This window comes from Maylandia zebra, linkage group LG12, assembly GCF_041146795.1.
Source record: "Maylandia zebra isolate NMK-2024a linkage group LG12, Mzebra_GT3a, whole genome shotgun sequence".
Taxonomy (NCBI): domain Eukaryota; kingdom Metazoa; phylum Chordata; class Actinopteri; order Cichliformes; family Cichlidae; genus Maylandia; species Maylandia zebra.
In genome coordinates, this window is record NC_135178.1 from 19,774,273 (window position 1) to 19,838,618 (window position 64,346).

Below are 64,346 nucleotides of genomic sequence, written 5' to 3' on the forward strand. Positions count from 1 at the left end.
CATCTCTGCTGCTTTGATTTCCTCACCAACTGTCACTCAGCACTGGATCCTCACAGGGCTGCATTCTCAGCCCCCTGCAGTTTGCCCTGCACACATATGACTGTACACCAATCCAACCAACCAACACCACCTTCAAGTATGCCGATGACACCATCGTAGTTGGGCCCATCTCTGATGGAGATGAGACAGCATACAAGGTGGAGGTAGAGAATTTGTCCTGCTGGTGCTCAGAAAATGGCCTGAAGCTAAACGTCCGCAAAATGAAAGAACTCCTCATGGCATCATGGCAACACCATGGCCCTGGTAAAGAAGGCACAGCAGCACCTGCACCACCTGCATGTGTCCATTCAGATCAAGTCATTTCTTCGCACTAATTCCAAGCACTTCGCAACCCTTTCCTTTTAATGTGTGCCTTTTCTATTGTTTTGTGTATATTCCTATTGTTTTGTACATATACATATAATTTTGTATATATTCCTGTGGTTTGCTATTTATTCCTTCTGTATTACTATTTATATTTTATTCCTGCACAGTTGCTGTGGAACACTCACAAATTCATTGTACATATACAATGACAATAAAGAGATATTTGTGAGAGGATAAGGCTCACTTGTTAAACATAAAAACAGTAGCAGTCACAAATTCTTCAGAAAAGAGCAACTGAGAAGAAAAACAAATAGATGCAGGTATTAAAGAACAGAAGTTTGGATAATTAGCAATAGTTTGAACGTGTCTGCTTGATAGACTTCTGATCAGTTCGTTGTGTTGCACACGTCACTCACATTTCCGCATTCATAGATCATACAAGAGATCAGAGTTTATCTAATGTTTTCTCGTGAGTTATGTAATGTTTCGAAGTGCTGATTGAACTTATGTAACGCTGATCCGGTGACTGCATCAGCCTCTCCTTGTCCTCAGTTGGGCGTCATTGGTCACAAGGTTGCTGTGCTTTTGAAAGATCAGATAACCTTTTAAATAAATGAAACATATGTGGTCATGTGACCTGATAGTCATCTTTGGTCTGCATCTGTGCATATGTTGCTTTGATTGCACTTTATGTATCAAAACATCAACAAAAAAAAAAGTCACCTGGCCCACCTGGGTCTTAAATTTTTACATAATTTAATAAGCCAAAATGCAAAAGCAGTGTGTGAAACAAATAAGTGCAACCTCAGTGCTTCCATAGACATCGGGAGGGTAAAAAGCATCTAGGTTGAGCGTATCAACTGCCTCTATAAAAGCTTTTTCAGATGTGTGTTAACACAACGCCCAGAAAGAGATCAGAAGTGAACTTAGTGAAACAATTGTTGCTGCCCATCAATCTGGGGAGGGTTACAAGGCCATTTCCATATATATATATATATATATATATATATATATATATATATATATATATATATATATATAAAAGAAAGATTTTTCACAAGTGAAAAACATTCAAGACAATTTGCAGCCTTCCCAGCAGTGCAGCCTTCCCAGCAGTGGTGTTCCAGCAAATTCACCCTAGCGTCAGGCCTTACAATGCTCAGAGCAACTACATCTCACATTCTACAGGCCTTACTTAGTATGTTAAATGTTAAAGTTCATGACTGTGCAATTAGAAAAAGACTGAACGAGTCTGACTTGTTTAAAAGGGTTGCCATGACAAAGCTTCTTTTGTCTAAAAAAGGACATGACAGCATGACCTAGGTTCACAGAGTTGCATAAGAAAAAAACAACGAGACTTCTGGAACAATTTCCCTCCTATAGAGGTGACCAACTTGGAGAGGTTTTTCCTACATGCACCGCAGAAATGTTGGTGAACCCAAACACAGCGTGTCAGCACAAAAACCTCATACTAAATATCAGCACGGTGGTGGAGGAATGATGATTTGGGCTTATTCTCCAGCCTCAGGATCTAGGCACTTTGCAGTTGACCATAAACTCCTCAGTATACAAAAATATTCTAGAGTCAAATGTTTGGTCATGTGTCTGACAGCTCAATTCCAACAACACCATGAGCCAGTCAAAGCTCGCAAACCTCAATGAATGAAGCAACGTTGTGTAGAAGAGTGGGCCAAAAATCCTGCACAATAATGTGAGACACTGACAAAGTCATACAGAAAACAATTACTACATGTAATCGCTGCCAAAAATGGTTTTACAAGCCACTAAACAACTGGGTGCACTTAGTTTTTGTGTCTTTGGGCTTGTTGGATGGATGGAAATAATGACACAGTGTGTGACATGTGTTCACCTGAAGTTGCATTTGTCTAACTGTTAGACCTGGTAATGGATGGATCATTTTTCATTATGTTCTGATATATAAAACCACAAAAATGACAGAAGCTGCATTTTATTTTTAACCATGACTGTATAACACAGAAATACTTCAAATCTAAAACTTTGCAGTGATAGCTGTTTTGTTTAAAACACTTAAGCTTCTTTTCATTTGTGGTATGAGTACTGCTGTATAGAGAACAAACTGGAACACTAGTAGCTTCAACACAAGCACTGTAGGTATGCAGATTTTACAGTCATGTGACCTGATTAACCTCAATCCTATCAAACTGGGTACACTGTCAAACCCGCATTTCACGTGTTCTTTATACTACCCTAAAATCAAAAACATACCTATAATTTGCGAGTTTGGGACCTATTCAGTTCAATCGGTATCACACAGTATATCGATATGCAAGGTACACCAAGTTCTCGAAGAATGCTTGATTTAAAATAAAAATGACAACTGAAGTTTGAATGGCTGGATTTATGCCAGTTATTTTATATATGGAGCCAAACAACCAAACAGTCCTGTTTTACCTTCCCACTGTAAGGATCGGGCATCTGGGTTTTACATGAATACATCCAAACATAGTCAGTATCAGTATCAATCAATCTCGGACTGTAAGAGCATGAATTAGGGCAGGTAGAAACATTTACAGCAGAGCTATGATGGCCTCTGGTGGTGCAGCGGAGAAGTATCATTGATGACTTCCGGTTGTTTAAAGCTTCCAGGTTTCCAGGCTGCTCTAGTGCCTGCTGTTTTCATACTGCCATTCGTCTGCACATCAGAGAACATGCACTGACTCAGAAACCAATTAGATCAATGTTCTGCTCATCCACAAACCCTTCCTGGTCGCCGGGCAGACTTTAAGTTTGACTGTAAACAGATCTTATACTTTTCTTAATACTGAGAGAGCTTTAGTGCGATTTTATATTCTATTCGGATCTGTCCCTACATAACCCTAAACTGAGAGATTCTCTTTTACCTAAGCCATGTACGTAAGACTCAATGGTGCAAGCTTATTTCATAGAGTTACTTTAATTAAATTCACTACGGCTGTCAGTGATGGTCTGAAGAGGCGTATTCACAGGAGGATGCACAGACCTCTGCAGGCTAGGCACCAGCACCCTGTCTGCCATTAGGTTTCAGGATGAAATCCTTTGATTGTCATAAAAACTTCTGAGTATCATTTGGTTTTGGTTGTTTGACTTTATGTAATGATTTGGTATCCTTTTATTACTAACACATTACCCGGTCCATATCTGCATAGATATCCAGCATGCTTTTCTTTTTAACCACTGAGATCTGATGTGTTTTCAAAGTGTTTCTTAAACGTTTTTAAGCAGTATATAAACTATACAAACCTTTTGGAGGAAGAAAAAAAAAACCTTTATTATTTATATTTTTATTCAAATGAAGAGCAACAAAATGATAAAAGCATCTACAGCATTTCATTAATGTGCAACAAAAACAAAGACAGTCTGACTGGCTTTACTGCACATGTGGTCCTCTACAGTAGCCCTATCATCACATACTATGATTGCCAGGACTCTGACAGAAAATGAGACATGAAAATCAAACTCTCCGGCTAATGTAACAAGATAGTAAGGCCTTTCTAAGGAAAATGAGCCAAAATCATCAGGAGGATAAAAATGCAAGGATTCCAAAATATTTCTGTAAAGTCATTATAGATATAATGGAATAAATAAAGGGGGAAACTTTACTGGTAAAGTGTAACCAAATCGGTACCATCTCAGTTCTTCACAGTGCCGTACACCATCGTTCTCACCTGTTCACAGGAATAGTTGCATTCTCCGAAATAAAAAAAAGGCCACCATTACCAGCAACTGTGCACAGATGCCTTTGTAACAACAGTCTGTTGTTACTGTTTTGGACATTGGGTTTTTTTTTTTTTTTTTTTTTTTTTTTTTTACACATCAATGGAACAAACAATATTATGACCACCAAAAAAGAGATGTAGGCCTCCTGAATGTAATGATGATCACATTTCACCTGCCAATCATGGCAAGCAATAGAGTGAATAAGTACCGCTTTGGCTGAGGGTACAGCTGTACTTAAATAACATCTTGTTGCAAAACTGGAGGAGCTATCTCAAGACAATAAATAGTGAACATACAGAGAGGTGGTTAACACTGGACCAACTTTAAACATTCCTATTTTTGGCTGACAAGTAACAGCTTACTGAGCAAACTATCAACATGGATTGTTCTTCTGTATACTTTGGATACTTAAATATGCACATTAGCCCTTAAAACACAACATTCATGAGCAAATGACCTCCAGGTGTTGTCTCAAATCAAGAGATGCAGTAAAACACTTTAACCAAGACTCCTGATCAGGTAGATGTGTACAGTTACACACACACACACACACACACACACACACACACACACACACACACACGAGAGAGCTAATTATTAAAATGTTTAAAGTTTAGATGTTTAAAATGGTACATCCAAAACGGCAAGGGAAAAGGCTTTGGGGTTGAGCATATCTACACTATAATTACAACTTTACAAGCGGAAAAAGCCAAAGAGTGAGTCTGTAAAGTGACTTCATTGCAGGAAAGTGATCCAAATTTAAAAAGAAAAAAAAAAATTAAAAAATTGTTGATTAAAGCTTGGCTGGGATTAAAGTTTGGGGGAGAGATAGAAAGGAAGGAAGAAATGAATGTTTAGCTCCAGTGTGCACTGCCTGCTCTCACCTAAGACACAATGGCTATCATTTTAAACCTGCACTATTTTTTGTACATCATCTACAGTACACAGTGGGATATTTTTGTCAGTACATTCATTCAATACCAACACACTGGCATCTACTCATCAACGAACAAATCTTGTAGCCCAACCATGACTAGTATAGCAAACACTTGGGATCGCATGAATAATTAGTACAGGCTGACAGGTAGATATTCTTCCAACAAAAAGACACGTGGTTACTTTAACTCTAAGGATAATCCTATCTATCAAGTAACATTAATTTAAATTCATCATTGCTGAGAAATCCCTGACAGCTGCATCTTCACATACACAGTAATATTGACATTAATCATACTATTGAGTTTATTTTAAAGTGGCCGTTTTACAGCTCACGATGAAAGGTGCCTGAGAGGTGGTTGGGCCAAAGGAGTGTGGGTGAAAGCATGATTGTCTGCTCAGGCGTGAGGTTTAGATGAGAACTGCGGAAGAGGTTTGGTCAACAGCATAAAACATGAGGAGTGTGTATTGCATCTGACGACCCCCTGTCACAATCACACACACACAATCAGATCCACCCTGAGCTATCATGTACAACTTACAGGACCAATCTCAAAAATTAAAACAACCTGTCCAACCAGCTAGAGCACAACCACTGATTAGCGCTCTGGTCTGGATGAGGGGAGGTAAAGGACACAGTCCTAAGATAGTGCAAATACTGTTGTTGTCTCAAAGAAACAGCCCAGTTGCTTGTTACTGGGGTGGAGACTTGTTGGAGCATCTGTGTTACAGCCATTGTCGGAGTGTAGGCAGGTTCCTGTCCATCCAGCACTGATTCAGCTTTATGGTTTCCAAAGCTTCCTGCACGCTCCTCATCTGAGAGCCACGCTCCTTCAGACCAGAGAAGAAAGCCTGCACCTATAAGACATCAAAACACACAAGCTCAGCTCACGAAACAAGTACACTGAGAGTCAAACAAATGCATTCTCATAAGAAATGACTTAAGGACATACTTTATGAAGTTGTGCCTGTGTGGAGGACTGGGAGGTAACAGATTTGATGATTGCCTGGATGGCAAAGGAGCCAATAGGGAACCTGCAGCCCAAAAGACAAAATCGTTGAATTTTCAGGTGAAATTATCTCAAAATGCTATACAAAGGGAAACTCTGAGACTAACTTACTTCTCTATGAGGCAGTCCCAGTTCTCTTGTATGAAGTCCCAGGCAAACAAACAACCAGCAAAGCTCTGACACATAGTGCTGATAACCAAAGGCAACTCCTGAGTCTGAATGAGACTTCCCCTCAGACCAAATGACAGAATCCTAGAAAGAAACCAAACATGTCAAAAGGACCCTGATTGTAACTACACAGCGTGGGGATCAAACAATCTTTAGTATAAAGAAGTACATTTTGAAAGCTTTAAGTTGAGATAGAGGAGAATTTTAAAAAACTGAAGCCATAAACCAAAGTGTAATGCTCTTTGCCGCTCTCCCTTAAAAATGTGCCAGAAAACAGAACATAGCATTACTTCAAAATAACTGGGAAGTCTGTGGTCATTACAATTCCCAGATCAATGTGAAAATGCACAAAATCTTCATTTGCTGACTTCTTGTTGAAATCTAGAAACATTTTTTATATTTTCACTCCTGTATACTAATGCTGGTATTATCACAAAAGGCTTAACAATACATCCTATTGAAAATTCAGGGGAGTTAATGACTTTACTGTAAAGCCATCCAGTGGGTCGAATTGGACCCTTTGGTGTTTGACACACGTTTGACACCACTGCCGTACATCTCAAAGGTTTATAACTATTATATTAACAGGTTTTAAAACAAATAACTTCTAATATACAAATCTCAACCTTTTAATAACAACATTTTCGCGACTTGTTAAATATCCATGATAAATAAATGCAGATGTACAGAGAGACAGGGCAGTGTCTAGCAGATGTTGCGATTCACCAGTCACATCAATCTATGATCTATGTCCCTGCTCTCACTTATGATCACAAGCTCTGAGTAGTGACCAAAAGAATAAGACCGATGCAAGCAGCAGAAATGATCTTTCTTTGAAGGCTGTCTGGGCTCTTCCATGGAGACAGGACTCAGTGTAGAGCTGCTACTCCTCTGTTTTGAAAGATCCCAGCAGAGGTGACTAGGATCCCTTCTGGGCCCCTTTTGGATGAGATGTTTTGTGCCTGTTCTACCAGTAAGAGCCCCTGGGGCAGACCAAGGACATGCTGGAGAGATTACATCTGGGAGCAACTGAGTTTACACCAGAAGAGCTGGTGGAGCAAGGTCTGTGCTTCTCTGCGTAGGCTGCTGTTTATTCACACCCGCATGGATGGAAATAAATGGATGGACTTACTGAAAAAGACATCAGCTACATTCTAACATAATCTAGCATCCCCAAAATGCAGTCTAATCAACTTATTGAAGATCAGTTTGTTTAGATGTGTGGGGCACCATTATACATTACAGTATAATGATGCCCCAAACGCAGAACAAGTTTGAAGTAATTTAATAACAGTTTTCCACCTGCTGAGTCAGTAAACATCAAGATTGCTTATGCCAGAAACAAAAAACAAACTATAAATACTTCGCAGGGTCAGTAACAATTTTTACATGTAAACTACAGTAATATAACTACAGCACTGACAAGGTGAGTAACTGTGAGACCTTGAGTATGTCAAACTTTTGCTCTGGTGGAATCAAGTGAAGTCATTTTAATGGCATCGCAGGACTTTGAGTTGCAGATGAAATTAATGGGCGGGGAAACGGACTTTGTTAAAATAGCGCATAATTAACAAATGCAAAAACAAAACAAAAAAAAACTTACTGTACTAAACGTTGTGGGTTCTGAGTGGATGCTAGGCCCTTTAGCATTTTCCGCTTCTCTGAATCGTACGTGGCATGTACATATATGTTGAAAAGAGCGTCCCAGGTTTCATCAGACCGGCCAGCCACTGTAAATACAGTCTGCTGCAGATCACCGGGAATCCTATGACAATAAATACAAAAGAAACAGACTTTTACTTTTGCTACTCAATTCTAATTTTCTGATTCCATTAGGTCCCATCACCTTCCATAGAGATTGAAAATGTGGCGTAAAACCGCAAAGGATTATGGGTACGAGTGGCAAGCGGTACTAGCACACGCAGGCTTTCACATGAAAACAGTCACACAGTGATAAAAAGAAACAGAAAGAATGGCAAGATGCTGTTGTATTATTAACTGCAATAGCCGGTCGCATACCAGCCACGGGAAGCCGACCGGTAAAGAGATCAGTTGTTATCGGATTACGTTGTGGAAGAGAAATTGTTTAAGCCATGTTTCCGAAGTAACAAAGAGCCGACGGATGACCTGGATTGCAGCCATTCGAAGACCAAATATAATGTCCCAGAACACTCCAGTTCACATGTTAGTCTGCTCCAAGCATTTCCATAAAGGTAAGTCTTCTGTTTAACATGATTGTTGATGTAGGTTACAAATAAGTCTTATATTGATTTGAAATGAATTCGTTACGCTATGCTGCTTTGTTCACTGTGGCTTTGCGGGCCAATGTTTGTTGTGTTTTGTAGGAAAACCAGCCTACAAAATGCTGGAATACAGACTGGGCACCCTCTATCAACCTGGGTCATACTGATTTTAAAGCTGCTACCACAGCGGGATTTGATCGGTTAAGAGAGAGAGAGCTCAAAACAGCCATGAAAAGTCCCACATATATGTGCCCAAGTGTTGTATTGAAGCAATCAAGTGATGAATAACTGTTTTCCAATATGTTGTTTTAATATGGTTTTTTGGCATTGTTGATTTGTTTTTCACCGAAGCAGCTAATAAAGCATGATGGAATACAATGTTGCGTCTTTCCTGTAAGATTCTATAATAGAATGAAACAATAATGCCAGTTATAAATAGAGACATTGAATTGAATGAATTCTTATTTTATTTCTATTAGATCTGAAAATGTTGTGTAATACTACAACCTGAAATGACAAATAGATTGCGTTGGCCAGGAGATAAAGAAAAAAATGTAACAACAGCTGTGAAATGGAATAGTCCAAATCACCAAAGTAAACTGGACCTGGGCTTGTTGTAGGGATCTGAAGTTTTTAAACATTTTGTGAGTGCATACACTCACCGTCGTTTTGTACACAACAGTTTTGGGGGCAAATAAAATGCAAGTAGGGATTAAAACCGCAGAATTAATGATGCTGGAAATACTAGCTCTTGATGCAGTGTTTTGATTTTGTTGCCACTCCTACCCACAATACAATGCGCAAAAGTCACGTGGTCTGTCAATCTCTATTTCTAAAATGATGTTTGACTAATACTGTTCACCGTGTTACCAGCTTGAAACGAAGCAGAGTAAGACAATGAAATGTTTGTTGTGCTCTGGACGTACCTGAGGGTACCATTTGACTCCATGTACTTTTTGAACAGGGACGTGGCCTGCTGGGTGCAGTTTTCATCATTCAGATTACAGGCCATCTCCAGCAGAGCAGAGCGCAGCTCCTGTTTGGACACATTCTCTTCTTCTTCCCATGTTTGTTTGGCCGTCAGATTACGAAATGTGCTCATAATAAAATTCTGTCAAAAAACAAACAAACAAAACAAACCCCAAAACAAAACACATTCATTAGCATGATAAAGCCAAAACGCAGATGAACTAGGAAAAAGACTTGCTCTGACCTTATCAAAGATACGTTATGTGTTAAGTGTCAAATCAAAGTCAGATTTTTTTTTAGCAAATTAAAGTTTTATCACGTAATATGACGTAAAAAAAAAAGAAAAAAAAAAGAAGTAATGTTAAAAGATGTAGATTAATAGTGAAATTAAAGAACGTCATACTGGCCGTTTTGTGAAATGTAACAATTGTGTCAATCGTGTTTACTGTTGAAGTCACTGCTGCTAGAAGAAGCAGGAGGAATTGTAAAGTGTACAGGGCTATACTCTCTGCTCAGATCCAGAGAAATGCGGCAAAACTGATCAGAAAACTCTTAACAGTATAAATGGATGACAAACCAAAGTACATTGCAAAATCAGTCCAAGAAAAACGAGGCATTCTTCAATGGCCAAGACATTCACCTGATCTCAATCAAATAGAGCAACTTTTCAGTCAAACTGAAAAAGAAGACAGAGAGACCCACAAATAAGCAGCGGCTGAAGGTGGCTGCAGTAAAGGCTTAGCAGAACATCTTAAGGGAGAAAACACACCAACTGGGGATACCTGTGAGTCCTAGACTTCAGGCAGGACTGCAAAGGACTTTTAGCCAGGTATTGAAAACTACCCTAGATACAGCTAATGTAAAGTTTTTTATTAAACCCCCTGAATTAAAGATTCAAGTCTGCACTTCAATCACATCTTGGCAGTTTGATTTAAAATCCATTGTTTTGGAGTCAGAAGCAAAACTTTAAAAATTCTGTCTTTACTGAAAATCTAATTTCTTGGGTGTGAGTTCAATACCTTCATGCGGGATGCAAGATTAGACTCCTGTCTTTTTTCAAGCTGTCGGTAGATATTATTGAGCTGTAAAAGGGCCTCTGTCACAGGAGAAGTCTCAGTGTCCGCTGAGACATATTTCAGTAGATTTATGACCTGCAGGAAGGACACACGTCCCAATCTAGTGACGACACGGGACAAACGAGGAACAGCAGAGCATCAAAATGAAGCAGAAGAAATTTAAAAAAGACTTTCATCACTAAATGCAATTAAAAGACTTTGATACCTGGAGAGAGCAAAGATGTTATGTATAAGTGAAGCACGGTCCTCGTGTGTAAGAACGCCGACATTTGAGAACAAAGCTTGAGCAAGAGCAGACCAGCCATCCTTTCCGTAGTCCACTATGTAGAAGCCTGTATTTTTGTAGTTCAACTTCAGCCAAGTTACATTTTTTGACAGCTTAAATGTGTCTGAAAATACAAAAAAAACAAACAAACCCCAAAACAAAACAAATAAACACATGAATACACTTAAAACTTTTCATTCGAGAGCAGCTCAGCCAAGGACAATTAGAATAGGTTTCTATTTTAGTCTTTTACCTGATTTATTTTTCAGAGTGAAAACCTGTCTGCACTCAGGGGCCAAACTACAGCTGTCGTTCACGTACGTCACTGGAATATGCCACAAGCTAAACAGAGTGCACACTACAGTTAGCACGGTGGTGTCCTTATGATTTATGTGTGTCTGTCTGTCTGTGTGGTAATGTGTAACCCACCTTGACGTATGCGTGGTATTGTCAGATGTGAGCAAGAAGTGCTCCTGTGCGAGTGTCACCTGGTTTCCCATGAGGTTCACAGTGACCAGTGGGAAGCCTTTCTGTGATGTCCACGATGTCATCATCTGCGATACATTCATGTGGTGCGTGGACTTATCGGTCTGAGGATAGGAAGGGGAATATTTGATCTGTGTGTGCAGCCAAATGTCATGCTTTCATTTTTTCTCCACACATGAGAATTAGTGTAGAAGGGGACTCATATTTTGCAGCTATATTCTCAAAATTTGTGCAAACAATTACAATTTCTAGTATCCAAATGGCAACAAAGTGTACACTACTCACAGAATCTATCCAAAAAGATCTCTTTGATGAACAGATCAAAGATAAACTCTAAACTATGAGAGACTTGTTGATCAAGTTGTTAGCATTGTGGCAGACAATAAGATGACTAAGCAAATGAAAGCATCAACTTTAACTGAGGTCATTAGGTTGAAACACTCTTGTCACAATTATATAGTCTTTGCATCTGTCTTGTGCTCTGCCATCAAAAGGGAATAAGCAAGAGAACAAGCAAGGGAACATTCTATGTAGAGCATATTAGCTACATTTGAATTATAGATTGACTGCAATACCTCAGCAAAGAGTAAACAGAATAAAAATATCTATTTAAAAAAAGAAGTTCTAAATAATCTCCATTATGAGACTATTTACCAAGTTAGAAAACAAGGTAATATAACATATCTATATTTAACAGGACTATTTTCAAAAGGCCTTATAAGAGCCTACTCAGGACTCATATGTAATCATCTGTATCTTGCATAGTTGCAATGCTATCCACTAACAAAATCTTTCCTTATATGCAAAGACGTAAACAGTATAGTACAGATAAAGCACTTGTAGTTGCTGCTACAGTAGATTAGAGCCCATCAGGCATTATCTATTTACTAGTTTGATATCAGCAAGTATAATGTTGATAGATGACAAGTAAAAAAAAAAAAGTAAAGCAGGGACAGGAGAAACACTCTTTAACCAGGTTATGAGTGTTGGTGTTACATAGTTTGTTCACCAGAGGGCACTATGCATCTTCCTTTTTGGTAACATGGGTGTTTGGAACTAGGATACATCCTGGTGACTAATTTTCTAGCCGTTTAAATGAGAGAGAAAAACTTTGTTTACTCAACGAGCCCAAAGGTCAGAACCTTCTTACAAATATTTCATTTGTATTTTAAGGGCTATATGAACCCATTAATCATATTTCTTATTAGACAATCATGTTTTAAATGTTGCTTAAAGGTGCGGCACTTTACATTCTGTATAATGTTGTAAATATGCACAATATCAGATTAACTTACAGCCTTTGGCTAGCCATAGCAGAACTAGCAGCAGTAGCCTCAGTTTCTTCCTGTCTAGCTTCTACACTCCAGTTTACTCCAGTTTATTCTGGCAAAACCAACCTACGGCTGCTCATGCTTTACTATAAAGTACTACAGATAAGCGCAGGCAGCACTCTGGCAGCCATCTGTTTTACTTTTCCCTCGTTCATTTACAATTTCCTTTCACGGACACACAGAGAGGTGTGTGCAGCCAACTGTAAAGGCTGCAGTCTGACAGTGCCCAGCGGTTGTGTAACATCTTTGACAATATCTTCCATTTAAAAAAATAAGAATGCTACATATAGCCAACTCTTATTTCTAGCAGCAACGTTTGAACTTCTAGTCAATTAGTCATGCACATCTTTTAACACAACAACCAGCTGATCCATGCAGATTTAGGGAGAGTGTAAATGAGTAAATAAATAGGTGTTGTGCGACAGAAAGAAAAAAAAATTGATTTTTAAATCAACAAATATTGGTATTGGTCTTAAAAATACTGTATTGGTCAAGCTCTATGGTAAATTTTACCAAGGCTACATTTTGCCACAATCCCACTTCACAAAGGGGAAAAAATAACCAGCCACTGTGTCAGTAAAAACACACATATGCATGAACATAAAAAACACACGACTAATACCTGTGTGAGGCTGTTCCAGAGGTCATCAGTGTCTGTATTTAATCCACTGAACTGTTTGAGATATTCAATGATACCCTTTCTGAACTGTTGATCTCCGGGGAAGGAAGCATTCAGCATTAGAAGAATGGATGCACCCTGGAAGACAAAGAATAATAAACTAGCAATAAACTATCAAGAATTCATGTGAGGGTCACTATTTCCTTAAATGAACAGCTAGAAATCAAAGTTAAGTGAATTAATGAACAGCATGTGATGTACTTATAAGTCAGAGTTTACCTTTTCATAAGAGACAGAGTCAAACATCTCCTCTACTTGTTCTGTTGTATTAACGTCTGTCGACACAGCGTGCGAGGAGTTTAGTGCATCTTTGTCTAGGGCTCTGAACCGCACTGAGAGGAATAAATTACCCTGCAAACAAACAGGACATACTGCATATGTAGGAGCACATAACATTATCTGATTTAAAACTATGACAAATAATTTGGCAAGCTACACGGCAGAACGTACAGTTTCCAGGTCGGGCGACACTTCCTGCAGTGACATGTACTCCATGTAAGTGGCAAAGCCTTCGTTGAGCCACAGGTCATTCCACCATGTCATAGTCACCAGGTTTCCAAACCACTGTAAAACAAAAAAAAACAAAAAAACATTGGACATGTGAACATATTCACTGTTTCTTTTCACAGATACAAACACAAACAAAAGTACCTGATGAGCAAGCTCATGTGCTATGACAGAAGCCACCACTTGTTTTTCCAGGAGAGAAGACTCTTTGCCCACTAACAAAGTGGTTTCCCGAAAAGTGATTAGCCCCAAGTTCTCCATGGCTCCTGCCAGGAAGTCAGGAATAGCTACCAAGTCTGACACCAGAGAAAGACAGCATATGGGGTTGTGTAAAAACGGGACAGGGGGAGAACAGTTACACAAGGATAGAGCACAGAGTGTGTATAATTAAATATTCATTGGTTTACTCACCTAGTTTTTTGAGAGGGTAATTAATGTCAAAGAAGTTATTGTAAAACTCCAGCAGTTTAGAGGTTATGGTCAGAGCATACTCAGTGTGCCCATTTTTCTCTGGTACAGAGTAGACTGACACCTAACACAAACAATAAAAGGTATTTATATGTATACACATATATATAGTTTATCAACAACAGCACAGCCTCACTGAAAAATACATTTTAAAAAAAATATTTGCAGAGGCTGAACTGAAACAGAAAAATATTTCTCTGCTAGACCTACCTGGGTTTCTGAAACATTTTTGGTGTTAGGGGTGAAGTCAGCAACGATGAAGGCCACCAGGTAAGTGCTCATGTTAACACTGGTCTTTTCAAACTCATCCTGCACAAGGCCATTGGAGAGATTTGTGGATTTTGCCTGAAATACACAAAACAAGGATGTATTGAAGTCCTCTGCAATAAATCAGTATTGTTGACTTATTGTGGATGAATACAGCAGTGCAGCACACCATCTGGTAGTATTGACTGTACCCCCACCGTGACCTGAGAAGCCATAGTGGTTACAAGAATTACAAAGTCTTCAGGACAGGATATTATTATAATTATGCTTTGTAAACTGTGGTTACATAGTGACAAAGCACAATTGTAAGTTTACTGCAACTGACAGTATCTTAAAAAATCGAAACTCTGTGAACTCTATAATACAGTGGACAAACCCATCATGTAAGCCTCCTCAGAAGAAAGCATATTTCATTTTGTACATCCAAGCCGGTATGTAACAGCTGGCATTAATTTAAAATTGTCACCATTCAGCATCTGTACAAAAAAAGAAGAATCACTTCTTCAAAAGCCAAACCTCTATTAGGATGTTAAACTCTCATGCTACTGTAACCAAATGTAATTCAAACCTTGTGTCAGTTTTCATACATTTAAATCTAGTCGGATACTGCCAAAAATAACAAATGAACAAGTGAATAAAAATAATTCAACCACATATGAATGAAGCCTTATAAAACACTGAGTAGAATGTTTCAACCATTAGTATCATAATGCAAAACTCATTCATTTTAAATTACCTTGGGCATGTTTGAAAGAGTCATGTAGGTTTTTTTTCTGCTGATTTTAATCAGGAATGTCGCTTTGAAAGCTGGTTCATCAAAACAAGGGAAGGCTTTCCTGGCCGACAGCGGCTCAAACTGTGTTGCTGCTAGGACCCTGGGGAAAAGAGGGGGTGAACATGACCATGCTGGAAATGTTTAAACTCCATAAAACATTTTCTTTCTGTATTTGTTATTTTTAAAGCACTCATTTGTTAGACTGTGGCGATGAGATGAGCTGACTCCATAGTCTGTACTTATGGCAGAACCAATTCAATTGTTCCTATATAGCACCAATTCACAACAATAGTCGCCTTAATGTGAAGTATATTTTAAGTGTAAGACCCTACAGTATTAGAAAAAAACTCCAACAAGACATCCCCGTGTGAGCAAACACGTGACAACAGTAGGAAAGAAAAAAACCCTTTTAACAGGAAGAAACCTCCAGCAGAACCAGGCTCGGGAAATGACAACTATCTACCAGTTGAGAGTGAAGGGAAAGGGTAGACAGCAGAGAGAAACAGGTCAAAAGGAAAACTATAAGAGAAAAGGCAGGAGTTTTATAAGTACTAATGATTAAATGCACTAGTAGTGTATAAACACACAGGGAGTGAAAAGAAATGAGTGAAGATGAACTTGTCAGTGCATCATGGGAAGCCCCCAATAGCCTACGCTTAGTACAGTATGAGTCAGGGTCATTAGACCCAGGCTTGACTGTAATCTTTATCAAAAAAGAAAGCTTTGAACCTAATCTTAAAACGTAAAAGTAGAGTGGGAGAAGCCGTCTGTCTCTTCAAGTCCAAACTGGGTGCTGGTTCCAAAATACACGGACCTGATCGATGAAGCCTCCGATTCTACTTTTAAAAACTGTAGGAACCAAAATTAAACCTTGAATCTGAGAGCAAAGTGCTCTAATGAGGTGATATGGTCCTAAGAGGTCTTAAAGATAAGGTGGGACCTGATTATTCAAGGTTTTGTATATAAGGAGAAAAATTTTAAATTAAATTCTGGTGCCAATAAGAGAAATACGGTCTTTCTTTCTAGTCTCACAGCAGCATTTAGAATCAAATGAAGGGTTTTCGTGGACTTTTAAGGACAGCCTGATAACAATGCATTACAACAGTCCAGCAAGAAGTAATAAATGCATAAACTAGTTTTTCAGCATCATTCTGACAGGATGATTCTAATTTTAAAGATCTTGTCCACATGAATGAAGGCAGTCCTATATATTTGCTTGATGTGCACGCTGAAGGACATATCCTGGTCAAAATGACTCCAAGATGACTCACAGTGTTACTAAAGGTAACACTATGAGGCCATCTGAAGTAAATATCCTGTTAGATTTTTAGGGCTGAGTACAATAACCTCAGTTACATCTGAATTTAGAAGTAATTTAGGCCTTTATGTGTTTATGACATCCCTTTAATTTAACTAGTTGATTTGCATGACCTGGCTTCATGGATAAATAACGCTGTGCATCATCTGCATAGCAATAAAACTGTATGCAGTGTTTTGTTATAAGGTTGCCTAAATGAAGCAAGTATAAAGTAAAAAGTATTGGTCCCAGCACAGAACTCCACGACTAACTAATTGGAAATCTATCCAACAGATATGACTCAGACCATTGCAGCACAGTTCATCTAATACAAACAGTATGTTCTAATATCTGTAGTAAAATCTTGTGGTCAGTGGTAGCAAACACTGTACTGAGGTCTAACAGGACAAACGCAGATATGAGTTCATTGCCAAAGGCCATTAGAAGATGTTTCATAACCTTCACTAATACTGTTTCAGTGCTATGATGCACTCTCAATCTTGACTGATTAACTAGTCTAGTTAACTAGTCTTTCAAGATTCTTTGAACTAAAAGGAAGATTAAAAACAGTCTATAATTAGTTACAACAGCTGGAACAAATAAGAACTTTTTAAGTAATGCCTTAATTACCGCCACCTTAAAAGCTTGTGGTAAGTAGCCTGCTAATAAACAGCCAATGAGCAAGGGGTACCTTTTGTTTCGGTCCTTATCAATGTAGAAGCTCTTGTAGAAACCATCATATGCGTTTGAGAAGTTGGCAGAATATTCCATTGTCAAAACACAGTACTGGCCTGCTTTCAGCTCCTCTGAGAAATTAACAGCTAACTGCTGTCTGGGTTTGTATTCCAGTACAGTCACATCACTGGCCTGCCCATCACCCAACTGGAAGAGAGAAAGTGTTAGTCACAGACTAGCAGACAAAAAAAAAAAAAAGTAAATTTATTCATCAGAACACAAAAAATTCTCTTCAAACCCACTTTGAAGGTTGCTTTGGTAATGTTGAGATTAGCACCATGGAATACAATGCGGTTTGTGCTGTGAAGTATAGACATGCTGATAACAGTTCTGCCCGTGAAGGTCATTTTGTCGAGGTCGGGGTTCAGGGTGAGGTCATAGCTGAGAGGTTTTATGCTTTGAGGGAGTCGGAGCTGTGCCCATGGAAACAATTCACCATTTGTGGAGATGGGGTAGACTGGCTCAATGGGATTGGTCTTGTTTGGCTTATGACAACCTGCCTGCAGAGGATAGAGAGTTGGAGTGAGCAATGAATGTGTGACTGAGCATGGAGAAAAATAAAATGTTTTTGCTCTGAAATTGATATTCTTGAAGACTAATTAATATTTTCCTTACTTTAGTAAAGGTGCAGCCAGGTAGGAAGTAGAATACCATGGTCACTGAGGCCACTATCACGAGGAATAACACACATACAACTATGGTACGTGATGAGGGTCGTGAACATGACCTGAAATCAAAACGAGATTAACATTACTTACACTAACTCATTTTAAATATGAAGAGGATCTCTCTGCTAACTTGATTGTCAAGTTTTGGTTAATGCGAGCTTTCATAACCGGCATTTAGACAGCGAGTATAAAAATGATCATCTTTCAGTATGAGACAGTTTGCCGGTGAAAGTTGAAGCCTTCACATGCGAAAGTTTTTTATTATGTGACAGGATGTGGTATCTGCATACAGCTTTTTTTAACATTTACCTTATGTAGTCAATAACAGTACTTTGAGGTTAACCTGCACAATTATTTTAACTATGACTTTGCTATATTTAATGGTTACTTTTTTGATCCGGAAGCACAACTCAAACTTAGACCATCTTAGCCTGTGTTGTCATTGCTGTCATTTCATTCTTGGCACAATGACATAATATAGTTTTAAAACAAAATTGGAATTGTAGCCACAAGTTTTCTGACAGGACTCCTAACAGCATGTCTCTTCATAAATATATATTTGTTTTTCAACATTACTAACAACTCTGCTGGGCAAACAGGGACTACCAATGTTGTTGTACATGCTGTACTTTTATCTTCCGACTCACTAAGTCAAAATTTGTTTTCCAAAAATACTCAGATCATATAATAATACTAAAGTATTTATGAAGCCCTATATGCCACAGAGAAAAAATAATTTTTTAAGTAAACTTGCTGCACATTATCCCATACTTTACCTTGGTGGTGCCTGTCTGGTGTAAGGAGAAGAGTTGGATCTGTGAGCAGAGCTTCGGTTCATAAAAGACATGCCCAACAAACGTGCTGAAGACTCGCAGTCCTCCTCATCGTCATCCATGTCGTTTTCCCCCAGGCCTCGCACAAGTAACCGTGAACTACGGGGTTCATATGTCACTTCATCTGGATCAAGAGCAGGAAACGTCTGGAGAGAGCATATCCAGTAGGTTCTATTATCCTCTGGTTAAATCATGCAGATTCCTATTCATTGTATAGACTTTCCATGTAAGTTAGTTAGCACGGGGTAAAATGTCATATGTAGAGGGGGTGACGAGACTGAGTGCAGAGAAATGAATGATAAAAACAATAATCAGGTAAGAGAAGAGTCCAGATAACAGGTAATGAAAGAAGATGTGTTTTAATAATGATTGTAGCTGTCCTTTCTGCAGCTGCAAAAGGATCGAGGAGCTTTAAGAGAGGATTTGGTGACTATTAGAGAATGAGAAAGTGTAAAGACTTTATCTATAAGGCTGTATGATGCAGCATCACTGCGGTGACTGAAAACTAAAACTGCATATGAAGTATTACCATGATGAAGAGATAGCATTGTCAGACAGAAGCAGCTTACAACTATTTGCCCCAATTCGCTCACATTATCAACCCTGACATACTGGCATACCGGAAAGGCTGTGGAGTCTTTGGCTAAATCCACAACATCGGGCTCTTCTTCAAACATGCTGTTCTCAATCATGTTCCTCGGCAGGCTGGCACGCTCTGTAGCACAAAGAGGAAGAGAAATCAGACAGATGCTGCTAAAAAAAAAGGGAAATGATTGAAAGGAGAGAGATGTAACAGAATTAAGATGTAGAATTACAGAGTAGCAGAAGAGACTATCTGGCACAAAGAGCAATGTTGTCACTGAATGCGCTTTCAACACAAAGCCACGTTTCATAAAGTGCTCACAGAGTTTTTGCAATTTCCCGTTAGAACACCTTCTTCAGTATTTCCTGCTTCTTTTATCTACACAGAACAGGTTTATCAGGTTGTTGAAAGACTAAACTGCAGACATTACAAACCTGGAATAACTTCTTCTCCACAGGGAAAAGAAGTGAAAAAAGTCCCCAAATAGGAAAACGCTAAAGCAAAGACTACTCATCACTAGACCATGTCACATGCAGTTTTTAAAGGCGTGCATTTCCTCAAACTAACCTGCATATGCAGCTTTATGACAAGAGAAGGCCTTGTTTTACAAACTTTAAGTCACTGCCTGGAAGCCAGACTTTCCCCACAGTAATTCCTGAAACAATCAGAGGCATGTTCAACTTCCTAATTCAATAACTAAAGTATTAAAATGATGAACTGTGCAACTCTGCAGTTTCAGCCCCACAGTCCATTCATGGTTTTACAGCCTAAACAGTTTTCACTTTCCATTTCATGGCTGTAAGTGGAAAGCACAGAAAGACACTGAACACCTAAAGTGTTCACTCAAAAACAACTACAGCAAACAAAGATGAGCTTTAACTCCCAAAGAAAGTCAGCAGACCAGAAATGTCAGAGGTGAATTATTTTGCTCCTTGTGTGCTCAGTACAGTGTTTCTGATATGACAGCGTGGGTCGACACAGTCTCCCTGTCTGGACCACACTGCTGCATGATGAATATCTATAAATAGGTTAGGAGCTAAGCAATGGGCAAAGTGGAAGGTCTACAAGGGTTTATAAGAATAGCAGTGACTAAACACGTTAAACAGATATTTCATATGAGCAAAATGACATTCTCAGAAGAGAGAAGTGGTTATGGTGATGGTTATGATTAAGCAGGATAAATGTAAAACACCCACAGGTCTGTGTGTAAATACACTAAAGCAGTCTATCGGCAAACTGGGGTTTTCCTGTTTATGCAAAACAAGTACAAACCCAACAGCAGACTCACAGAACTACAGCTAAATATGTGCCTGTGTTTGGCAGGTGTGTCCCCAAGTAATAAAACACAGAAAACACACTGCAAAATGGCTCACTCTTTAAAGTTTATAGGAAGGGAGAATATGTAAACGTTTTAACATCATTATCTGATGAAAATGTGATCACGAAATACAAGTTTGGTCTCAGAAAATCACCAAGTCACAATCAAACCTCCTTACACGCAAAGATACACAAAAACAGGAAGTCAAACTACAGTGATTTTGCTGCTGCTGCTACTTTCCTCTGAGCTGTTATAGTGTGTACACAGCCCTCTCTTTTGTTTGCTCTAATAAAACAATGCACGTCCTGGGACCATAACAGAGGTTATAAACAACATGAGCGGCTGGGAGCGTGACTTATCGGCGCTCCACGTCAGGAGAAAACACAGCCGCTATCAAACCAAGCACACTTATATCGAGCGAACAGTGCTGCTATGCTGTTACAGATAACTTGAAACGTAACAGGGTGCTGTGTTAACACAACCTCTGTTCTTAAGCTGTTAGAAATGTGTTTCACTATCTTTATTTCAGTTAAAATATTTAAGCAGCCCACTGATTGATGCTTATGGGGAAATGAAACTCGTATGCAAATGTAAGTGTCATGTCACGGTAGGACTATCAACAATCAACAAGATCGATTGAGAGTAAAATTAAGGAAATTACGCAGCAAAGACAAAGCTGCTTTAATACAGTTTTTAAAAAGTCAATCGCAGCATGTGTCCTCGGGTGAATGTCACTCCCAGCCAAATGTCCCGACAGTTATTAGCTGGCCTGCTGCTGTTAGCTTGCTCTTTTACTGTACCCTCTGCCCGTGTCTACTTACCTGAACTGTTACTGTCAAACAAATCCATGGTAAGATATCTCAAAAGATCTTGTCCCGTCCAAAACAAAAAAATTGGGAAACCTCTGCACTCTCAAAGACGCTAGAGAGCCGAAATGATTTTATCGCTGGCAACAACCCACCGCAGGCTCCCTGACACTACACTAGCGGTAGCTAACTACGTAGTAGCTAGCCTGAAACTAGCCAACTTCTGACAATTGTAACCGACTGAAATACATTCAGTTAGCTAACGTTAGCCGCTTTCCATAACTTTATCGCCCATAGCTGTTTATTCAAGTTAAAAAGCGAGTAAGGGGCGGTTGTCGTTAACTAATACACCTTGAGCTAAAAACACATGAACTACTCTTGCTCGCTAAAACGCTCGGCAAACAACAAACACACGAGCAAATGACACTTTTCCTCCTCTCCGATCAGTTGTTGACGACCTCCCGTCAAATTACAATACTCACATCTGATTGGATGTTCCCACCGGGAGGCGGGGCCACGTGCACGACGGATGCTTGCGCCCCTACCAAAATAGGTTTTTTGGTTCTCCTGAGAGGACGACGTTCGTGTATATGGTAAATACAGCGTTTTTATATTCTATTTTGGATGTGTATGCATGTTTGTGTAAAGTGGGGGAAATAATTATTCCATTCCCTGTTGACTTCCAAAGAGATGACCAGTGCCTAGATTTTATGATAGTTTCATTTTAATCGCGAGAGACATAATATCAAACTATAATCAAGAAAAACAGATAAAAGTTATAGGTTGATTTTCATGTCATTGAGGGGACTATTTGATCCCAAGCAAAACAAACCCTTCTTGACAAGCACAGCAGTAAGATGTTTTTTGGAGTTGGTCAGCAGGTTTGTTCCCTCTCCTTTAGGGTTCTTGGTTGCTGTTTTTCAGCTCCCTCCACAGATTTTCTGTAGGACTGAGGTCTAGAGACTGTCTAGGCAACAGCATGATCATAATTTGCTTCTTCTTTAGCCACTCCTTTGTGGACTTGGTGGTATGTTTTGTTTTGGTTTTATCATCCACGACCCATCTTTAGTATTCCGGCTTAGGGAAGGAGGTTTTCATCCAGATTTTACAGTGCCGTCCATCAACCCTTCATTGTAGTTAAGTTGTCCTGTACCCTTAGCAGAAATGACCCCAAATCTTCTCTGGATCATTTAGATGTTCACTGGCAAACTTAAGACGGCCTGTACTGTGCCCTCTTGAGCAGGGAGACCTTGCAGGCACTGCAAGATTTCAGTCCATTACAGTGTAGTGTGTTACAGAAAGTGTTCTCTGTGACTGTGGTCCCAACTGCCTTCAGATCATTAACAAGCTCCACGTTTTGGACTATGTGTGTGTTTTTGTTGTTTTAGTATAATAACAACAAATAAAGATTTATGATAGGACAGAACTTAAATAGGAAGTTACAATGATGATTATACTAAACAGTGGCGATGTGGTGGGAATAATAAGCTTATACTTCTTCCTACTCCTTTATTCTCTCCCTTGTTTTTGTTGTCATGCTATTTAAATTGTTTTACTTTCATTTACAGCCTAAACCCTAATGATAGGCATTAAGTATTTATACCAAGACCCTAACATAATATAGGCGTACACAATCTACACTCAAGACATAAAGGATATGTTTCAGTTTATGCAACAAAAACGCAGATACAGGAAGTACAACAAACTCTTTTATTGTCCATGTAGTGAACCGTGTTGGAATCTGGCCATTTGTATAGATGTGGTCAGGGTGAAACTATTACTTACACTGTGGTGGCACTGTTGTGCATTCTTTTTCTCATGTGTGAAAATGTGGGGAAAACAATCTTCATTTAATTGCTTTTTCATGACATGGCTGTAATGTTTTCTTTCCACATGAGGGCATAATAAAAAATCTTGAAAATTTACAAAGTTGATTTCTTTTTATGTTGTTGATATATATAAAAAAATTACAGCTTAAAGCAAACAAGTCATTGCATTTGATTTGAATACTGAGGAGCATAGCTGTGCATTAACTGTTGTGTTTAATAATTTGATTTTTGTAAGTACTCATTTAACTGTTCGTGTTTAACTTCAAACCCGTTTGTTTTGATTCTGATGTTTGTGAATGTGTAACAAGGCTTCTGTTTCATTATATGACTCCTTTAGATAACTGGCTTCTGCTCATTGTTCTTGTTCAGGCACATAAAGAATATGGTAAAGCCAGGAACTGTGCAGTGCATTTGCTTTTAATAAGAGTCCGATCTTAGCTATATTTTTCCAGTTTATTTATGTATTTACTAAATTTGACAAACTTGTTTAACTCTTTTCCTCTTTTGGTTTACTGTCATGTGACCCATCTTTCTCAAATTCTGCAGACTTGCCCCTTCTGATGCTGACATTGCTTTTTTCGTTGTTTGTTTTTTACCAGCTTCTCAAATTTTACTTGCGTGTGGCTGATGTCAAAGTCTGTTTGTGTGAGAACAACTGTAGTGAAAAACTAAAAAAATATATAGTCCCAACTCAGTGTGAATTCTGATTATATTTGTGGCTCCCTAATGACTTCATCACTGGTTGCAGTGAGTAGTCAGACTTTGGTCTGTTGTAGCCGTTGCCACCCCTGGCCACCCATGGGCTCCGCCCCTGATGGTGAAGCATCCATTTATGCTGTGTTTCTTGCCTCTTTGGAATGAATCTCTTTGTTTCACACACACTAAAAATAACACAAAACTTATTCTTATACAAACCATTACCACTTAGCTGCCAGTAATTTTTAGTTCTTGTTTTAATCAACAAATTCCCTGAAATTCACATGTTTTGTATTTACAAGTCTGTCAACCCTTCAGTGATTTCAAGCATATACATTTCTGAATAAAAAACAAATTAAAAAAAAACTGTGAGATAGTCCCTCTGTGGTATGTTAAAGCCACCACCTTTGTCCCTGCTGTCTTTCACTGCATCTGCTCATTCAGCCATTTTCTCAGCGTCTCCAGGTTCCTCTGAACCCAGCGGACATTTTTCAGTACATTGTCCAGGGCAATCTGAGTAGCTCTCAGCTGAGAAGCCTGTTCTTTGATGGACTCAAAGAATGACTGCACCTGGGGGCAAAAACACAACTATTTAAGTGAAAACAGACAAAAAAGTTCAAAGAAATCTACTCGTTCAATTATAACTGCAACAAGGCTAGCACATATTAGTTATTTGACCTCTCAGAATATCAATATATCTAAACTTCTTTGTGGAATATAAACCATGTTATTTACCTCAGTGAGTTCTTCTGGAGAGGAAAACTGACTTGTGGTGCCAATGATGATGTTTCTAATGCAAAATGAGCCCAGCTGGAACCTGGAGACCAGAAAGACAACAGACAAGAAGGTCAAGACAAATATATCTGAATATCCAGACTGTGGTGCTTGTATGATATGGTACTTTTAAACACTACAATGCAAATCTAGATCACAAGGCCAGTTTGAGGGGGGAAAAAGATTTCACTGAATATGCTATAGTTAAAAATAGCATTAAAAACTGCATTTATATGGCACGCTTTTAGGACAGTCTCTGTTATACTGACTTCTGAACTAGTGTGTCCCAGTTCTTTTTCACAAAGTCCCATGCAAGGTAATGTCCTTTCGGATTTCTGGCTACCATCAGTATGAGAGTGGACAGATCCTGGGATCGAATCACCTTTCCCTCCAAACCCAGCTCCAGCAGGCTGTAACAAAAACACAAACATGAACACAAAGACTACTAACTAAAATTCAATTTCAGCTTACCATACACTTCAATAAGTAGGCTCAGACTTTGAGGTTACTAATCCATACATGCCTCCATATTTACCACAAGGTGGCAGCATTTCTGCTATATTTTCCAACAACAGCATGAAGACAAAATACCCTTCAAGTTTGCTGGTGTCTTTGCTGCTGGCCAAAGCATACAGGATCTTGTGCTTTTGTGCCTCAGAGAGGGAAATCTTGTATGTGTGTAAGAGCGAGGCCCAGCCGTGGTCATCCTGAGCTCCAACTGAATACACAGTCTCTGCCACATCAGTGGGCAGGCTGAAGTAAACACAAACACAGACGTGCATATTAGGGATATGGTGACATATCAGATTATATGAGCTCTCTTAGCACAGGAAAGAGCAGTTGTTTATGTGAATCATATATGTGGTTGCTGACTGTGAATGAGTGTTGAAGTGTAGTTTAGATATACTTGAGGGTTCCGTTGGACTGGAGCCAGTCGCTGAAGTGCTGACGTGCCCGCTTCACACAGGGAGGGTCATCCAGGTGACAAGCCAGTGACAGGACCTCAGTCCTAAGACGGCGCTCTGATACAGTGCCGCTGTCACTCCACGTCTGCTGGTCGATGATGGCACGGAAAAATCGCAAGATGTATGCCTGTAGAAACACAGGACAACAGAAACAACAACTCACATTAAACTAATGCCATAATGACATAAAAAAATCAAACTGTGTCCTGCGTTCTTACCCCCAGGTTATGTGTTAAAACTGACTCATCTCTTTTCTCAACCAGATGGTAAAAAGCTTCTAGATATCCCAGTCCTTGGAGGAGAGGCACTGTGTGCGTTTCCAGTAGCAGATAACCGATTAAGTCTAAGGCTTTATTGAGCGGCAGATGACCAGCGCTTTAGAAGAAATAATTATAAAGAGAAGATTATTGTTTTCTATTTTACTTTTAGTAATCAAAGCTGTTTTCTTATACAGAAACCTCTTGCTAGCTCACGTAAACCACAAACAGTTACACACACAAACATATACTTACGTGACCAACTGAAAGGCGTTGTGTATCAAATGAGTTCTGTCTTTGTAGCTCAGAGCAGTGTGGTTTTCACTCAGCAGTTTAGTCATCACATCCCAGCCACCATCCTCATAATGAACCATGTAATAGCCCGTCATATCAGAGTTTACCTTAACCCAGCTGGCTTCCTCTCCTATATGTATACTATCTGAATAAAACATATACAGTAAAAGTTGGAGCAAAGACCAAGATAATGGCAAAGAAAAGCTTTATTCAATTTTATATTCCCCTCTTACCTGTAGGTGATGTCATCAGGTGTCTGTGGATGGTGCTGGAACTGTCTGTCTTATATGTCAGAGGAATATGCCAAAGGAAACTATACAAAAAAGAAATTTATACTCACAAAAGATACAAATCCTTCATCTTAAACAGAAGTCATGGTAGTAATACATAGAGGAGTTACATGTAGAGTAACATAACAATGTGTTAAATAGTAGAAAATTTTAGAAAGGCATGTGCGTATTTACCCCTTCTGTAAAGTGGACCACTGAGGGTCAGAGGGCAGCACTGTCTTCAGGAATCTGTCCTGTCTAAGCAGCAGACGAGCCCCCTTCCTCGTCACAGTTACCAGAGGGATACCTTTCTGCAGAGTCCACGTGTTCATCATGGCTGTTAGGTTCAAATGTTCCCCAGCAAACAGGTACTGTAGGAGACAGTCCACTGAAATTAACATGCAACCACAATCTTATAAACTATGTGACATTTATATGAGGTAAGCAGCGAAGACGACCCAGTGAGTTTATTTTTAAATGTTTGCTCACTGCATTTTTGGAGGCCTGGCTACTGCTGTAACAGTGTTTCCCTGAGATGAAGTCCTCCTCTGAGCAGGTCTGAAAAACAGAATGAAAGGGATGATTTTATGCTGTCTTTGAATTTTTCTACAATCAGCTGATTTAAATTTGTGTGCAGGATGAGGAACATTTTGGAGTAGGTCTACGGCTTTTGAGCGAGGAGAAATTGACATTACTTTTATTTTTATTCAAAGAAAGGACAAGAGTGCAATGGTGAAATATCAACTGCGTCCAAGACAGAAAGAACTGCTTTATAGTGCTAACAGACCTTCGGCTCTTTGGAACCCAGAGCGATGTTAAAACCGAATGCATGCTGACCCCAGTCCAGCAGCCAGAGCCGGAACTTCCACAGGTAACAAAAACAGTAATGAACAGAAAGGCTTGTAACATTGTAACCTCTGTTGCTACTTGTACCGGTAAATGTCGCTACAGTAAATTCATCTTGGCATTCGCTTTATGAACTCTTTCGGATGGTTTTCAGCTTTGCTTTGGGTTGTCGTTTTTTGTGTTCATTCAGGAAAACTAAAAGAAAGCTCTTGTGTGTATACTCATTAGGATAGGGATTTGTCTTGGTGTGTGGGACTGTAGCCTAAGAATTATATTGCTAACCAGTAATTATGTGACAATGCATTTCAGGTAATTTTACAGAGAAACATGAAAATAATGTAATGTAACGAGTAGTGTAACAAATTACTTTCTTCTGTGAGTAATTAAATAAAGTAACAAAGTAACAAGCAATGTTTATTAAATTACTTTTTTGAGTGACAATCCCAACACGGGTTATAATACACTACAGTCATGGTTCTTGTTATATATATATATGGGTTTTGTTGTCTCAGTAGGTGCTCAGTCATCCAACGCTTGATAGTCTTTAAGATGAAAGCAATTAGACTTAATTTTCACAAACAGTTGCCTTTATTTCAACTGCTTAAGACTGCGGGTTTTGTTGTCCCTGATCTTGTTCCAGACTCTGTGTGAGTGTTCATGTTTAGTTAGTTTTAATGTTTCATTAGTTATTAGCCTTCTTGGTTAACAACTGTTTTATTCTGGAAGTTTCACATTTTCTGGATTTACTTCCTATTATTTTTCTGCCATGCCAGACTGTTTCGCCCTATTTAGTTGTGTTTAATATCATCACCTGTCAGATTGTTTGTCCTTAATTTTTCTACCTCTTGTTTCTGGTCTTTCTTGAGCTGCTTTTTGATTCCTACCTTGTTTTTTTTTCTAGCGAATTAGACTTTCTGTATCTCAGCTTTTTTTGTTTATTTTGCCTTCCTTGTAAATTTGGGACCTCTCTCTAGCATATCCTGACATGTATTTCATTTAATTTTTGGATGTGATTGTTATAATGGGATTTTAAATTTGCTTGACATTGATAATCCATTACAGTGTACACTGTGATTGCTTTTTTTGTCTCTTGTTATTTTTGCCTGGAAAGGCAATGCATTCTTTTTTTTTCAGTCAGTCTGCACTCATTACAGCTTTACCAGGCACAGACAAAACACTGACTGCAGTAAAACAGATTTAATGTTCATTTTGTTTATTACTTTAGCTACTCTAAGCAACTTTAAAGACTGGGCTAATCGATTTTTGCACCATGAAATAGAAAACCTTAGCTGTTTGGAACGAAAACAAATAACAACAGATCTATAACACTGCTGTTACCAGAAGTTTAAAATGCTTATTTGTAAAACCTACATTTTTATGGGCTACATTAAAAAAAAACTAAAGACTATCATCTGATGGAGTCCCAGCTGTTACAGAAACCATTATAAGGGTAGTGTATTATTAGTCAACAAAAATCTGAGACAGAGTCACGTACTCTGGGTCCCAGTATTCCCTCCTCTCCTCTACTTCATCCTGCCTCTTCTCAGCGATTATGGTTAAGACTACAAATCTTTTTATACTGAAACCTTTAAGCTTGTCTCTGCAACTAGAAAAAAAAAATCCTTTTATATATTGAAATTCTGGATTCTCATCCCAAAATTTCAAGTCAGTAACCCAAAGTTTAAAGTTATTTTCTCAATTCAATTTGGAGTTACTTTCTTAAAAGTTACTGTTTGTATGTCAAGTGTTGTGTTAACATAACATAACTGTGGATCTGTCACGATCTGCTCTTTCATGATAACGTCAAGATGACAAACTATCATAAAAAGGTGAGTATTTCAGAAATAAAAGGACAAGCAGAAGCTTTCAATGAATATTTGTTCTATCTACCTGTAATCAAACTCTTATGTCGCCTTTTTAGTTTCATGATCTACTAAAATAGTTTGGACCACATATGGGGAAAAAAGCCAAATAATGTAAAATATATCTCTGTCAGGCTGCGTGTTACTTTGACCATCTCTCATAATTTACACAAAAGAAAACGGTGCCTTTTGACACAGTTAGCGTAATTTGGGTTCTTACGTTGGCCAGACTGTCCCACAGATCCTGATTGTGTGCATTTTTGTAGCTGTACTTGCGGAGGTATCGCACAATCCCTCTCTGAAACACTTCATCTGTCAGAAAGTGTCGCAGCATGTGCAGGACACAAGCGCCCTGGTAAGAAAGAGAGAAAAGGTCGGGACAAGTCCTGGAGGCTCAAAGGAGTGTTTACATCAAGAAAATGGAAAAAAAAGGTTTTGAAAAGATTTTCTGTCAAAGAAACATTTTGAAACATGCAAAGACAAAGACATACTTTGTCATAAGAGACTGTGTCAAACATCTCTTTGATCTGAGTGGGGTTCTCTGCTGGGCTAGATATTGGCCGAGAGGAGTTCAATGAATCGTGACCCACAGCTGCAAAGCAGGTGTGCAGCAGATATTCCTCCTGCAAGAGTGAGCACACAATATGAATATTAATCTTCTTTCTCAGGTTTAATATTAATCTGTCAATCAATGATTAAAGCACATACCACTTTGAGGTCCGGGTAAGTGGCTTCCACAGAAATGTACTCCATGTATCTGGCAAATCCTTCATTCAGCCAGATATCGTTCCACCACTCCATGGTCACCAGGTTGCCAAACCACTGCCAGCAAGAATTATAATTTTGACTCTTTCTGTAATAAAGTGATTGCCTGACAGCATTTAAACCTACATGTCATTACTGTATGCATACACTGTCATACTCCCACCTGATGGGCGAGCTCATGGCCAATGACCATTGTAACCCAGAGTTTATCAGAAACAGAGGATGTGAGGGGGTCGTAGAGAAGACTGGTCTCTCTGTAGGTGGTCAGACCCCAGTTTTCCATAGCACCAGACTGGAAGTCTGGAATGGCTATCAGATCTGAAAGAAAAGCACATGGATCAGGATACTTATAGTTTATATTTCTGGCTTTGTTCTCAAAGCAAAAAATAATAATAATAATTACCTTGTTTGGGTAAAGGATAGCGAATGTTGAAAAACTCCTCATAGAAGTCTAGCATTTTAACAGCAACCTCCAGGGCATAGTGGGTTTGTTGCCACTTCTCTGGGGCTGCATAGATGGAAACCTGCAGTGAAAACACAAGAAACAGGCACTTAGACTGAGAAAGTAAGGAAGAAATGAAGGCATTTCATACGAGACATTATCATGTAGACCACACCTGCACCCCAGAGGATGTTGTTCCAGTGACAGACTTAAAGTCACAAATGACAAACGCCACGAGGTAAGTACTCATCTGTACACTTGGAGCAAACTGGTCCTCAAGCAAGTCACCGCTGACTTCAACTGTTTTGATCTGAAAACCACAAAAACTCAAATGAAGTGCTTTTGTTTTGTTTTGTTTTCATTTGAACATTTGTGACAACTGGCACATATGCAACACTTACTACTGGCATGTTGGACAGAGAAATGTACTCGGGACGTCTCCTAATTCGTACAGAGAAATTGGCTTTGAAGCTTGGCTCATCGAAACAAGGGAATGCCATTCGAGCACTCGTAGGCTCAAAATGAGTTGAAGCCAAGGTTCTAAGAATAGATATTATCAGATTTTTAGAAAAGACACTTGTAGGTATGTGCAAGATAGCTTACAGTCCATGCTGTGGAATAGTACACCTGGTCTCACCTGGTCTCTTCTGTACTGGTTCTGTAGGTGCTCTTATAGAAGCCATAGAAACCTTCTGCAAGTTCTGCTCCAAACTCGATATACAGGAAATACTTCTGCCCACTGCTGAGCACTCTGGGAGAAAAAATGCCTATCTGCTCATGGGAAGGGTTATGAAGAACTGGGAGGACCTGGAACAGAAGGAGATTGATGGGTCTGATGTAGGCCACAATGACAAAAGAGCTGATGTGCATTCACAACTACCTGTTCTGATAGATGAGTGAGGTTCTGGTCTAATATGGTGGCTTTGGAGATCTGAAGACCCTTGCTGTGTAATACGACCCAGTTTGTATTGTTCTGCACATCAATCTGAATCTGCACTGAGCCAGTGAAACTTAGACTTGTGAGGTTGGGGTGCAGGAGGAGGTGATAGTGAAGAGGAATGATGTACCTGAGATAAATTAAGACATTGACAAATATCCATCAGCTTTCTTGTTATTGATTGATTTATTTTAATACAATATTTAAAAGCGAGTGCAGAACTTACTTTGGTAGGCGAAGGCGACTCCAGGGGAAGGACAGGTTATCGATACTCAGAGATGGTTCCCCTGCAGGATGAGCAGGAGGGCTTGAAACCTGTTGTGAACTCTCTGTGGGCTGAGACCCAACCAGAGACGCGCTAAAGAGGGACAGCACCAACAGCCTGGCAGAGACCATTGCAGACTAAATGAATTTCTACAACCTATTAGAAAGATGCCAAACTCTGACGTGACAGGCTGACAGATAGTGTTAATATCACTCTATCATATCCTGAACACAAGGAAAAAATAAGAGGGAGCTGAAGTGACTGTCAGATGATGATATTGAGGAAGCAAAAGCAAGAACAGCAAGCTCTTGGGACTTCTTTCCTTAAACCTGAAAGACACAAATGAAAGATCATGAACACATGAGTCTCTGGGACGAACCCTTTATTCTTCTTCTTATCTGTAGAGGTCTAAGAAAGTCCTCCTTCCAAATATGGCAAATGGTTTCAAAGGTGCATGCTGTAAAATTTGGACAAACTTTAATTGATGAATTCTGTGGTTTTTACCTATTTCTACTACCAAAAAAAGATTTTTCAACACTGCAGGACTTAAAGTGACTTCACTTGGAACCCCTGGTCTGATGTTAATTTCTCTTCCTCGCACAGCGAAGCAGCAATTAGAGAAAGGGCTTACAGTAATGGTGTTATACTGAACCACGCTGCTGGATGTTAGGCTACAACATGTCTCGTCCTGAAAGAGAATCCAACATGTGACAAAAAAGCCACATGACTTTCCATGTGGACAAAACAAAATAAGGACACAGCTATAACTGTAAGGTGACAACAGCTGCAGGAGCTGCAGTTCAAATCGGGTTACCGAGACATTAGTTGTGCTGTACCATAGTGAAAAGGTAAGGCTGCTTGCTGCAACCTCTGAGCTCACCAGAAATGCACCAGACGGTGGAAGAGCGTTTAAATGTTGGAGTGTGCTAAAAAAGCCCCGTCTAAAGTCTGCTTCAGATGTAAAGTTTTAAAGAAATGTCAAAATGCGTTACCTCAGTCATTTTAGCTTCATCATGCTTCCTTTAAGGCCCTGCTGTAACTTTCACTTTCCCTTTTAAGTTTCCACCCACTAGTGATGACACAAAACTCTTTGTGTGCGTGTGTGCATGCATATGTGTGTGTGTGTGTGTGTGTGTGTGTGTGTGTGTGTGTGTGTGTGTGTGTGTGTGTGTGTGTGTGTGTGTGTGTGTGTGTGTGTGTGTGTGTGCAGGTGTAACCTACAAGAGTTTTGTCTAATGTTCTGGGTTTGGTGATATTATCAGTTTCTCACCTCAGATCTAACAGCTGCGAGCAGGTGTGTCTCTCCAGTTACTGCAGCTACTCTCTGCTGCTGTCCAAAATACTCTGTCCCGTTCTCTGTCCTGTCCTCTGTTTTGTCCTCCGTTTTGTCCTCTGTTTTGTCCTTTCTCTGTAAATGCAGATAGTGCTTTACATATCCAAAGCTCACACAGTCCTCCTGTCTCTTTCTCTCTGTCCCTGTGTCTGTGTGTGCATGTGTTTGGGTTTTGTGCAGGCATTTGGGTGGGGGCAAAGGGGTTCCATTGTTAGTATAAGGTCACAACAATGAGACATGTGAGTCCCCCACAATGCAATGCTCCTGCCAAAGCCAAATGGCATGCCCCCATTTAGCACACACATACACAAGCCACACAAACACATACACTAACGCACAGAACGATCAGTAATCACAAAAGTCACTCTAACTGAAGCTGACATGACTGAGCCATCCAGGGGTCTCTTCTACCTTCCTATCATCTATTTGTGGACAGGTAAGAAGTTTAAATATATTTTAAAATATATCTTTTGAATCAATATGAAAGAATAATTAGTCTTAAATGATCACATGAATCATAAATGTCCACAACACTGACTTTAAAGAAGGATTTCTAGGAGTTTGGTTTTAAGAGCTCTCCTCTGTAACTGTTGCAAGTCAATAAAAGTTAGTTTAATTATTCACACAGAAAATAGCAGGTAGGAAATATCCTTCATCTCTGGTGGCATACATTAATTTTAGCTCCTGGAGTTACTACATCAAATTCAGAAATACATGTAGTACATATAAACATATCACCACTTTGATTATAAAACATATATGTGTGATAAGAGCTCAGCAACGAGAATAATTCATCACTGCAAAGATTCGCACACAACTTACCTCTGTTTTTGATTTTTTTTTTTATTTGATCTTCTGTGCTCCACCTGAATCAGGAGGGGTAGAGGGCGATGTGCTGGCTTCACTGGCACCTCCAGTTCACCTGTCAGGGGAGAGGCTTGGTTGGACCCTGCTGGTGTGCATTGTGAATGACTTCAGGAGAGGGCACTTGGAGGTCAGCTGGAGCTCAGCGTCAGAGGGTCACATGCCCACCACGCCATACAGCATCGCTTTAACCAGGAAGCACAATGTCCCCAATGTGGTGGCTGTTATCACTGTGACAACCAGAGACTGGCCATCATACAGTTGCTCAGTAAGTCGCAAGAGACACTCAAAAAGCAAGAGGAGACGCCGCATCACCTCATCAGGTAAAGATGAGTTCATGTGACCATATCTGTAAATTTGGAGCTGGAATTTCACATTTTATCTTTTCAGATCATCAAGACAAACTGTGCCATGAAGAAGAAAAAATTAAAGGTAATTTGTTGTTGCTCAAAAATGAAAAAAAAAAAAAAAATCAATAAATTGACACACGAGGATATCTTATACTGGTCTGCATGGTTTGCTCTCAGGCATTGATGTGTGGACAAACACAGTGGTTATCCTGGTTATGAGGCTGCTTCTCATGAAGATCCTCGCCTTTGACACTCTGATGACCATTTATGTTGTTATTAAGTGGTAAGTACCATCATGCAGTACACAGATGTACCTTTGCATGTCATTGATTATTATACGTATGTAAATCTTCATGTATTTCTATGAGTGTAATTCATTTGATTTTATTTAATTATGTAAGTCTGAACGGAGTATTTGACTTTTCAGATCGATGGAAATGGGTTTCTCATGCAACATATGACCTTGACAAGGAAACTAACCTAGAGAGGATAACTGTTTCTGGTCTGAAGTCTTCATAGAGGAGTTTTCTTCACTGGAAGATAATGAGTATGTTCCCACTCGTGGTTGATTTTAAGGACATGGTTTGACGGATTAAACGGGAAATGATCCATTGCCAGGATGACAGGAGTATGCTGTAACGCTTAAAGACGCGCCTTTTTCAGCCTTTTCACAGAGACATCCAGGTGTCGCTGCCTTTGGCAGTTGAAAACAGATCGTGTTTGTGAGGCCAAACCTGTTATCTGATCAAAAGCTAACCACAGACAGATGGCTTAATGCTTCTGTGGGAAGGTGTGTGTGTACAGTCTCGCTCTTATTTAACTCTAAACTCCTGTGGGTGAATTTCAGCTCAAAGTTTGTTCATTTTTGTTTGTTTGTTTGTTTACTCATTAATACTGTTTTACTTTATTAGTATATTCATTTTTCTTTTTATATTCCTGTGAATGTAAAATTAATAGACAGTAAAATCGAACTGTGTTGACTTTCATGTTTGTTCGCTTTTTTAAATAAAACACTCACACAGTTTATTTCCTTTTTTTTCCTTTTTTTGAGAGCCTTGAGTAACACACTGACATATCAACAGATTACCACTAGGTGGCAGTACAATCACATCTGACATTTTTTAAATTATTATTTAACAGCAAGAATATGGAGCTTAACTTCCTCTACGGGGCACTACGTTCATAAATAAGTTAAGTATTTCAACATTGATCAGTCACTCTTCACTCACACATGTTGTAAGAGACCACAATGCCAAAAAAACAACAAAAAAAACTGAGATGAACCAATATCGTCAAACAAATTTGGCGTAATTACAGAGAATGTTACATGTTCAAAAGGCTCACAGGCTTTTTTTAAAGGTAGAAACTTCTACCAGGTATCAAATTCTTAAAACACAACGCTGATGCAGAAAACACAGCCTAGCGTGATAAGGTTTCTTCAGTAATTTGCACTGCTTTCTCTCCAGTATTTTACATGTATCCCAACAAGGAGCAGCTTGTCAGTTCCAACAAAACCAATCTACAGTAGTAAGTTTAAAAACTAGGGAGAAAAAGACTCCGAGAGGGTGGAGGGTGCTGGTTTGGTGTTGAGTTTTGATTTTCGCTGCACAAGAAACAAAAAAAAATAAAATCTGTCTTTGGCTCAAATTATACGAATAATAAAAAAAAGTAGACCGAGTAAAAAACACGAGCCTGTAAAGTCACAGCGTCTTAGCAAAAAGGCGGGACTTCTTCTAATGCAAATCAGCTGAAATGAAAACACTTTGACACATTAAAAGAAAAACACTGAAGCACCCACAAACACACAGACTCACACAAGCAGTCAAAGTCAGGCATGAGAAAAACAAAGTAGTACTGATGGCATTCGCTGTGACGAGTTTCAAAATACATTCAACAGAACAGCTCACATTACTTAAAATAAAATGCTGAAGCAAATCAGCTAGTACTTGTTGCACTTAAAAATAAATGACATCTCCTATTGTTCTACTTACTTTTACTGTGAAAGGATCCAAAACCAAATCACAGAGCTCCAAAGTTTGAGCTAGTTTTAATGGAGGACATGAAGTGAAAGAAAACAAAAAAACACTGATGTGGATTTGTGGAAAAAATTAAAATAAAGTGCATTTGTTAAAACAAACCTCCTCATCTGAGGTATTCAAAAAAAATCACATCAAATGGCACAAAAACAAACTTGACTCCATTACACAGTGCACTGAAGACAAAATGAACTATTTACAGTCAATTTAAACACACGGAGACATTTGTGTCATTGTCAGGTGCGTTCTATCCAAAGTTGAAGACAGATTGTAGAAGCCGTCGTGACGTCTTGTTTATTTTATTTTGCATTTTTTACCTCCAGAGAGCTGATTCTCTTATAGTTAGTGACACCAGCATGTCCTGCGTCCACTGGGAGGTCTTTCACCTTTAAAGAAAATTAAAGTCCTAATAACTGCTCAGGCTGCTGGTTCCTCACTGCAAGAAACAGGTGCCAGTGTTAAGTATCAGTGCTCAGCAAAAAACTTCCAAACCATTTATTTGTAGTGCACACACATACCCAGACCTACACACATGCAGGCGCACACAAAGACTCCCGCTATTACATCAACACAGTGCTCAGAAAACATGGCAGGAGCAGGGCAAGCCGTTTGAAATTTTGAGAATCAAAGTGTAAAGAGGAGGTGGCAAAACTACGGGGGTAGATCCTCCAGCTGTCCCGGTGTGGATGGAGACTCTCCATATCCTTCTGCGCACTGTATGCTGCCACTGTGAAGTTAGCATCCCCGGTGGTCAGGAGGTCAAACACACAGGAGTGGAAGTAAATGTCCTCTACCTCCAGTTGCTCCCTGCACCGCTCCCTCGCCCCCTCCACACCAGAGACCTGCGTGGAGCCGTAGGCGGATGTTTGTGTCTGTGAGGAGTAGCTTGGCCGACGTAGCTGCTGAAGCTGCAGGCCAAGCGCAGGAGGGGAGACGGGCAGGGGAAGATGCCCCGCCTGGTCGATGCGCTCTGCGCTGGGGCAGCCGTTCAGGCAGAGCTGCAGGTCCTGGGTGGCATCGTAGGCCTGAGCCAGCTCCTCTGGGATCCGCACCGCCAGGGTCAAGTAGCGCCCCAGTTGGCGAACAATTACAGTCACGCCGATGTAGCCAGCGTGCAGCTCCACGTGGCGCCCTGGGCTGCGCTCGGAGATCCACAGAGCCCGGACCTTCCTGCTTGCTCCGTCTGCAGCAGCAGAATTGTGCATGGGGTCGCCACTGCTCACGGTTCCATCATCAAAGGCAGCCGGAAGGTTGTCCGTGACGGCCTGGTAGACCCTCTGGTCCGTACAGCCCTCGTAGGGTTTGAAGATGATGGTGATCTATAAAGCAGCAGAGCATCAGGTAACTTAGAGGAACACTTCAAATGTGTTCAGTTTACAGTTATTGAGACATTTCATTAATTTCATTTTACATGATAGAAACAATTGTAATCAAAAAGATGAATCAGAATCAGAATCAGAATCAGAATACTTTATTGATCCCTGGGGGAAATGAATAGAGCAAGTAAATTGAAAGTAAATTAATCACCAACTAATTTAATAATTTCCTAATGAATTTCAGTGGCTTTTGGACCCTGTCAATGAAATATCTTTAGCAAGCAGACTGCTAGTTGAACAAAACAGAAAATATGAATATAGCTGCACTTTGGTTGATCAGGAAGACAGAAAATCCTAATAAATCATAAAATAATAATAAGCTGCAATTCCAACTATCTGGTTAGTTTAAACCTTTTAAACAAATGTTTGATACATTTCCCTTTTTTGTGTTGTAACTGAGCATCCTGGGGTTCCTAAAATAAAAAGAGTCAATTTATTCAGTTTAGTTCATTTTATGCACTAAACTGTTAATAATTGAATCAAGAAAAAAAAAAAATCTCATGACAAGCAGAAGAAATTTCCATCTGTCTGTTTTTCACAAATATCAACACTCACCCACTGCACAGGTCACCAACTCTCATCAGGCTACATTTGAGAAATGACTTAATGACTTTTTAACAAGTTGTAATTTGACACAGCTATGCAAACATGCTTACACATGCACGCACACGAACACACAGGCTGGCAGAAACACACACACACACACACACACACACACACACACACACACACACACACACACACACACACACACACACACACACACACACACACATAGGGATCCAGTGGTGAGTGGAAGCTGGAAGTGGTAGATGCAGGGTGTGGTGTGAGCATTACGGTTAGCACTAGCATCATAGTTCCGGTGAATGGCTGCTTTGTTCATATGACAGCCGTGAGGAATGAGACCTGGCAGGCCATTAAGCCTGGAGGGCCGTTAATGTGTGTGAAAGAGTGTGTATGTGTGCGTGTCTGTGTCCTTAATAATCGTGACTAATAACTTGCCCCACCTCTGACACAAGGTCAAACCTACAGCTCCAAAGTGTAGCAGCTGTACTATTTGCTTAATGTGTGTGTGTTTCTGCGAGTGTGTGCGTGACTAAGTGTATGCACGGGTGTGTATGTCCTTTAATAATTAAAGCTATCGACTGTGCTAGAAAGTGCAGATGATCGCGGGGAAACAACATTGCTTCTTTAACACCACAAAGATCACCTTGTGTGGTTCGTCATCCATTTAGTGGTGTGTGCCTGCGTGTGTGCTTGTGAGTGAGCGTCTTCTGCACTGTGTCCTCTAAGACACACAGTGCCGTAAGCAGAGCGCAAGGAGTGCCACTCGTGAACTTATGAGACACACGCACAAGTGCTTGCAGACACACACATAAGTAAACAGTGGGTCCTTTCACACATCTCATTTCATGTTATTAAAGGTCAGGCTGTACGCAGACATTAACCAAGTTAGGTTTCTAACACTGCTTCAGTCACAAGAGTTAAGAGTCACAAGATTGAGGCTGTTTGCCTTACACCTGTGAGTCTATGGGAGCGAGAAACACTCAGCATGAGAGTCAAGGAGAGCATGTTTTCCAGTTTGACTTTGATAAGATTTCTTATTCTGACGTGCATAAAAGTAGCTTGGACGTCATTATGGAAACCCAAACAAGAGATATATAACTAGACTGTTAACCCTGCTTGCACTTGTAAGAGTGTTTCAGCTTCAAAAATGGAAAAATAAGAGCCCAAAAGCCAGTTTCCGGTTCCTTACCTTATTGGTTGCTGTTGCACTGGAGCCAGGAACCACAGGAACATTAGTGACCTGCACTGAAAGGTAGTCGTTATCAATAAGAGGCCATGCTCCCTCCACTTTACAAGTCTGGAAGCTGTCCTTGAATGTCCTCAGGTGGGGGTCACCAAAGAGCCCACAAAACAGGTACTCAGCCCGAGAGTGGCTGTGGCTGTGAGTGTGTGAGTGTGAGTGAGCGTGTGCATGGGATTGCGTGTGGGCGTGCTGAGTGCGGCTGTGATAGTTGCATGGCTCAAAGGGAATCTCAGGGTGTGTGGGAGAAGTGGGGCCGTCTCTGGAGCAGTTTCTCTGGCTCATTAGGTCTGAGATGCCCAGAACAGCCGAGTGGAAGACCAGGTTTCCACGGCAGGCCTTTGCTGTCCTCTGAGTGCAGGCCGAGTACGCACGCAAAGCCTTGCAAAATTCAGTGTGAAAGCCATCCACCGCAGGGTTCAGGTGGGAGGTCAGGGAGACAAAGTCGGTGGTGCACTTCTGGATACGACACTGAGGTGTGGCCACCTGGCACTGACCTGAAGAGGACACACAGATAGAGTCTGGAATACTAATATATAATACACACATGTCTGATAATTTAGGCATGAACTAGACACAGTTATGTCTCAGTGGAAGTGAAAAGGTTGTGAAATCACACAAGACTACCAAGGTTACGTGTGAAGAAAGCTTTGATTTTAAGCACGCAGTGATATGAGTCTTTTTACAGTCTAATAAAAACCTAATAAAACTAGAAAAAGAACCAGCTGTTGATTGAAAGTCTGGATCAATCATCAGTGCCGCTCTGTGAGCGTAATAAACCTGAAGTGTAATAAACCAAAGAGCAACCGGAGAGAGGGAAGACGAAGCATGTTTTACCACAAGCAGTGAGATAAAAGTGCCCATACAGCCAAGGAGCACACAGCATATAGAGCATTATAGACAAAGGGAACAGGGCAAAGCAGCTGTGCTGTGAATACAAACACAACACAGTGACTTTTTGAAGCTAATAATCTTCGTCAGCAAGGTGCTGAATAATTGTGTTAGTGATCCTGTGTGGCTTCTGCAGAGGAAAAACATAATCAAAAATGCACCTTGTGTAGCCATCAGAAACAGATTTCCCTGATGTTTTATCTTTTTCTGCGTTTCTAAATGTAACGAGGGTCAAAGTCGCCTTTTATATCATAGATCATCGGAGAGAGAGAGAGAAAGATAGAGCGAGAAAGAGATTAGAGACCAGACCTAATGCATTAGTCACAACGTGCTCCAATTAGATTAGGCCAGAGAGAGAGAGGCTCTGCAGTGTATGAGCAGCTACACACACACACACACACACACACACAGCAATAGCTATCTTAGAAAGAATGCTGCTTGTACTTCCGTTAACCACACACAGTCGGTGATCTTTAGATGATGGTCTCTTAATGGCCAAGAAAAGGCTGAAAGTGCAAGAGTTTTTACAGAAACGATCACTCAAACGTTACTCCATCACTTAACCAGCTGGCAGCACACGTCCGCTATTCTCTGTCGATTTATCTGATTTTAGAGCATGAAGGAGTGTGATGCCACCAAATGGGGGCAGTAATGCTCTGAATTTTGCTATTCGGGGTGCAGGTACGGACCCTCACTCACACTGCGCTTTAGAATCTTTCTCCTAACTGTTAAATACTGACACCAACCCACAGACACACACACACACAGGCTGCCTCCTATGCCAACCACCGCTGCACAGACAGGTCTGAGTACTGAGGACACATTGTGTCTTTGACTGGTGCACCAACAGCCTCCTTCTTTCCCTCCAATCTAGCCTGCAGTACCCAAATGCGACTCCCAATCTAATCAGAGCAGTTTGTTCTCTTTCAGAAGTTATCAGGATCATGAGCTGCTGCACAAAAAGCACTTATTCACTAATATTTTCTCCGAAGGATAACTTAGCGAGAAGCAAGCTGACCCTCTGACTGCAGGGCTCTGGCATTAAACCATCGATCTGCAAAACCTTACTGACGGAAAGCTTCTGTTGAAGTTTACACCACTGTGTCGCTCCCATGCTGACCCTGCACTCTGACCTCTCGGAAATAAAAACTAGGATTTCCATATGATGCTTAATAACGTCTGTAATATTTACACGTTACATGTTAAAGCACAATTTTCTTATTTGCTTCTGAAAACATTCATGTGATCTCCTTTGTAAACAGTTTCTCTAAATTAGCATATTTTTTGCCAAGTAAAGCCGAGGTGATGAATACTGCGGTGGCTGGCAAATACTATTAAGAGGAGAATACACAACTCCTCGTGTGTTTAAAATTGCCTTCAACATTGCTCCTTATCCTCTGTCTTCCTCGCGTTCAATATAATCCCACAGGACTCGAATCTTCTTCTCTCTCATATCTTCAGTTTTCTCTCTTTTTTTTCCTTTGTAGCTTCAATCACTTGCCTCCTTCAGCACTATTCTGCTTTCAGCCCCCTCAGCCTCATTCCCTGGCCAGCCTCACCTCCTTACTGCCTCTCTTCCTGAGGCACCTTCTCTACCATCAGACAGAGGTCATAAGATCAACCAGCTGAATCTCAATGGCTCGGTTTAGCATTTTTTTTTTTTTTGCCTCCCAATCTCGCTGCCTTCAACTCCTTTGATCTCTGGAGATCAGGAAAGGATCTACTGGGATCATTTCTCAACCAAGGGAATAGCTCCAGAAGTGCTTATTGATCACCTTGTTGTGTGCACTCTCTCACACGCTGAGCTCAAATCACACAAACACCCTTTCCATAGCTTTAAGCTGCAAAGCTTTACAGGAGCTCACTCTCTCTGTCGTCGGCCAGACACTGTGAACAATAGTCAACAATTCAGACCCTCCTTCCTCCCTGCCTAAACAGACACATGGGGCTTACAACAAAGAAATGTATCTAAATACCCCAAAACATGTACAAGTTTTAACAAATAAAACATTCTGTTTGGCTGGACAAACTAAAAAAAGAACAAACAAAAAAACACATTCTTTCCAGGTGACGCACGTGCAACATAGGTGCCAAGAGGGTCTTTAATGTGAAGTGGGTCTCTCTCTGTGTTCCCATTTTGTCCGACTGCCTGCGCTGTGTTAAACTAATTACTGGAGGTGTGACTGCTCTACAGACAGCCGACCCCCTGCACAGACAAAAACACTCAGACTCAGCCAGATTTGATTTTTTTTTTTTTTTTTTTTTGCTGCCTTTTTGCACCAAATGTAAAATGCTTCTGTATCTTTACGAGACAGAAAACCAGACCAGCAAACAGTTTCACAAAAAAGTAAAGAGCTCTGCAAAGCCACAGAAAACAGAAGTATGTCAAAACTGTCACATTTGAGTTTAGTGTCAGAAATCCTTGCAGACACCTTGTTAACGTCCAGTTAACAGGCTCTTCATTTATTAAATTCATTGGGTTTTTTTGTTGTTGTTGTTTTTCTAACAAGCCTTGGATGATTGTAGGGGTTTTAAAAGATAAACATCCACAAATATAAAGAGAAATATGTTGGACATTCAAGAATATGTTCTTAAATTAGATTATCTGATCCTATTTCTTACAATAGACATTATTAATCAGCATCAGCTCAACATTACATGTTTATTTAGGTTTGGCCAGATTTAAATCACAGCACAACTTCCTTTTACATTTTATGATGTGCAGCGGTGGAATAGATTGTTTTGTTTTGTTTGTTTGTTTTTTCTGTAAACGAGTGCACTAAAAGAATTGGTTTATATGGACAAGAGGAGAGGTAGCTCGCTCCTGCCTTCTCTCCCCCTCCTCCATGAGCCATTAAGAGGCAGACAGGAGAATGACGGCCCAGGAGAGAGGAGAAACTCGATCCGTGCTCAGACTGCTGCACTGCCGCTTTAGAGAGAGCCATTGTCAGGCAGCACTGGGCCCAACACAAGGATCAACCGCACAGTGATTACAAATGCTTAATAACTAACAAAGTGTTTCAATCACCATCAAGTGATGGCGACTGAAAAGAAATGTTGTTACCATGGTTATAGCTGATGGAGTCCGCAGTAATTAGTTCATCACTGAATATGAAAGTAGATAAATTACAGATCAGTTGCTACTGTGACCCAAAGAGATTCTGGGTGTTGCAGTGTTGCAAGTGTGATTAGTTACCTATGTGAGCACCGCAGCACAGAGCGATGATCAGCAGTAGAAGCGGCCGGAAGCGGCGCACCATAGACGGGGAGGTGAGGCGCTCAGCCCCGCGGCAACAGCATCCGGCTCTCCCCATCCCCGTCCATGCAGGGCCAGGAGGGGAGAGTGGACAGACCTCCAGAGGGCGAGGACGGGTGGTGTCCAGGCCTTCTCACTACTTCTTCTGCCCCTTCTTCTTCACTCTTCTCTCCTTCCTCTCCTCCACGGGTGCGCAGGGGCATTAAAACACAGCTGCTCCGCGGAATGCAGGGCGGAGGGGGAGGTGGAAAGGCACAGAGAGGAAAGAAAATACAAAGTACAACCAGAAGTCACTTCGTCGACACTTTTACTTTTTTCTCTCCTTTACAAATCCAAACCCCACGTGATTAGAGTGCGCTCCCGCTGCAAGCCGGACTTTTGCCTTGATTATGATCACTCTCCTCTCTCGTCCAGAACACGCACAATCATATCCCTCCCTCCCTCACCGGCCAGGCGGAGGTTTCTCCTGCTCTCCTCCCATTTCACTTTCTCCTCCTCCTCCTCTCCCACCCCAGCAAATCAATAGAGAATCAACCAAACCCTGCTGGCGGAAAACCCGCCTATACCACATTGATAGAGAGAGAGAGAGAGAGAGAGAGAGTGTGTATATAAAATAGGACAAAAACAAATAAATAAAAATCTGATAAAAGTTATGAAGTCTAGGTAAAGCAGCACTGTATAAACTAAAAATAATAATGAGCTTATTGATTTATTCAATTCACTATTTAATTGCGCACGAACAGCAAGAACATTAGAACAAAATACAAAAGGAAGTCGAACATTTGACGATGAACAAAAATGTTATTCAGAAAAAAAATCTTAACTCATGTTTAAAATGTAAAAGGAATAGAAATACTAATGCAAACATGTTGCAAAAATAAGGGAGGCTATTCAGTAGCTGTGGAAATGTTAAAGGATTTTACAAGGTGTAATTAGAATGGCATTCATTCACAGGTAAATAAGCCTCTTAAGAGTAACAATAAAATCACATTTTATATTTTAGTACTGATAGGATTTATATCATTATTAGTACTTCTAGTTTGCACAAATACAGGTAAGTGCAAACAATTTCCCTTTTATTTTGTATGTCTGTTGTTTCTGAAATCCCACATCAAATAAGTGTTTGAAAATTAACCATACTACACTCGAAATACTCCAAAAGGACACCTCTTAATCTCATAAGTCATATCCAGTCTACCCCATGTGTTCCCCATGGCTATAATAGAAATCATAAATCATATAAATCCACTTATTAAACTCGGGGATATACAGTATTGGGCAAAAGTCTGTCTTTATATTTTTCCAGGCTTTTTTGTGATTTTTTATAAAGTGGTCTTGAGCAATGCTTCTCCAGGCTTTCTAAAGATCTTTCACAGTTTTGATTTGTTTTGGACATTTTCTGCTTTTTTACTTATTTTCACTTATTTTCAGGTATAGTCCTTATACCTGATCATTTGTTTGTTTGTTTGTTAAGCAACTTAACACTGACCTATGAATCATTCAAGCACAAACTGGTATCTAACACCAGTGTAGTGTCTACACTGTAACTTTAGACACTTGGAAACTAGCAGTTTGATTCAAAAACACAGCATTTGTTTTAATTTCTTTAGTTGACATGATGTGCTGTGTGTCCTTAAATTTGGTTTTTTTTTTTAATGAAACTGCACAAGTGAAAGACCTTAAAAATGATCTTCAGCAGACGAAAAGTATCTAAAGTCATGTCTTTAAGAAACAGGAACAAATCCAGCAAAGACCTGATACAAGACCTGACAGATGCATCTGACCCTGCACTCCATCCATCTACTGTTTGCTTAAGTCTCATCAGATATGGTTTCAGTGGAAGGGTGGCTGTCAAGAAGCTATTCTTAAGAAAGGGAAACCGAGAGAAAAGGCTGAGGTATGCCAAATTATACAAAAACTAAAGACTCAAGGCCTTTGCACAGTATTGTAATTAATAATTAATTAATCAGTGAAATTAGCTGGATGTTTTGTGTGCTGTTATTCAGTCTGTATTCAGTGACACAGTGGCTTAGTCCATGCTTGAGTTTTTATTTTGTGCTTCCTAAGAATTAAACAAACTGAATGGAAAAACATGTAGCGTACATTAAACTTGATTTAATAAGTTTGTATCCTTCCTTACCTTATTGGAAAAAATAAAAAAAATAAAAATATGTTGACAGACACAGAACTAAACACAATGCCCAGATGATGTCTGTAACACACCGTCCAAACATGTTCACACCGAAACCATCGTAATGCTGTAAAGTAAAAAGAACAAAACTGCCGAAAGTTCAGGAGGGAGTGTAAACAGAGATAATGACAGCCACTAAATATATGCAAAGTAACTTGTGCCTTGCTATCTTTATTGTTCCAGCTGTAATTCATAAATGAATAACTTTCTGAAGGTTGTGGATTTAAGATCTTTAATAGCAACAAAAAAAGAAAAAAAAATTGAAACTGAGCCAAGCCTGCTTTTTCACGTAAAGTTTACAGTTGGGTAAATTTCAAAGCAAGCACCGAAGCATCTACAGTTAGATAATTTTTTACTAAGTCTGCAAATCTACCCTGTGTTTGTTCTCTGTGCGTACGTGCAGGGCTTCCTGGTGTAATCTTCTATTATCTATTAAGTTCTGCCAAACTCGACAACCCTGGCTTTAACCTGTTTATATGGATGCGAGTATAAGCAAGCACTCATCAAATAACCCTGCTCTGTGGCTACTTTATGTGCTGTGTGTCAGAGCAGCTGTAGCATGACTCGGATTCAGTCACGGCCACTCTGAATGCGTCTCTAAACTAAACACAGAACTCTTGAAGATTTTACAGTGAGTGTGGTCAGGGCAGATAATGTGTGTCTGATTTTTATAACGTGCACGCTGCTGGTGAGGAAGGCTGTCTGAGATGACCGAGGAGATCTTGTAACATATTGCTTTGCAGTATGTGTATGCTAATATTTTTTAACTAATTTTGGCATACTACACAATAGCATATACATCTATGTGTAGTATGTGCATACATATTTAAAGAAAAAATTAAAGGGGAAAAAGCAATGTAAAGTGTAAGAAGAAAAGCTTGAATTCACCTTGGAGATGAGTCCAGAAGTCATACATTTCTGAGTCTCTGATCTTCCAAAAGATATTTTCTCATTTGATGTTTTGATGATGGTGGTTGAGAGAGCTAGTTTAAAATATCCCATAGATGCTCATTTCGACTGAGATGTGATGAGTGTGATACATAAACAGCATTTAATTGACTTGATTTCCATCATCATCAAATCGTTTAGTGACCCCCCTCATGTCTGGTGGATGGGGTTATTGTCACTATGAAAGAGACCACTCTTACCAGGAGAGACATATTACATCATAAGATAAGACTGTTATGATCACTCATAACAGCCTTGCACTGATTTGTATCGAACCTTAACTCTTAGGGGACAAGTGGATGCAGATCAGCAGTGAAGATCCCTGTGATATAGAAGCCTCAAACAGAGACTTTTGAGCAGGAGGTGTTATCACATGGTTTCATGATCACTGACATTGACATTTATTAGTGGTAGTATTTTAAGGTACTTTATGGTAATTCAAGTATTGCTGTTGTGATGCTATTTTATACCTCTACTCCACTATATTTAGAAGCAAACAGCACTTTTCCACCATTCACCCACTTTCTTCTGCTTATCCGTTTCAGGGTTGCAGTTGCCCTCATCAAAACTGTCATAGCGTGAGGTCATAGTCTGTCACATGTGACCTGCAGGGCTAACGGAGAAACACTAGTTAAGCAGACATACATCTTTTATCAGAAGCTAGAGTATTCAGGGAGAATCCACTCAGGCATGGGAAGAACATGCAAACTTCCTACAGATGGACGCCAGTCTGCAGATTTGAACCAAGAATCTTAACTACTGTGAGGCAACTGCCCTAACCACTTTCAAGAATAAAAATGACTCACAAAATATAACACATTAGATTTAGATTGAACTGCCCAAGAACACAAGCAACTTGAAAGAGAAAGAATGTTGGCTAATCTATTTAAGTTAGCTGTTAAGTTGCTGGCTATAATATATAAATAAATAATTCCATCAAATTATTTTAAAACTTAAAAACATCTATAGCCCATATATACCTTGGTACATTAGACAGCGCTCCTCGTTACCATCAAAACACCAAATAAGGTGAATTCTTTTGGAAGACTGGTGTTCATCCTGCCAGCAGAGCCTGGCTAAAACTGTTTTAGGGCTCCTACTGGTCCAACATCCTGCTAAGACCCATAATGTTATTTAACTGTAATTTCCCACCCAGCTGTACATCCTGGATACCTATTATGACAGAAATTAAACAAGCAGTGCTTTTGACAGTAGAACAGCCTCCTGACTGGCCGGTCTGTCTGTGATGCACCTCTCAGCAGGATGAAGCACGCAAGGTGAACATTTCATTTATGCTGACACACGGAGCACAGACTGGTTAATTCAATTACATGTGCGCATATCTGGTGCTTTTCATCAAGACTAATTTCATATTTCATTCTAATAACCCATCTGACACACACACACACACACACACACACACACACACACACACACACACACACACACACACACACACACACACTTGTTTTCAAATCTTCCAGAAATGGACTCCATATAATATTTAAAATCACATTTTGAACCTCAAAATTGCCTTTAAATTAATGAGGAGCAGGATTTGGTCCCCACTAATGTAGTAGCATACCAATTTTTGGTCCTCACAAGGATGTTTAAACAAGTACACACACACACACACACACACACACACACACACACACACACACACACACACACACACACACACACACACAAAACACAGGATCCTATTCATGAACATTAATTCTATATTCTGTACTAATTCATTTAATCAATTACACCACAGCTGAGACCAGAGATCTGAGCACACCGAAATTAACTCACCCCCCTCCAAACACACACACACACACACTTTGTCCAGTAACACATGCATTCACACACCCGTCCATGAATGCATGTGTTACATACAAAGGCCATCTGTTTCCAAACTTCCAGCTTGTCTTCACCTCCACACCTCTGCCTCCCATCTCCACTTCTGCCTTTCTCCACCTCCGCCTATACCTCCCCTAAACCTCTCTACTGCAAACAGCCTATCATTCAACAGCTCGCACCACTCACCATAATACACCTGTGTGTTCATGTGTGAGTGTGCCAGAGTGTGTAAGTCTTGACAGCTCGCATTGTTGCAAACGCATCAAAGGCACAATATCAAATTACTCCCACACTTGTGCTTTTTTTAAAGCCATCAGTGTAAAATTAAACCCTTATTTTCAAAAGCTCAACAGTTTAAAATGAAAATCTCATGTTTTCAGCACACACACACACAAAAATACAGCTGTATATTATAAATATATTATCGATTATTTTTATTTTATGCTGTGCACTTTATCTTGAAACACATACATTACATGGCAGCATCAGAATGATGAAACTCAAAGTGCTTGCATGCATAAATTCACCCATTTACACAAACATATCATCTACATATGATTTAAATTTGAATCTTACATTCAAACATGAGATCATAGGTTGATCTGCTCTACAGCCTGAGCCAGTTTAGAAAAACTGAATAGCATTTTTAATGAGTTGGAATATTTACATGTTTTGAAGGGGTTAGGAGGATATTATAAAGTCAAATGTGGAAGCGGAATCAAGTGTATTATAATTTGTGTGAGGGCATCATACTCTTTTATTAAAAACAACAACAGTATCACACAGTGAAATGATCAAATGATGCCATGAAAACACTGTGAAACACAATCAGACAGCATTATGTAAAAACAAAAAAATGAACAAGTAGCCCAAAATTGGACTTAATCACATTCCACCACTTCACCGTACGCAGCATTGTAATAAACTGTGCCCTTCTCATTCTCTGTGCCAGCCACCAAAGCACACGCACAAAAGCTCCACACACCTGATTCCTGACTCATAGATGTGTGGTAAAGGTAAGAGGAGCGCACAGGTGTGTGTGTGTGTTTGTATTCCTGATGTGAGACGATAACAAAGCAGATAAAATCCAGCTATCAAAGCCTCTCGTAACGCAAGTAGAAACCAAATCCTTTAATAGCCTTTTTGATAGCTGTTTCTCTCCCAGGCCGAACTCATGTTGTGTTTTACCTGAGTTGGCCTTATCAGACCATCCTGTGTCTGCCCACTCACAAAAAAAGAAAAGGCAAATGAGGCTGAGGGTGGTTTCAGGTGCCTCAATGCAGAAAGTGTCAGAGTGGAGAAAAGCAAGAACTGTTATCGTGGGGTAAGTTTATCTTTTTAAAATGCTGAAGAGAAATGTAACGTCATCAGAGAACTCAGATCAGCGGGAGGGAATTCCTTTAATGGAGGCCAGAGTGGGAGATTATCACATTGATGCTTCTCTCCTTACACTCTCAGCCCCGGCCTCTTTATCCCCGCACAGTCCGTCGATGTGTATTGACTGAGTGGCATTAGCATAAAACCAAAATAAAAAACCTGCCTTCCCTTCTCTCGCTCTCTCTTCGTGCTTTCTCTGCATAAGTACAGCTTTAAGATACATTTACTTTATTAGCATTTTTTTAAACTTCCTTATTTTGTATATATAAAATATTACGCCATTGTGGCATTGATCAATCTATTAAAAATGTGAAGTAAAGATAAGATAGCTTATCTTTAAACGCCTTCACTATTGAAATGTGGTTTAGATTTGAAGCATGCCTCACCTCCCCACACCCCTTTTGTTTTGCAACTGTTCATACTCATAATGGAAGTGGTGATGATGGTAGTAATCATGGACATATGATTATTTATCATTTATGAACGAATAAATCCATTCTGCCTTATATCGATGGCTTAGACTGGTGGTGGTGGTGTCATTTTCTTGGCACGCTTCGGCCCCCTTACTACAAACCAAGTATTGCTTCAATGCAGCAGCCTATCCAGGTATTGCTGCTGACCAAGTTAATCTCTTTATGACCACAGTGTATCAATCTTTGGATGGCTGCTTTTAGCAGGAAAACGGACCATGTCAAAAAGGTCCAATCATTTCAACCCGATTTCTTAAAGTTGACAGTGAGTTAACTGAACTCAAACAGCCTACACAGTTCCTGGATCTCTATGCAATAGAGCACTTTTTGAATGTGGTGTAATGAGAGATTCCTATTACAGATGTGCAGCTGACGAATCTGCAGCAACTGTGTGACTCTATCGTGTAAATATGGACCAAAATCTCTGAGGGATGTTTCGAGCACCTTTTTGTATCTTCCAACCCCCTACTGTAACTAATACTGTAACTAATAAAATTACTGGTGGGAATATAATATGTGGAATGAAATAATGTCCTAAAATGCATAAGCACGCTAATAGATAGCATGAATTTCATATTACAAGTCTGTGGATGCCACTCTTAGATGGCAAAGATATTTTTAAACCAAGTTATAAGTTCTTAGGGATGTAAATATTTCCTCAACTACTGCTGCTGCTTAGTTTGTGTTCATTAAAGCTCAAATCAATATATCAGCATTTTAGCCCAGATTAATTTTAGATCAAAACAAACACTGGCGTTCGAAATATGGACTTTCTAAACACTCGTGTTATCAAATGTTTTCCTGCTCCGCTGGGACACGAGCCTGTTCTAGTGATTTTTCATTTTTTTTCTTGCCACAAATGGAGTAAGAAAGATGTCATGGATAAACCTCAGATAAACAAACAAGAGAGTTTTGTCAAATTCACACATTCTTTTTTCTGTTTTCTTCATCATTTTCTCTCTTCCTTTCACTCATCTATCATTTCATCCTTTGTGTAAAAACATCTGAAGCCACACAGCTGCATCAGACGACGCGGTGACAATGAAGCCTCTATTTTCTCTGGGCAAAAACACGCACATTTGCACACGCAGAGCAGTGAAGAGGAAACAGCTGAGGGATGTAATAGGGCAGATGAGGATCATGGGGTTGCAGTTTGGTTTGGGCCAGGGTGAATGTTTGGCAGCTGCGAGACAAAGACGCGCTATTTAAACTGCCTCTCTCTCGCCTCCAGCTCGCTCTGCAGCTAAACTTGTTTTGTCAGTCGGTTTGCCAGCTCGCATTGACTTAAAAAAGCAGAGGCCTTGTGATTCTTGAGCAATCATTTCAGGATAAAGAGACACGCTTTTGTGCACACCAGCGCAGCGCTTCCAAAAACTGGGAAATTTTAAAGCCTGTGAATCTAATCATAGTGATAATTGTTCTACTACTTTGATCCCGTTACACACATATACACACAAGCATATCACTCATCTCTCTCCCTGTCTCACACACACCCACACGCATCCAAGTTTCTTTGATGGGTTTCCACACATGAATATAAATGTGTAACACTGAAGCTTCTCAGATATGTTGAGTCTTGTGGTTTACACACAGCTTACACCTACTGCTGGGCCGTGCACATCATCGAGTGGTAGACACTAACCTCCATCAACACACACACGTACAGAGAGAAAAGACATGGGCATCTATAAATCACTCACACACCCGAGCCATATGCTCATACCTGTCTGTAGCCCAAACACAGGTGAGCCCCTCACATTCCAGCAGCTCATATCCTGACGGAGATATGAGAGAGAGGGTGAGAGGGTGGAAAAGCCCGGTCTCTTTCCTCTATCCAGCTGTGAGTGCCTCCCTCTCTTCTCCTCCCATCTCTTCCCCTTGGGATAGAGTGCTCACAAAGTGGCAGATGGGTGGGATGCATAATGCATAGACTATTTGGGGGTTGGAAGGGTTCTGTGTGTGTGTGTGTGTCTGCGCGAGTAGTCAGTCCATGGGGAGTAGGCTGCGGAGTCATTATAGATCTAATGGTTGTGTTTTAGATGCTGCACTGTGCCAATCTCATTTGAAGTGCAAAAGCCAAATGAGTGTGAAGCGTTTCATTACTCATGCTCTGTGTGCGCTCACTTCCCCTCAGTTTGAGTGAGACAACAGATCAGCAACGCTGTCACAACTTCCTGACTGACATTTTGGAGCAGTCTATGTAAATATACATGTATGCACATTCGTGTTTGTGCTTTGAGGGACATTTAAGGTGGATGTTGGAGCAACTGGATTGGGTTCTTTTGTTCTCCACAGTCATGGATCTTCTGCCTCCTTGCCCATGTAGACCTCATGTAGACATTATTTCCCTAATTACTGTGATTACCACACGATGAGGCCAATGTATCATAATGCTGTGTAATTATGCAATCAATTGTGAACTAACAAGGCCTCCTCAGGCATAGGTAATGGATTTTAGGCAGACAAGCTGAGCTGAGGCATGACTAATAAACCACTGGTACTTATAATTAAAAGCTTTTCTAGAAGGAGGTTCCCTCTCACACATGGCAGAAGTTTGAATCGCATTCGGCAATGACGAGAGAGAAATTCAGCAATTTGTCACACCCCCATCAACATCAAGGTCTCTCTTGGGCCATTTACTTCTGTGGGAGTCAATGAGGAGAGTATAAGGTGGACACTCAGAAGAGAAGAAGGGAGCTTGTTAGCTGATGGAGGCAGAACCGGCTGCAGCAAGAGAGGCAGCGCCAGTTTAAGCAGACAAACAGCAAGAGGAAGGAGGGGTGGGGGGTGCAAGAAGGTAGAAAACTAAGCGAGAGAACAATGGAGACAAGACAGAACAAGAGAGAGCTAGCAGGTAGTGGGTCTCTGGAGATTCATTAGGCTTGTCAGAAATTCTGGCTGTGAATATGCTTGCACAGCAAGCTCCTCGGTGGGTACACACAAACATACAAAAATACACACACCGGGTGAGTTGCTAGAGGTGTACGAAGCTCTCATCTGCTGACAGTCAGGGATGAAAGCTGGATTGGGATGGTGGGATTTGGATTCACACTGTGAAGACAGCAGGCTGCGTGTCTCCAAATGGCTGCAGCGGGAATTAACATATTCCAACTGGTTTTAAGTTTTGTGCTTTGTGGCATCTCAAATGACGAGTGAAATATTTATTTTGTGTAAATGTGACCTGTTATCAGAGGTGTCTTCTTTTTTGGGGGGAGGGGGTAATGGTGAACACAACATTAGCTTATGCATCAGCTAAAGTAAATTGTCTGTGTTATTTAGGAAAGCTGTCACACCCTCTCTTTGTGCTTCAGTATCCTCTAATACTGCACGCTTGTTTGAGGACGGTTTGAGTATGACTTGTTAAAATGCTGCTGAGTGAAACAGAAACAGATTGAAACAGCAGGTAACAAAAGCTGCTCGAACAGAAACCAATTTCTACACGAGAGACTGTGCTCCTCACTTTTTCCTTTTTCTGAAATCAATGTGCGTATTATGGTTGTTTGTTTAAGGTGAAAAGCTTAGGATAAAAAATGACTAACAGATGATGAAATCACCTGAAAAGTGTGATGCAAGCTTTGGAAGTTGGAGAGTCCTTTGTGTGAATATGTGCTTATGATTGCATGCATATGCATGTTCTTCTTGGCACAAAAGTGCTGTGTGTCTGGGCTTTGGGCAGAGTGTAAATCCCAGCATTTACTGTAGGAGGAAGACAGAATCAGTGTCTGAATCCCCAGCTGTTCTCTGAGCAATTTCTCAGCCTAACCGAACACAAAGAAATATTTACTGTACACACACAAAAGCACTTTTAGACTTTTAGGCGCGAAGACACATGCAGAGCTTGCTGACAATTATTACAATTTCTTCCTCGCTGAGAAATGTCCAGTGCACGAAGTGCCAGCTGCCAGATGCAGCAGAGACAGAGAGGATCCTAGCGAGAGGTTGAGAAAAGCTCCACACTAGCAGCTGGAAACTAGATGACTGTTCCATGTGTTCATGTCTCGCTGGAGATCCATAAAGTTTGACCAGTGCAGCCTGGGACCCATCCTGTGTGTTGTGTGCTCTAAATGAGAGAGACTGAAGGAGGAAAAAAGCCAGAGGCAGAGACGCACCTGCATGTATTCATCAGTTTCAGGCAGGTATTGTGTTTCCTCTACATGTGGCTCACGCTATACACCACATAATATTTTATACCATTTTCTGTCAGCCTTACTAGCACTGTGCTGCCAGTGGGCACATATAAATAGTCTTTTACTCTCTAGAAAAGACATTTTTTTTCCATATAGGCACTGACACCATAGTTACACTATTTGTTTTCTTCTCGGTTTCTGTTGAAATGATGAGACTGCTACAGGGCATCTCTTTCTCTCCCCTCCTCCAGAGGGGACTCAGCTGTGGGCTCGGGATCATGGGACTATGTTTCCGTGACAACGAGACATCATCATTGAATGCTGATGCTAAAATAACAGACTGAATAATTTAGACTGATCCATTTTTAAACAGCATGTCAATTCACATCACTGGCCACAGACACCACTTTTGGCACCCCGCAGTCAGACCCACCCAGGCCGAGCGAAGGGTGGGGAGCGAAGGGTGTCCGAAACACATTTAAATGCCCCACTGTCCTTAAAAACGGTCAACAAGGTCAGTGCTGACTGTTGATTTTTTTATGTTTAATTAATATTTGAATAAAAAAATGAACATTCTGATACAGTAAAGCTGGGTTTAGACAATACTGAGATTCTGGCTGGATACTTGACTTGCTTTAAGAGCTATGGGGAACGCCTGTCATGAAAACCGAAGCAGAAACAAATGTGTCCTTTCTTCTAGTCGTTAAGATTGTTGTTCAATCTAAAATTCTGTCTGCCCATGATTATGTTGATATTGTCTGAACAATGAAACTGGAAAAACTGGATTTAACTGCTTTAAATTGAATGAGCTACATAAGGATAAAGCTAACACCTCCTGTTTCACTGGAACATTTTAAGGTTAAATTTGTATCAGCAATCAAATTAACATGTATAATGTGTCTTACTGTTTACCGCCTTTAAAGTATTTAGTAATAATAATAATAACTTTTTTTTTTCTAATTGATGGCCTCTATAAACAATGTGTGACTTCCACATCATTAATCTGACTTGAGGTCTCATTTTTCAGAACTTGTTTAGTTGTTTGGTGTTTATGTCAAGACAGATGAAAGCAGGCCAGTTTAATGAAAGGAGCAAATGGCTCCATGATCAAAGCTCAAAAGGCGTCATCCATCAGGGATAATTTTCATGTCTGATTTCCTCATTTAAATCCATCTTTAAAAAAAGACACATAAATTAGCATTGAGGACTGACCATTTATCAGGATGAAGCATTGGGGCAAAATGATAATAAGCCGGTTTAATTAATTGAGACAGATTTGAAACGCATGTTATATCACAAAGTAAAATCTGGACTAAATGAGAGCTTACTGCCTGGGGAGGGCAGCGAATTTTTTGAAATAAAAGCTGAAGTTTCAGTTCATGTATTTTTATAAAATCATACATCATTTTGAATATTTGGCCCACAGTTTCATGTTGCATTTTATTACACTACTTATTATCATGTATTTGGGCAGAAATGACACCAACCACGAGCGCTCAGACTTTTTCTTGAGAAAAAACACATGGTTAGCCTTTCAGTTCATAAATTTCCACAAATATAACTGAAGCCAAAGCAAAAACGGACACATGCATGTTCACACGTCACCCACAGCTTTCGCTGATTGCTTATTCAGATGGCCTGAGACCCAAATATCTGCACACATGATTTATCCTGCTGTCCTCAAGGCCCGAGTGTTGAGAAATATTCAGACACCATTGTGTCTGCACATGGTTGCAAGAGTGTATGTTTTTGTAAAGCTGCAGGATGCACGTGCATGTGTGTGCGCATGTGTGTTCTCCCGTTATTTTACAAGCTCATTCACAACCACACACACGCCCAGTCACCAGGGGGCTAAACAGAATAATGGAGCAGGGCAGGCAATCGGCCTTGCAGGTGTCTCCCTTCTCTCTGTATCTTTATGTTTGTGCAGCATCTCATTATCTTCGCTTTTCAAAATCATAAATGTAGTCCACGTCTTGAAAACAATGGAAAAACCCACGACTGTGGGTTTAAGAAGAGGGAAACTGACACAGAAATGACAGCATGAGAAGCTTATGACCATGTGAATTAGAAAAACTAAAACAAAGAAACATACTGATTATATGTTTTTGTTCTCTCCCTGCAATATTCAGTACAGATTATTCTTTCTAGTGATTGAACAAATTTTGGTAAAAATTCCAGTGTCAGTTCTACTGATCAGTATTTGCATAAAAATGCCCCCAGTCTGCATTTTTTTTTATTCTTTCTTTGTTTTCTTTTTCTTCGTTTTTTTCCTTCACACTCTGTATTTTGAATTTGACCTCCTTCTTCTGGGGTTTTGGGAAAAAAATCCCCCTGATGTACCCTGTCATCTTTTCAGACACACTGAGACACACGGATACACAAATTCTCTGCTCACCCCACCAACCTTCAGGCGGTGCACCTGGGTACAGCTCTCACACTCACACATGCAAACACAAACCGATGTAACACACATTCACATTCCCCCGCGTACGAATCCATGGTGCACACAATAAAAAAAACTAAAAACTGCTTGGGCAGTATGCAGACCCTAAGCTTTGTTGTCAGGTGGTCTCTCATTAGGTCTTATAACAGCTACAACACCATGACCACCTGCAAAATTACACACACAAATACACGCAGCATGAAAACCACTCAGAGATACACAGCGGGATTGATCTCCTTCGGTGGTATTGATTAGCCTACCCCCAACTCAGACCAGAAGATACCAGCTGTGTCAAGCCATTTACTTCCTGAAGCTCTCTGTCTCCTGCGTGGAACATGAAAATAATGGTGCTGTGAGTTTCTTCTCTCAGAGAAATTATGCTGGCTGCAAAAGGGCAAGAAGTCCACAGGGAAACGGTTACCTCAGATGAAAGTCGCTCTGAGCCATTTTTAACCCCTGCCCTGGTCCTACTGGATGTCTGTGTGTGCGCACTGATGTGTGCGCACATTACACCGTACACAACTTGAACTGTGGTTGGTTTGCAAGTGCATAGTAGGAATTGTATACACTCATGCATGGAGACACTGGGAGCAGCATGAAGGGATCTCTATATTTATTTTATAGTTTTGCAGTATTTTATTGTGGACGATGGAAAAGTTATGTTACATTATTGATAAAAACATGAATTTGTCTCTTTTGCAAAGCTACAAGCTGAAGTCTTGGTTGTATTATTACCACGCAAGGCTTTTTAATCTTGAATATGTTTTGTTTTTTTCTGCCTTTGTCTGTTTCAGCAACTTATCTTCTGAAATCATTTGTTCTCTCTATGATCAGATTATGGCACTGCAGCTAAAATCGGGACAATGAAAAAACCGACAAAAGATTAAAAACTGGATTGACAAAGGGAAAGATGAAAATTGGATTTTATCAAATTCAAATTCAAAACAAACAAAAAAAATTATTTGAAAAGAAAACTTTTAGAAATTATTTATGCACCTTGGAGAAAATTCGGATGTATAAAGGAAGCCTGCATTATGAAAGCAGTGAATCATCTATGTGTCAAATTTGAAGCTGAGTAATTGTTCGATTTTAAAGTGATGATTCCAATCGTATGACTCATATTTCAAAATAGGATATTATTTCCTGTAATTTCGAGCAGTGCAGTGTGCTTTCCTCCATATCCCTGCAAATAAATTATTCATTTTACTGAACTACTTTAAATAACCATGTGAAAAAAATACAAAAAGCCAATACTGAAGTCCACAAATTGCCCAATAGATTTCCTGCTGTGCACTAAGAACTCTACTGGAGTAAACGCTGCTCCAACCCAGCTTCAGTTTGGAAGAAAATGCACATAAATGCATGCATTTCATCAGGGAACATGTACTGTAAATCAAATGAGGTCACCTGTGGCCCTGCAAGAATTTGTGTGTATTAGGGGAGCATTCAGAGCTATCAACAAACCCATTTATCACGCCATGCCTTGAAGCCAGTGCTGTGCATTGAACTCATTCATGTTTTCAGAGAAAGGTTAACTGAACAAACAGAGTCTGCAACTGAAGAATATGACGTGAGTCTTGTTCGCTCAAGCAGCGCTGAATGGGTGCCATGAAGTGTGTGCTTTGAATGCAGTGCACTGAAAGCAACATTACAGCTTGTTTGCTCGGCTGCTGCCAGTAGCTGTCCACATCATGCACCCACCAGCAGTACTGCTGAAGGGAGTCCACATGTACAGTCATGAAAAAGAAAGCTAAGTACACCTTAACTGCTTCCACAGGAATTAAGATGGTAAGTAGCAGCCAGGCCCCGCTAATCACATGGAGTCGATTTAATGATCATCAGCAAGTGTGACCACCTTAAAAAAGCAGAGGTTTTGGGAAGCTGCTGCTCTGGAGCATTCAGGTCTGTGTTAGCATAATGTCAGAGGTGAGAATTAATGAAGTACAAAAACTTTGTTTCTGTGCTCAAGTATAACTTTCAGGTATCTATACTTTGAGTATTTTTTTTCCTAACAACTTTTTTTTTTTTTACTCCCTACATATTCTGGACAAATATCTGTACTTTCTACTCATTACACTTTCAATACAGGCTCGTTAGCAGTATAATTTATAGCGTTTATACTCGGGGATCAGAGTGTGCTGGAATGAGTGCAGGTGTCTGTAAGTTGTGTGATACTTTAGCATTTAGCTAGCCCTGCCCAAGAGGAGTGAACGTTAAGGAAATACGTTTTTTTTTTCTCCGATGCAACATTTTTATCAGCTCAACAAACATCAGCAAACACAGAAACTGTTTGTGTGCAGTCTGTTGCAAAGTGTTCTAGTAACTAAAGGGCCAGCTGCCGTATTTAACAGGGAGAGAACAAAGTGCAAGTTAAGTTCAGCGTTTGTGAACAGCAGTTTTTCAGAATTTTGAACAATTATTTTATAGAGCAAAAAGGAAAAGCAAAAGGGAACATTTATTAATTTTTATTTTATTTTATTAGTATTTTCCTTAAATGTGTCAAATATATATTTTCTCATCTAAATGTCCACTGAGCTGTGAGCCAGGGGACGGTAATGCGTTATGAGTTATAAGATATAATCTAAGTCATAACATTGCTGTATGGAGCTGCAGATTTGGTTGCAGGTTAACATAGCTGGACTGGCCATCGGGCATGCCAGGCATATGCCCGGTGACTTATTTTTTATTTATTTTTTTGTAACGGCATAAACAATGAGAGGTGGTGGATTGGCCAGATGCAGGTCGATGTGTAAAAATAACTCAGTTGTTTGGTGCTGGCTATGGCGGGGCTTCCACAGAGGCCAGCAGGTGGATGAGGGAAGGGGAGGCAGGAGGAGAGCCCCGAGGCAGCCGCCAGTCCGAGTGTCAGGTGAACTGAACTTCAGGTAAGAAGTTATGACCTGCAGTCTATCTGGGTCAGATATAAACCAAGTTTAGGTGGAGTTTATTTTCGTTGTGCTGACTTTTTACCCTCAGTTGCAATAACTCATACTGCGTTCTAGCCAGCTTGACGGAGTTTTTATACAGCTGGGTATTTTATTCATAAGGTTAGTTAGTAGAGTTGCCAACGACTCCTTAAAAAAATGGAATGGTCCCTCATTCAGAGAAAATATTACGCGTTTCGTATTGAGCTGAGAAGAAACACAGTTTGTCCCCGGACTTTCGCTATAATGAAAAAAAGGCACAAAGCTGGAGTTATTCTGTCGTTACGCTGCACAGCTGCCTCTTCTCCTCTCATTCTCCCCCCCTCCCTCTCCTGTTGCTACTTCAATCATGAAACTGATCAATGATCAGCTGATCGGCTTTTCTCTCGTTTGTTTATCGCCCACTTTGCGTCAGAAAGAGGAAACCAGCAGATGTCGCGCTAAACAACAGCAGCACGTTTAAGCTTGATCAGCTGTTGTTAGAATTTATTTAATATTAATTTCTAGTATCAGCTGATGTTTGCTGGAGCCACAGCTGTAAAGCTGCTGGTCATGATATCGGTTTGGATATCTGGTGAGAGGGAAACAAGAAGATGAAACCAGGAGATGTCCTTACTGAATCATCAGAGCTGAACAGGTGATGGAGAAACAGGTTTACCTTTTAGGTGACATGAATGAGTTGAAGGGAAGTTATGAACTGTTTCTGAGAGACAAATAACACCAGGATCCTTTTCTATGTAGCTGACAGCTGGTAACGTTGCAGGGGCGGATCTAGGAAAGTTTTGCCAGGGGGGCCAGGTAGGGCATTAACCGAGAGAGGGGGGCACAAAGAAATACTTTTCTTTCTTATTCTCATTTAAAATATCTAGCTTTTATTAAATAATTATCTAAATCTTACAACCAAAGTTTCTATCTGACGTAAAATGTATAGAAATCATACATATACCAACAAGACTGTACATCACTGTCACAACAGCATTTGTTTTCATTCAAAGGCTTTATGGCTTTAATACCTGGTGGGCCGGTCTGTAGTCAAAATGCCCGATTTTTTGTCCCAGTCCAGCCCTGCAGGTTAATACTGGCAGTGTCACCATGCCAGCTGACTGTATTTCATCATCAGTCAGTGTTGTTCTTTATCAATATTACCAAAGTTTACCATAAGGCAGTATAGAAAGTATTTACTTGCTTTCAGGTGTTATTCAAATGTTAGTCTTTTCAGTTGTTTCCCCACTTTTTTCCTGTTTCAAAATCAAACACCAGTTTGTGAGAAGATTATCTTCTTTTTTTAATAGGCAGATAAAGTTTCACATTGGAACTGGCTAATTTGTCAATTGTTTGTTACAAATGTTCGTATTTTAATATTCAAAAATGTTTTTGCCCAAAACATATGTGCACTATATGTCAGTAAAAATACTATGCAAATATTGCTCTCCTTGAATGCTGAGTAAACACTGACAAAGCACTGATTGTATCTCTTGTACTTTATCAACGCAGTATCTAAAAACTTTGCACCGTAGTGGTTAAAATCTCATTCTAATAAGAGTTAAAAGCGCATTCAGTTATTAGGTTTATAGGATTATTGAATTATGGTTAATGGTTGGTAGACTTTTTTTTTTAAACATTATCTGCCAATTACATCTGCCACCCTTCTCCAAATCTGTGCCCCTACCTGGCCCCCCCAACAAAAATTTTCTAGACACGCCACTGTCTCCACCGTGAACTATGTTAAAAACAAACACCGCTCACGCCTCACAGATGACAGCTTACAGGTTCAGGAGCAGAAGTTCCATTGTAAACATACTACGGCAGACCCGACGCTGTTTGCATGAACATGCTTTTCAGCATCTCTTTATTGACCACTTTTCACACACAGTTGCTGTACACATACAGCCGGTTGTAGCTTTTCAGCTCACAGCCCGACACATACCAACACAACAGCATAGATAGCACAGACGTTAAGGCGGCGAGGCGTGATTGCGGGTGCCGTTCAGGTGCGTCGCCTCCCCTGCAGCGGCGCTGCAGACCACGCCCCGCCACACACATTAACCAGGTAAAATACATATTTAGGCAGAATTTTGCAAATATCAATTTTTCATCTTTTAGCAGCATAGTGCTTTTTTTCCAATTATTTTTTAAAAGTCAGGTCAAGGCTCCAAAAGCCCAAAGGCTATATGAGGGAGGCGGCTCACAACAGTTTTTGTTTGCTGGATCATTTTAGTTCAGCTGGGTGTCTTTCCTTTTGTTATATTTCTTTAAGAGTTCAAAATGTGTTAATTACATAAATAAAATGTAATTTTCTCTGTAGCACTTCAAGGATTTCATAAGCAACACACCTTAGTTGTTCACACAAAGCATAAAGGTAAAAAACAATATATACAGTGTTATCTTAATTTTAGATGTCAAAAAGTATTTGCGGCTCCCAGTGTTTTCGTTTGCGTGGAAACCGGGTCCAAATGGCTCTTTGGATGTGAAAGGTTGCTGACCCCTGGTCTATGCTACGATTCAGCACAGGAAGGGAGGGGGTGAGTGAGTCAGTGATTCGTACTTGTTTGAGCTGTGAGCCAGGAGGGAGGGGGTGAGTGAGTCCTGAGTGATTCGCTTACTCTATGATTCAGCACAGCAAGGGAGGGAGGGAGTAACTCAAATGTGCTGTTAGCATGTTAGCTGAGCAATGCTACTGTGAACCGAGGAGCTATTGTCTTGATGTGAGCTTCTACTCAGGGTTTTTTCTTCCAGTTCAGAGCAGAAATGTTTTTGTTAAGAAACTGGCTGTTGTCTTTTCCCCCCACAATTTTAATTATAAGCTAGATGTATTTCTACTAATGGAATTAGTTTGCTAACAGCAACAGGGATGAGTCAGTGAGTCAATTGCGCTTGTGAATCATGATTCACGAGTCAGTAAAGTGATTCTCGAGCATTGAACGTTTCGTTCACGAATCGAACATCACTAGCTCTGTGAGTTTTTGCAGCAGCTCTACCTGTACTAGATGCACCTGCTCCTTGTCGTTTCTATCTCGGACTTTGTCCTCTAGAAGATTTTGGTTTTTTTGCTAGTTCAATAAAAACATGTATGCTAATTCATAACAAAGAAAGCTTTGTAACTATCCCCACTAGTGACGACTGTCATTTCCAAAACACTGCCCCCTCCGCGCTCCGCAGCGCTGTTGAAAAGGCTGTGGAAGTCCCTGTATTAGGCACGTAAACCAAAGGTGATGGTGATGAAGGAAAACGCTGGGCTGGCATGTAAAGGGGCATTTATTCCCTTCAAGGACCTGAAGCTCCATAAAGCACCCCTCCAATAGCCAACCCCATCTGTTCTCTGATTGGATAGTTAAATTTGTGATTGACATGACATTGGCCAATCAGATGAAAGGAAGAAAAGTAGGGTCAAAATTCGTACTTGCAACTTGCAGAGTTTCACACGTATTTTTTTGGGCTAAGTCCACATACAAAATCTTTTTTATGCACACACAAATTCTTTTTACACATACAAATCTTTTTTATGCACACACAAATTCTTTTTACACATACAAATCCTGATTTGCAAGTACAAAACTGATTTACAAATACAAAATATTTATGACCACAATTTGAGCCCATAGGTTTATTATCGTGTGATCCTTCGAGCACACTTCAGTTCTTCTTGCTTTGTAAGTGCAGATTGCTGTTCGAGCTGCACCTGTATATAAGCATTTTAAACATCCCTCTGATCTGACAGACTGCTGTTTGGTTTGAGACAGAGGTCCAGCTCTTTTCCCTCCAACTCAATATGTTTGTTAGCTGCTCTGCAGTCTCTGCCTTCCTCTATGCTCTGCCCCCATTTTTCCCCCCCTCGGCCTTTCAGTATTTTTGACAAGCTGGCATACTCAAAGGGCATTGTCAAACCATAAGTTATGAAATATAGATATGGAAAAAGATGTACAGAGACTGAGGAAAAGTGGTAAAGATGATGAATAGAAGGAATGTGAGAGAAGTGTGAAAAAGAAGGAAGATGGAGTGAGAGTGTGAGAAAAGAGATATGAGCTCTCTGTGGTAAAAGACAATAAAGTGTGAAAGGTTCTCCCTTTGTTGGATGTCCTCCCCTCAGGGGCTCTATGACAGAGAATGCTGCAGAGCTCCAGTTAAAAGAGGAAAAATGACAGGAGCCATTTCTCTCCTTTTCTCTCTATGGTCTGTCATGATGGTTGTCTGTGTGTCTGTATATGTGAGTGTGTGTCAGAGAGGGAGAAAGAAGAAGAATATGAGACAGACAGAAAGCAAGCAGGAGGAAGCCCTTGGGGTCTAATAAATCAGGCCTGCATTGGACAGGAGAGTCCTGGAGAATCTTGCGTGGGAAGACAGGTGTCCATAGCATTCTGGGGCAAAGGTTAGGATCAG

General features: G+C 40.1%; 4 protein-coding genes across 5 annotated transcripts; 1 reads left to right on the forward strand and 3 right to left on the reverse strand.

Moving 5' to 3' along the window:
• Positions 1–3,652: 3,652 nt before the first annotated feature.
• Positions 3,653–21,970, reverse strand: lnpep (leucyl/cystinyl aminopeptidase). Its single transcript, XM_004544483.4, has 22 exons — positions 21,540–21,970; positions 19,438–19,532; positions 18,761–18,963; positions 17,932–18,043; positions 17,559–17,816; positions 17,273–17,463; positions 15,246–15,384; positions 14,453–14,587; positions 14,186–14,306; positions 13,919–14,070; positions 13,718–13,831; positions 13,487–13,618; positions 13,211–13,345; positions 11,201–11,361; positions 11,025–11,113; positions 10,712–10,895; positions 10,450–10,606; positions 9,388–9,572; positions 7,822–7,983; positions 6,162–6,302; positions 5,994–6,075; positions 3,653–5,898 (listed from the first exon to the last, which is right to left on the reverse strand). Exons 1-22 carry the CDS (start codon positions 21,565–21,567, stop codon positions 5,767–5,769), a joined length of 3,108 nt encoding a protein of 1,035 aa, XP_004544540.3. The 5' UTR covers positions 21,568–21,970; the 3' UTR covers positions 3,653–5,766.
• Positions 21,971–23,220: 1,250 nt separating this feature from the next.
• Positions 23,221–34,016, reverse strand: erap2 (endoplasmic reticulum aminopeptidase 2). 2 transcript variants are annotated; one of them, XM_076890815.1, is made up of 22 exons: positions 33,881–34,016; positions 32,996–33,133; positions 31,687–32,054; positions 31,404–31,590; positions 31,161–31,330; positions 30,925–31,063; positions 30,699–30,833; positions 30,485–30,605; positions 30,245–30,399; positions 30,025–30,138; positions 29,808–29,939; positions 29,537–29,668; positions 27,098–27,166; positions 26,804–26,979; positions 26,573–26,652; positions 26,301–26,484; positions 26,007–26,163; positions 25,731–25,915; positions 25,415–25,576; positions 25,093–25,233; positions 24,785–24,866; positions 23,221–24,619 (listed from the first exon to the last, which is right to left on the reverse strand). In XM_076890815.1, exons 3-22 carry the CDS (start codon positions 31,854–31,856, stop codon positions 24,473–24,475), a joined length of 2,838 nt encoding a protein of 945 aa, XP_076746930.1. In that variant the 5' UTR covers positions 31,857–32,054; positions 32,996–33,133; positions 33,881–34,016; the 3' UTR covers positions 23,221–24,472. The 2 variants fall into 2 exon arrangements, with proteins under 2 accessions (XP_076746930.1, XP_004544542.2); XM_004544485.4 differs by lacking the exons at positions 32,996–33,133; positions 33,881–34,016 and adding an exon at positions 32,718–32,771.
• Positions 33,331–35,287, forward strand: LOC143421484 (uncharacterized). Its single transcript, XM_076890816.1, has 5 exons — positions 33,331–33,494; positions 33,934–34,245; positions 34,313–34,354; positions 34,450–34,555; positions 34,700–35,287. Coding segments are annotated over exons 1-5 (516 nt in total). The 5' UTR covers positions 33,331–33,439; the 3' UTR covers positions 34,701–35,287.
• Positions 35,277–44,132, reverse strand: rgmb (repulsive guidance molecule BMP co-receptor b). Its single transcript, XM_004544486.3, has 3 exons — positions 43,579–44,132; positions 39,441–39,988; positions 35,277–37,627 (listed from the first exon to the last, which is right to left on the reverse strand). The coding sequence occupies exons 1-3, from the start codon at positions 43,694–43,696 to the stop codon at positions 36,869–36,871; spliced, it is 1,425 nt and encodes a 474-aa protein (XP_004544543.1). The 5' UTR covers positions 43,697–44,132; the 3' UTR covers positions 35,277–36,868.
• Between the last annotated feature and the right edge of the window lie 20,214 nt (positions 44,133–64,346).

What these genes read in the sequence shown, in the direction of transcription:
- erap2 (XM_076890815.1), bottom strand. Translation starts at nt 31,856, where the DNA reads ATGGTCTCTGCCAGGCTGTTGGTGCTGTCCCTCTTTAGCGCGTCTCTG. An exon ending in TGGGACACACTAGTTCAGAA is followed by an intron (nt 24,867 to 25,092) that starts GTCAGTATAACA and finishes TCTGGTCTCCAG; the next exon opens with GTTCCAGCTGGGCTCATTTT. An exon ending in CTCCAGAAGAACTCACTGAG is followed by an intron (nt 24,620 to 24,784) that starts GTAAATAACATG and finishes TTTTGCCCCCAG; the next exon opens with GTGCAGTCATTCTTTGAGTC.
- LOC143421484 (XM_076890816.1), top strand. Translation starts at nt 33,440, where the DNA reads ATGACTGAGCCATCCAGGGGTCTCTTCTACCTTCCTATCATCTATTTG. An exon ending in TATCATCTATTTGTGGACAG is followed by an intron (nt 33,495 to 33,933) that starts GTAAGAAGTTTA and finishes CACCTGAATCAG; the next exon opens with GAGGGGTAGAGGGCGATGTG. An exon ending in TGAAGAAGAAAAAATTAAAG is followed by an intron (nt 34,355 to 34,449) that starts GTAATTTGTTGT and finishes GTTTGCTCTCAG; the next exon opens with GCATTGATGTGTGGACAAAC.
- lnpep (XM_004544483.4), bottom strand. Translation starts at nt 21,567, where the DNA reads ATGGATTTGTTTGACAGTAACAGTTCAG. An exon ending in CACATGAGCTTGCTCATCAG is followed by an intron (nt 13,832 to 13,918) that starts GTACTTTTGTTT and finishes TTTGTTTTACAG; the next exon opens with TGGTTTGGAAACCTGGTGAC. An exon ending in AACATCTTTGCTCTCTCCAG is followed by an intron (nt 10,607 to 10,711) that starts GTATCAAAGTCT and finishes TGTCGTCACTAG; the next exon opens with ATTGGGACGTGTGTCCTTCC.
- rgmb (XM_004544486.3), bottom strand. Translation starts at nt 43,696, where the DNA reads ATGGGGAGAGCCGGATGCTGTTGCCGCGGGGCTGAGCGCCTCACCTCC. An exon ending in GTGCTGCGGTGCTCACATAG is followed by an intron (nt 39,989 to 43,578) that starts GTAACTAATCAC and finishes TGTCCTCTTCAG; the next exon opens with GTCAGTGCCAGGTGGCCACA. An exon ending in GTGCAACAGCAACCAATAAG is followed by an intron (nt 37,628 to 39,440) that starts GTAAGGAACCGG and finishes GCTGCTTTATAG; the next exon opens with ATCACCATCATCTTCAAACC.